We start from the raw sequence: 72,089 nt of genomic DNA on the forward strand, positions 1-72,089 counted from the left end.
ACCAAGCTTAATGTATGATATGTTACCCCATTGGAGCATTTGATGAGGGCTCCAGTGTGGGGTTTATGATTATGAGTTTGTGCATGCATAGGTTAAGCTTGGTAAATGAAAGAGAAAGTTTAAAGTTTTATGTATATGTTTGATCATGTATGGGATTTAACAGGTATACAGGATGTATGTTAGGCTTGCTACGGGTCCCGGCGGCCTTATGTCGATCTGGATCCTAGCACCGGTAGCGGTCCGGTTTCTGGGTCGTTACAGATTGGTATCAGAGCCCTAGGTTCATATGGTCGGACCTATAGTGTGTCGGGCTCATAGAGGTTATAGAAGGGCAAGCACAATAGAAAAATCATGTCCACTAGGATAGGATGTAGAGTCCTGTCTTGAATAATGATGTGAAATGCCATGATTTTATGCATGTGCATTGATGATATGCTATGTATGTTATGTATATGATGAGGGTTCATTTGTTCTCACATGGATCATATGATGTTATGTTTAAGTGTATATGTTGTGCTTTTTAGAAAGCAGGATGAGAGGAACTCATCGATTTGCTAGATTGACTGGAGCTCCGCCAGAGAATGAGGGCATGGATGCCCATCCCCCTGCTTTGCAAAGGGCAAGGTCTTGTAGGACAAGTAGAGAAGGAACATCAAGGGACCCTAGAAGGTCTTTTGATGCAAGCAGGAGGAGATCAGTTCTGGGCGGAATGTCAGATGAGGTGAGGGAAACAGAGGAGGATGATCAGAGAAGAGATAGTAGTCTGGGCATGAGTATGTCAGCAGAGGGTATGGAAGAGTCCCAAGGAGGCGCTCAGGCCTCAGGTTTTGTTCACTCACCCCAGTACCAACCCTATCCACAGGGCCCAGGGTATCCGATGGGGAGTACATCGGATTATTCTAATTACCACCCATACCCCACCTTCATGCCCTATCCTCCCTTTTACCCACTGTACCCACAGTACCCCATGTTTCCACCCTCATCCTTCTACCCAGGTCCAGCAAACCCTAACCCAGGGAATGCTGCACCTCCTCTACCGCCAACAGAATCAATAGTTCCTGATGTCAAGATACCCAAACCTAGCTCATCAGTTGGGGGTAAGGTAAAGATGACGGATTACCTAAAGTTGGATGCCGCCAAATTTGAAACAGGTGATGACCCTTTTGAGTATCTCAGAACGGTAAAGATGATAACTGATGAGTTGGGAGCAAGTGACAGTAGAGCCATTCAGATGGCAGGGTTTACATTGAAATGTAAGAAGGCAAGGGAATGGTTCAAAAACTATGTGGACCCACGGTTGGAGAGCTTATCCTGGGAGCAGTTTGCCAATGAGTTTGCAGGATGGGCTTTTCCAGACAGTTCAAGGGAGCTTAAGATGATTGAGTTTGAGCAACTGAGGCAGACGGAAGAGATGAGTGTTGATGAGTTCACCGACAAGTTTTTGGAGTTGTTGCCGTATGTGGGGCAAGCCTATGATACGGATCAGAAGAGAGCAAGGAGGTATACCATGAGACTCCACTCCAGGTATTCCTCTTTAATCCAATCAGTAGAAAGGGAGAGCTTCCATGCCATAGTGGATATGGCTCGGAAAATGGAGGCTAGTGCCATCATTCAAGGAACCGTTAAGCAGTTTATGGCACAGTTTTCGAGTTCCAAAATCCCGGGGACGAGTGATGTTAATCTCTCCCCTCTGAGCGAGGCTGTCACGAAGAGTAAGAGGGAGGCAGAGGCCTCAGAAGATCGAAGAAGAATAAGTTCTGGAGTAGGTTAAAGTCTGGTCTGGGAATAGGTGATGGTTCGAGCTCTGGTTCAGATGGCTCTGGGTATACGAGGTGCAGTAGACCGCACAAGGAAGTCTGTCGGATTGGGACAACAGCATGTTACAGGTGCGGACAAGAGGGACACATGGCATGTGAGTGTCCCACTGCGACCTTGTTGGCACAGTCCCAACGGACAACTTCAGACGGTATGGCTCAACCAGTAGCTCCAGCCATGTTTTAGGGCAGTGGTCGAGGCAGAGAAGGGGAGGCAGCCCCTTCTTCAGTAGGTTCCCGAGGAGAAGGTCCATCAGCTCCAGCTCGAATTTTCTCCATGACCCAGCAGGAAGCTAAGACATCGGACATGGTGGTGACAGGTAATCTCACTCTCTTATGTTTTGATGTGTATGCTTTATTGAACCCCGATGTGTTTCTCTTTCCTTGTTGCTTAGGGAGCCATGGAGAGGTTGGGTTTGATAGCTTCTGGGTTAGAGTATCCCCTTTGGGTCGGTGGACCCAAGTGTGATCCATCAGTGGCAGAGTTAGTCTGCCGGTATAGTTCAGGGTATGTTGAGGGTAGATGCCTTCCAGTCGACCTAGTGGTTCTAGATTTGACTGATTTTGACGTCATTCTAGGGATGGATTGGCTTTCTACTCATGGTGCTACCTTGGATAGCTAAGACAAAGTAGTCAAGTTTAGAGATTAGGATGGATCAGAGGTAGTCCTTAGAGGGGACAGTGTAGGGATACCTAGAGGTTTGATATCGGCCCTACAGGCTCGTATGTTGCTCAGGAGAGATTATCATATCTGGCCCCTAGGAAAAAAAAAGAAAAGAAAAGAAAAGAAAAGGCCCATAACGAGAATGGGTGTGACAGAGGTTGTCAGGGGGGTTTTTAGCTCTTGTGAGAGAGTTCAGTAGTCAGGTCAGGGAACCCGCCTCAGTGCCAGTAGTAAGAGAGTTTTTAGATGTTTTCCCAGACGAGCTGCCAGGTTTACCATCTGCTAGGGAGATTGAGTTTTAAATTAAAGTGATAATGGGGACCAGACTCGTCCTTACCCCTCCCTACAGGGTGGCACTTGCAAAGTTAAAGGAGTAAGAAGAGCAGTTGCAAGAGTTGGTAGTCGAGGGTTTCATCCGACCGAGTACTTCACCTTGGAGTGCTCTAGTGTTGGTTATGAAAATGAAGGATGGATCCCTAGGATTTTGTATTGACTACAGGTAGTTGAACAAAGTCACTACCCAGAACAAGTATTTGTTACCTTGGATCGACGATCTATTTTAAACCAGCTAGCAGGAGACTAGTTGTCTTTCCAAGATAGATATGAAATCTAGGTACCATCAGTTAAGAATGAGAGTAGAAGATGTACCGAAGGCGGAGGTTAGAATCAGATATGGGCATTATGAGTCTCTAGTAATGTCGTTCGGGCTAATAAATACCCCTACAGTATTCATGGAACTCATAAACAGAGTTTTTAGATGGATTCTGGATTCCTTCGTTATCGTCTTCATTGACGATATCTTGGTGTATTCCAGAACGCAGAGGAGCATGCCCATTATCTGAGGGCAGTGTTGCAGACCCTGAGAGAACACGGCTTGTATGCCAAGTTCTCCAAGTGTGAGTTCCGGTTAAGGAATATATCTTTCTTGGGTCATGATATGTCAGAAAAAGGGTTTTGAGGTAGATCCCAAGAAAGTTGAAGCTGTAGCTAACTAGCCCAGACCCACTACCGTAATGTGGATTAAGAGCTTTTTGGGTTGGGCAGGTTAACTACTGGAGGTTCATCTAGAACTTTCCCAGAGTTGCGGCTCCTATGATCAGATTGACCAAGAAGGACCAGAGATTGTGTGGTCTGATCAGTGTAAAAAAAAAAGTTTCGAAGAGCTGAAGAAAAGGTTGACGTCAGCACCGGTGGTAGCTCTGCCTACCAGTAATGAAGATTCCGTAGTGTCCTGTGATGCGTCCCGTATGGGACTAGATTGTGTGTTAATGCAAGTGACAGGGTAATTGCTTATGTTTCTAGGCAGCTGAAGAAGCATGAGTTGAATTATCCTATACATGATCTAGGGATGGCAGTTGTAATCTTTGCACTCAAGATGTGGAGGCAGTACCTGTATGGGGTAAGATGTAAGATCTTTATAGATCAAAGGAGTTTGCAGTACATCTTGAGTAAGAGATGAACCTGAGACAGGGAAATGGGTAGAACTGCTGGTGACTATGATTTCAAGTTTTAGTATCATCCGGGTGAGGCAAATGTTATGTTAGATGTCCTCAGCCGGAGATCACTTGGCAGTTTATCCCATATTACAGTAGAGAGAAAGCCGGTGGTTAGAGAAAGAAGTAGAACTGCTGTGAGTCAGCAGAAGAGTTATGTAGAGTTCCAGAAGGGGAAGAGTTTTATTAGTGCGCAGCGGAAGCATGTTGAGGTTTAGGAGAAGGTTGGAGTATTGCTGGAGGTGTCTCCTAAGAGAGGGTGATTCGTTATGGGAAAAAAGGGTAAACTAACTCTAAGATACATCGGACCCTTTGAAATCCTGCAAAGGATTGGGAATGTATCCCACGAGTTAGATTTGCCTACTTCCGTGGAGGAGATCCATCAGTTTTTCCATGTTTCCATGAGATGAGAGTTCGTATCGGATCAGAGTGAGGTTCTCAAGGAACCAGAGGTGGAGATCGCAGGGGATCTCACCTATATTGAGTAGCTGGTATGGATCGTAGGCACACAAGTCAGAAGGTACAGGAACAAGGAAATCCCGATGGTGAAAGTTCTTTGGAATCACCTTAGTATGAAAAGTGCGCCTAGGAGACCGGGAGTTCATACTCCAGTGGTACCGTGTTCCTTTTTAGACTAGAGTTTATGTGTTTTTTTTTTTATGATTGTGTTTATGTTATGTGTATGTATGTGCTAGTTGAGGAACATTCGGGGACGAATGTTCTTAAGGGGGGGAGAATGTAATACCCGGCTAGACCCCAGCATCGGAATTCATCCAACAATCTCGGATGTCGGAGCTTTCTAGAAGGGTAAAATAAAGGTTTTCTAAAATGTTTTTAAGTGTTTTGAAGGTTTTCAATGAGAAAGAAATTGAGTTTTGAAAGAGAAGACCAAGGAGGGAAGAACCCAGGTTCGGCCGCCGAACCTCAAGTTCGGAAGCCGAACATGGGGCTGTTTAGGAGGCACGTTAGGCTTCCGAAAGTGGCTTTCTTTCGGCCGCCGAACCCCATGTTCGGCCGTCGAACGTGGTGAGGTTTTGGAAGCAGCTTTGGCTGCCGAAGGAGGTTTGGTCGGCCACCTATAAAAGGCCCTTTGTCCGGAAAATGGGCGAGTTTCCTCTCTCTTTTCGGGCATAGGTGAGTTCATGCTCTCCTTTGGTTTTTTTTATGCTTTTTCTTCAAATCCCTCAAGTTTTCATGAGTTTTATCTTTGCTTTGAAGAGTTTTAAGCTTGATCAAGGTTTTGAGAGCTTGGAGACTTTGGAGCTTGGACTCTCCATATCTTTAAGCTTGGGTCGCACCAAACCTCGATCTTCAAGAGGTAAGTGTAGATCTTTATCCTTTATGATGTTTTAAGTGAGTTTTATGAAGGGTTAAGGGCTAGGAATGTATGAGTAGTATGGATGTGCATGTTAGGGTTTTGATACCCTTTATGATAAAAGTATGTTAATGCATGTTTAATGAGATGTTTGATGGGGTTTAGGCTAGTTTGAGACCCCTATATGTTTATATACATGTTTATGCATGCTTGTGAGTGTTGTAGTTGAGTTTGGAAAGTTTGGAAGGCTTTTGTGCATGTAAGGGTTGAGTTCTGCCACTTCTGGAAGAACTCAGGTTCGGCAGCTGAAGGCACTTTCGGCCGCCGAACCTGCTTGTGGTGGCTTGTTTTAGGCTGCCGAACCCTGCCCCCTTTGGACTTTCGGCTCTGGAGGGGAGTTTTGGCCGCCGAAGGTGCCACTGAACATGCATGAGTTTCGGCTCTAGAACCACTTTCGGCCGCCGAAGGTGCCGCCGAAAGTGGCTGAGTTTCGGCTCTGGAGGGACTTTCGGCTGCCGAACCTGCCGCCGAAAGTGCCCTGTTTAGCCTTCTTTTTCATGATTTCTATGATGTTTTAGGGGGTTTTTGGGGAGATGTTTAGAGTCCTATTAGAGTATATTTGGTCCCTCATTTGAGTCCACCTGTGTAGGATCGGACCTGAGGAACCGAGGTGATCAGCAGTGAGTTAGCTGCTCCAGAGTTAGTAAGCGTCAGCCAGAGGTGAGTAGAACATAACTCTTCTTATATTAAAGAAACCAAATGTTTTAAGCATGTTCATGCATCATGAATACCATGTTATGTAATAGGTTGTTTGCATTAGAATTCACGAATATGTTGCACTCCATAATTTGATGATGATGTGGATGGATATTGGATGATCTTCTAGCCCTCAATATGATACCATATGACATGAGATGATATGATATGAGATGGAAAGACCAGGTGTGGCCCAATCGCCCCTGGCATAGAATGTGAAAAGACCAGGTGTGGCCTAATCGCCCCTGGCACAGAGTAAGAGAAGACCAGGTGTGGCCTAATCGCCCCTGGCACGGTTGGACATGTTATGTTATATTAAGAGAAAGTCCTGAGAAGCTCCGTCGAGGGCCGGGCATTTACTGGATATGTAGAGGGCTATTGGTGACAATACCATGTTAAGGTGATTTACTTGTGATGTGATGCATTTCATGATGGCATGTTTTTATGAATTGTTTTTACTGTTCTGCTCACTGGGTTTTATAGCTCACCCCTTTCCCCTAACCCCAGGTTTGCAGGGACAGAGATAGTTCAGGAGGTCGACGGGTTATGGTTATGGTCATGTTATATAATAGAATAGTAGTGGACATGATGTAATGTAAAGTTATGTAATGATGTAAAAGTATGTATTGTAATGTAAGGATATGTAATGATATGTCATGGTTAGAGTTGTGCTATGCCCTAGTCATGTATGGATAATCCCTTTTGACACATGATCTTTATGTATGTTTTATGATGAGATTTATTGAACCAAGCTTAATGTATGATATGTTACCCCATTGGAGCATTTGATGAGGGCTTCAGTCTGGGGTTTATGATTATGAGTTTGTGCATGCACAGGTTAAGCTTGGTAAATGAAAGAGAAAGTTTAAAGTTTTATGTATATGTTTGATCATGTATGGGATTTAACAGGTATACAGGATGTATGTTAGGCTTGCTACGGGTCCCGGCGGCCTTATGCCGATATGGATCCTAGCGCCGGTAGCGGTCTGATTTTCGGGTCGTTATATTTTTGGGGAGTTGTTTAGAGCCATGTTAGAGTATGTTTGGTCCCTCATTTGAGTCCACTTGTGTAGGATCGGACCTGAGGAACCGAGGTGATCAGCAGTGAGTTAGCTGCTTCAGAGTTAGTTCAAAGTCAGCCAGAGGTGAGTAGAACTGAATTATGTTTTAAAGTAAATGAAATTTTTAGCACATTCATGCATCACGAATGCCATGATATGTACTAGGTTGTTTTGCATTAGAATTCACGAATATGATGCATTGCATAATATGATGTTGATGTGGATGGATATTGGATGACTCACTAGCCCTCGATATGATATGGTATGAAAGTCCAGTGAGGCCTATTCTATGCCCCTGGCACGATGTGAGAGAAAGTCCAGTGAGGCCTATGCTACGCCCCCGGCAGAATTGGATAAGTAGAGGGTTATTGGCGACAAATCTATCCTTGATGTCAATTGTTTGTGATGTGATGCATTTCATGAAAGCATATGTTATTAAATTGTTTTATTGTTCTGCTCACTGGGCTTTAGTAGCTCACCCCTTTCCCCTAACCCCCAGGTTTGCAGGGTCAGAGATAGCAGGAAGTCAGCAAGGGTAATGGCTATGTTATGTAATAGATTAGTAGTGGACATGTAATGTAAAATAATGTAACATAATGTAAAGTAGAGTGATGTTTTATGGATTAGTATTGTACTTGGCCCTAACAGTAGTGGTAATCCCTTTTGTACATGATCTGTATGTAATGTTTTTAATGATGTTATCTGATGAACCAGGCTTGATATATGAAATGTGGACCCAACTAGAGCATTTGATGAGGGCTCTAGTATGGGGTTTTATGTTTACAGTTATGGTGCATGCATAGGTCAAGCTTGGTGTATGAAAATTTTAAAGTTTTTATGAAAATGTATGATCATGTATGGGATTTTATCAGATGTACATGATGTATGTTAAGCTTACTATGGGTTCCAGCGACCTTAAGTTGATCTGAATCCTAGCGCCGGTAGCGGTCCGGTTTTCGGGTCGTTACAGAGTGGTATCAGAGCCCTAGGTTCATATGGTCGGACCTAGAGAGTGTCGGGCTCATAAATGTTATAGGAGGGCAAGCACAATAGGAAAAATCATGTCCACTAGGATAGGATGTAGAGTCCTGTCTTGATGATGTTGTGTAATGCCATGACTATATGCATGTGCATTAATGATATGCTATGTATGATGTGGGTTCATGTGTTTCCACATGAACCATATGATGTTAATGTTTATGTGTTTTGTGTCGTTTTTCAGAAGCAGGATGAGAGGCTCACGTCGATCCGCTAGATTGATAGGAGTTCCACCGGAAAATGAGGGCATGGATGCCCGTCCCCCTGCTTTGCCAAGGGCAATGTCTTGCAGGTCAAGTAGAGAGGGAATGTCAAGGGACCCTAGAAGGTCTTTTGATGTAAGCAAGAGGGGAACAGTTCAGGGTGAAATGTCAGCTGATGTGAGGGGATCAGAGGAGGATGAATAGAGAAGAGATGGTAGCTTGGGCATGAGTATGTCAGAAGAGGGTATGGGAGAGTCACAAAGAGGCGCTCAGGCCTCGGGTTATGCTCACCCACCCCAATATCAACCCTTTCCACAGGGCCCAGGGTATCCGATGGGGGGTACATCGGATTACTCCAGCTTTAACCCATATCTCTCCTTCATGCCTTATCCTCCTTTTTACCCGCCATACCCACAGTACCCTATGTATCCACCCTCACCCTTCTACCCAAATACAGCAAACCCTAACCCAGGGAATGCTGCACCTCCTCCTCCACCAACAGAACCTGTAGCCCCTGAAATCTAAACACCTAAACCTAGCTCATCTGTGGGGAGCAAAGTAAAGATGACAGATTACCTGAAGCTGGATGCTCCCAAGTTCAAGACAGGTGATGATCCGTTTGAGTACCTCAAAACGGTAAAGATGATAACAGATGAGCTGGGGGCAAATGATAGTAGAGCCATTCAAATGGCGGGGTTCACATTGAAATGCAAGAAAGCACGAGAGTGGTTTAAAAATTATGTGGACCCAAGGTTGGACAGCTTGTCCTGGGAGGAGTTTGCTGGATGGGCTTTTTCCAGACAGTTCTAGGGAGCTGAAGGTTGTTGAGTTTGAGCAGCTAAGACAGACAGAGGATATGAGTGTCGATGAGTACACAGAAAAGTTCCTGGAGTTGCTGCAGTATGTAGGTCAGGCATATGACACAGATCAAAAGAAAGCTAGGAGGTATACCATGAGGCTCCATCCTAGGTATTCCTCCATGATCCTAGCAGCAGAGAGAGAGAGCTTCCACGCCATAGTGGATGCAACACGAAAGATGGAGGCTAGTGCCATTATATAGGGGACAGTTAAACAACAGGTGGCATAACCCTTGGGTTCCAAGACCCCAGGCAGGGGAAAGTTAGATCCCTCTTATCTGAGTGCAGCAGCTTCAGGCAGTAAAAAGTGGGGTAGCACCACTAAAAAGCTAAAGAAGAATAAGTTCTAGAACTGTTTGAAGTCAGGTCTGGGATTAGGTGGTAGCTCGAGCTCAAGTTCAGATGGTTCAGAATGCTTGAGGTGCGGTAAGCCACACAAGGGAGTATGTCGGTTTGGGACAACAGCCTGCTTTCGGTGTGGGCAGGAGGGACACATGGCACGGGAGTGTCCTAGGGCAGCTTTTATGGCATCGTCCCAGCAGACGGCTTCAGGTAGTGTGGCTCAGCCAATAGCTCCAGTCATGACTCAGGGCAGTGGTAGAGGCAGAGGGAGAGGGGCAGCCTCTTCTTCAGCAGGTTCCCGGGGTGAAGGTCCATCAGCTCCAGCTCGGATCTTCACGTCAAACACCGTGGTGTCAGGTAATCTCATCATTGGATGTTCTGATGTGTATGCTTTAATGGACCCTGGTGCTTCTCATTCTTTTGTTGCTCCGAGAGCCGTAGAGAGGTTGGGTTTGATAGCCTCTGGGTTAGAGTGTCCCCTTTGGGTTAGTGGACCCAAGTGTGATCCATCAGTGGCAGAGTCAGTCTGCCGGTATAGTCCAGTGTTTGTTGAGGGTAGATGCCTGCCAGCCGACCTTATGATTCTAGACTTGACTGATTTTGATGTCATTCTAGAGATGGATTGGCTATCTGCTCATGGTGCTAGCTTGGATTGTAGAGACAAGGTAGTCAGGTTCAGAGTACAGGATGGGTCAGAGGTTGTCTTCAGGGGAGACAGGAGGGGTACACCTAGAGATTTGATATCAACCCTACAGGCTCGTAGGTTGCTCAAGAGAGGTTGTTAGGGGTTTCTAGCTCATGTGAGAGAGCTTGATAGTCAGGTCAGGGAGCCCGCCTCAGTACCTATAGTCAGAGAGTTTCTAGATGTCTTCCCAGACGAGCTTCCAGGATTACCACCTGCTAGGGAGATAGAGTTCGAAATAGAAGTGTTGCCTGGAACCAGACCGATCTCTATTCCTCCCTACAGGATGGCACCTGCAGAGTTGAAAGAGTTGAAAGATCAGTTGCAAGAGTTGGTAGATAAGGGTTTCATCCGACCGAGTACCTCACCTTGGGGTGCTCCAGTGCTGTTTGTAAAAAAGAAGGATGGATCCCTAAGACTTTGTATCGACTACAGACAGTTGAACAAAGTCACTACCAAGAACAAGTATCCTCTATCTAGAATCGACGATCTATTTGACCAGCTAGCCGGAGCAGGTTGTTTTTCCAAGATAGATCTGAGATCTGGGTACCACCAGCTAAGAATCAGAGAGGAAGCTGTGCCGAAGACGGCGTTCAGGACCAGATATAGGCATTATGAGTTCCTAGTGATGCCGTTTGGGCTGACCAATGCCCCTGCAGCATTCATGGACCTCATGAACAGAGTTTTTAGCCAGTATCTGGATCACCTTGTTATCATTTTCATTGACGATATCTTAGTGTATTCCAGAAACGCAGAGGAGCATGCCCATCATCTGAGGATAGTTTTGCAGACCCTGAGGGAGCACGGCTTGTATACCAAGTTCTCCAAGTGTGAATTATGGTTGAGGAGCATCTCATTCTTGGGGCATGTTGTGTCAGAAGTGGACCCCAAGAAGGTAGAAGCTGTAGCTAACTGGCCCAGACCCACTACAGTTACAGAGATCAAGAGTTTTCTGGGTTTGGCAGGTTACTACAGGAGGTTCGTCCAGGACTTCTCAAAAATTGCCGCTCCTATGACCAGATTGACCAAGAAAAATCTGGGGTTTGTGTGGTCTGAACAGTGTGAGGAAAGCTTTGAAAAGCTAAAAAAAAGGTTGACGTCAGCACCGGTGTTAGCTCTGCCTACCAGTAATGAAGACTTCACAGTGTTTTGTGATGCGTCCCGTGTGGGACTAGGTTGTGTGTTGATGCAAAATGAGAGGGTAATTGCTTATGCTTCTAGGCAGCTGAAGAAGCATGAGTTGAATTATCCTACACATGATCTAGAGATAGCAGTTGTGATCTTTGCACTCAAGATGTGGAGGCATTACCTATATGGAGTAAGATGTGAGATCTTTACAGATCATAAGAGTTTGCAGTACATCTTGAGTCAAAGAGAGTTGAACCTAAGGCAAAGAAGATGGGTAGAACTGCTTAGTGACTATGATTGCAAGATTCAGTACCATCCGGGTGAGGCAAATGTTGTGGCAGATACCCTAAGCTGGAAATCACTTGGCAGTTTATCCCATGTTACAGCAGAGAGAAGACCGGTGGTGAGGGAATTTTATAAGCTCATCAATGAAGGTTTACAGCTAGAGTTGTCTGGTACAGGTGCACTAGTGGCTCAGATGAGAGTGACACCCGTGTTTCTGGAGCAAGTGGCGCAGAAACAGCATGAGGATCCTGAGTTAGTGAAAATTGCCAGGACTGTTCAATCAGGCAAGAATGAGGAGTTTCGTTTTGACAGCAAAGGGATCATCCGCTATGGGAACAGGTTATGTGTACCAGATGACGTGAGTCTAAAAGGAGACATTATGAGGGAAGCTCATAATGCTAGGTACAGTGTTCACCCTGGGGCCACCAAAATGTACCAAGATCTGAAAAGAGTTTATTGGTGGCCAGCTATGAAGAGAGAAGTGGCACAGTTCGTGTCCGGCTGCGAAGTATGTCAGAGGGTGAAGCTGGAACATCAGAAGTAGGCTGGAATGCTTAACCCACTGCCGATTCCAGAGTGGAAATGGGAGAATATAGCTATGAATTTCATGGTGGGGTTACCGGCAACGTCCAACAGACTAGACTCCATATGGGTGATTGTGGACAGACTGACCAAATCTGCTCACTTCATCCCTGTCAGGAGTGGCTATTCTGTGGACAAATTGGCGCATGTGTATGTTGATGAAGTTGTCAAGTTGCATGGGGCTCCCATTTCAATAGTGTTAGATAGGGGACCCCAGTTCACCTCCAGGTTTTGGCGGAGTCTGCAGAATGCTATGGGCACAAGGCTAGATTTTAGCACTGCCTTCCATCCACAGACTGACGGACAGTCAGAGAGGACCATCCAGACAATTGAAGATATGCTCAAAATGTATGTGCTAGATTTTGGCCGTTCTTGGAGGCAGCATCTACCCTTGGTGGAGTTTGCCTACAATAACAGCTATCATGCTAGCATAGGGATGGCTCATTATGAAGCTCTATACGGGAGGAAGTGCAGGTCACTTGTCTGCTGGGAAGAAGTTGGAGAAAGGGCCTTGGCAGGGCCTGAGTTAGTAGAGATCACCAGCAGGGTAGTGCCCATTATCAGAGAAAGAATCAAAACTGCTATGAGTCGGCAGAAGAGTTATGCAGATGTCCGCAGGAAGCATGTAGAGTTTCAGGAGGGAGATATGGTGTTGCTCAAGGTGTCTCCTATGAAAGGGGTGATTCGTTTTGGGAAGAAAGGTAAGCTAGCTCCATGGTACATCAGACCCTTTGAAATCTTGCAGAAGATTGGGAATGTATCGTACAAGTTGGACTTACCTACTTCAATGGAGAGAATCCATCCGGTTTTCCATGTTTTCATGTTACGGAAGTTTGTGTCAGATCCGGGCAAGGTTCTTAGTGAGCCAGATGTGGAGATCCTAGGAGATCTCACCTATGTTGAGCAGCCAGTACGGATCCTAGACACGCAGATCAGAAAGCTGAGGAATAAGGAAATCCCGATGGTGAAAGTCCTTTGGAATCACCACAATATAGAAGAATGTACCTGGGAGACACGGGGTCTATGCTCCAGCAATACCCCTATCTCTTTTAAGGTTATAGTTTTTTTTGTTATGTGCTTCCTTGTTGATATGTGTGTTATGCCATGCTATGCTTGTGTGTTGAACATTCGGGGACGAATGTTCTTAAGGAGGGAAGAATGTAATACCCGGCTAGACTCCAGCATCAGAATTCCTACTTTTCGACGGAATCTCGGATGTCGGAACCCTCTAGAAGGGTAAAATATGTTTTTATAAAATGTTTTTACATGTCTTTATAGTTTTAATGAAGAAAGAAAATTGAGTTTTGAAAGAAAAAGCCATGGAGGAAAAACCCAGGTGCGGCCGCCGAACATGGGGAGCTTGCGAAAGCTCTTTTGGCCCCCGAAGGTGGTCTGGCCAGCCACCTATAAAAGGCCTCTTATCCGAAAATGGGCGAGTTTTCTCTCTCTATTTTCGGGCATAGGTGAGATTTCGCCCTCCTTTGGTTGATTTTGTGTTTTCCTTCTTTTCCTTCAAGTTTTGATGAGTTTTCACCTTTGTTTTGAAGACCTTTAAGCTAAGATCAAAGTTTTGAAGCTTGGAGACCCCCAGAGCTCGTTTTCTCTCCATCTCCATGTTTGGGTCACGCCTACCCTCAATCTTCAAGAGGTAAGTGTAGATCCACGCCTTTTATGATGTTTTAAGTAAATTTTAAGAAGGGGTTAAGGGTTTTGATGCATGTATAGAGTAGATGTAAAATGTTAGGGTTGTGTTAGTTTAATGAGAAATGTGATGTTTGCTGGGGTATAGGCTAGTTTTATGCCCCTATATGTTTGAAAATGTGTTTATGCATGTTTTAGAATAGATGGATGTGTGTTGAGAAGTTTGGATGGCTGAATGTGGGATGACAAAATCGGGTTATGCCACCCAGGAGGATCCAGGTTCGGCCGCCGAACCTGCCAGAGGAGGCAGTTTTGGCCGCCTAAGCTCACCCTCGAAAGTTTGGACTTTCGGCTCTGGAGGGGTGTTTCGGCCGCCGAACCTACCCCCGAAGGTTTGAACTTTCGGATCTGGAGGAAGTTTCGGCCGCCGAACCTGCCCCTGAAAGTCCCCTGTCCAGCCTTCCTTTGTTAGTTTTTTATGCATGTTTTGATGATGTTTTAGGGGGTTTTTGGGGAGTTGTTTAGAGGCATGTTAGAGTGTAACGACCCGAAAATCGGACCGCTACCGGCGCTAGGATCCGGGTCGACTTAAGGCCGCCGGGACCCGTAGCAAGCCTAACATGCATCCTGTGAACCTGCTTAATCCCATACATGATCAACAACATACATAAAAAATTAAAACTTTTCTTTCCATTCATATGCCAACTCAACCTGTGCATGCACTATAACATAATCATAACATTGATCACTCAGTGAGATCTCATCAGTGCCCCCAATGGGTGACATAACATATGCTGAGTTGGTTTACATAAACATAAAAAAAAACCTCTACGATCATGTATTAAAAGGGATAACAACATTCTAGGGTCAAGCACACCTCTAATAAACCAAAAACATCATTACATAACTATACTGTACTATTACATTACATCATACTGCGATTTATCATGTCCACATTCTATCTATTACACAAACAAGCTTTACTCTAACCGACCTCCTCTTCTATCCTGTACCTGCAAGCCTGGGGGTAAAAGGGAGAGGGGTGAGCTAAAAGCCCAGTGAGCAGAACTAAAGAGAAAAACAATTTATTATATCATATGCTTTCATGACATGCATCACATCACAAACAATACACATCAAGGATGAATTTGTCACCATTAGCCCTCTACATCTAGATCTCATCTCATAACAAAATCCAACAATGCTCTATGCTAGGGGCGATACGGCCACGCCTGGACTTCACATAACTCTATGCCAGGGGCGATACGGCCACCCTGGTCTTTCATTCTCTATGCCAGGGGCGATACGGCCACACCTGGTCTTTCCATCTCATATCATGCCATACATGTCATATCGTGTCATATTATGTCATATCATATCACATCATACTGAGGGCTAAGGGATCATCCAATATTCATCCACATCATCATACATCGTAATATGCAATGCAACATATTCGTGATCTCTAATGCAACAACCTATTTCATAACATAGTATTCATGATGCATGAACATGCTTTGAACATTCAATTTCTTTGATATTAAAAGAGTTATGTTCTACTCACCTTGACTAGCTCTTGGACCGACTCTGAAGCAGCTAACACTGCTAAGCACCTTGGTTCCTCGGGTCCGATCCTACATAGATGGACTCCAGTGAGGTGCCAAACATACTCTAAACAATACATAAACAACTCCCCAAAAACCCTCTAAGACATCACTTAAACATGCATGGAAAACAACCTTGAAAAGGCTGGACAGGGCACTTTCGGCGGCACCTTCGGCGGCCGAACCCTCTCTCCAGAGACGAAACTCGGGCACCTTCGGCGGCACCTTCGGCGGCCGAAAGTCCCACTCCAGAGACGAAAGTCAGGCACTTTCGGCAGCCGAATCCTTCCTTCGGCGGCCGAAAGTCTGCTTTCAAGCCAAAACTCAACTTTCGGGGGCAAGGTTAGGCGGCCAAACCATGCATCCAGAGGCAGGTTCGGCGGCCGAAACCACCTTCGGCGGCCGAACCTGAGTTCATCCAGAACTCAGTCTTTGTGCATTTCAAGCCTCCCAAACCTTCCATACATCCCAAAACGAGCACCCAACTTCTCAAACACATGCATACATTATGTGCTTCCTTGTTGATATGTGTGTTATGCCATGCTATGCTTGTGTGTTGAACATTCGGGGACGAATGTTCTTAAGGAGGGAAGAATGTAATACCCGGCTAGACTCCAGCATCAGAATTCATACTTTCCGGCGGAATCTCGGATGTCAGAACCCTCTAGAAGGGTAAAATATGTTTTTATAAAATGTTTTTACATGTTTTTATAGTTTTAATGAAGAAAGAAAATTGAGTTTTGAAAGAAAAAGCCATGGAGGAAAAACCCAGGTGCGGCCGCCGAACATGGGGAGCTTGCGAAAGCTCTTTTGGCCCCTGAAGGTGGTCTGGCCAGCCACCTATAAAAGGCCTGTTGTCTGAAAATGGGCGAGTTTTCTCTCTCTATTTTCGGGCATAGGTGAGATTTTGCCCTCCTTTGGTTGATTTTGTGTTTTCCTTCTTTTCCTTCAAGTTTTGATGAGTTTTCACCTTTGTTTTGAAGACCTTTAAGCTAAGATCAAAGTTTTGAAGCTTGGAGACCCCCAGAGCTCGTTTTCTCTCCATCTCCAAGTTTGGGTCACGCCTACCCTCAATCTTCAAGAGGTAAGTGTAGATCCACGCCTTTTATGATGTTTTAAGTAAATTTTAAGAAGGGGTTAAGGGTTTTGATGCATGTATAGAGTAGATGTAAAATGTTAGGGTTGTGTTAGTTTAATGAGAAATGTGATGTTTGCTGGGGTATAGGCTAGTTTTATGCCCCTATATGTTTGAAAATGTGTTTATGCATGTTTTAGAATAGATGGATGTGTGTTGAGAAGTTTGGATGGCTGAATGTGGGATGACAAAATCGGGTTATGCCACCCAGGAGGATCCAGGTTCGGCCGCCGAACCTGCCAGAGGAGGCAGTTTTGGCCGCCTAAGCTCACCCTCGAAAGTTTGGACTTTCGGCTCTAGAGGGGTGTTTCGGCCGCCGAACCTACCCCCGAAGGTTTGGACTTTCGGATCTGGAGGAAGTTTCGACCGCCGAACCTGCCCCCGAAAGTGCCTGACTTTCGGATCTGTAGGGACCTTCGGCCGCCGAACCTGCCGCCGAAAGTCCCCTGTCCAGCCTTCCTTTGTTAGTTTTTTATGCATGTTTTGATGATGTTTTAGGGGGTTTTTGGGGAGTTGTTTAGAGGCATGTTAGAGTATGTTTGGTCCCTCATTTGAGTCCACCTGTGTAGGATCGGACCTGAGGAACCGAGGTGATCAGCAGTGAGTTAGTTGATTCAGAGTTAGTTCAAAGTCAGCCAGAGGTGAGTAGAACTGAACTATGTTTTAAAGTAAATGAAATTTTTAGCACGTTCATGCATCACGAATGTCATGATATGTACTAGGTTGTTTTGCATTAGAATTCACGAATATGATGCATTGCATAATATGATGTTGATGTGGATGGATATTAGATGACCCACTAGTCCTCGATATGATATGTTATGATATGGTATGAAAGTCCAGTGAGGCCCATTCTACGCCCTTGGCACGATGTGAGAGAAAGTCCAGTGTAATACCCGGCTAGACTCCGGTATCGGAATTCCTACCGTCCGGTGGAATCTCGGATGTTGGAAACCTCTAGAAGGGTAAAATCATGTTTTTATAAAATGTTTTAATGTATTTTATGATTTTAAGTAAGAAAGAAGTCGAGTTTTGAATGAAAAGGACCATGGAGGCATTTCCAGGTTCGGCCGTCGAACCCCATGTTCGACCGCCGAACGTGGGATGGTTTGGGGGGCAAGTTAGGCTTTCGAAAGTGGCTCAGGTTCGGCCGCCGAACCCTATGTTCGGCCGCAGAACTTGTATGAGTTTTGGAGGCACTTTAGGCCTCCGAAGGTGGTCTGGCAGCCCCTATAAAAGAGCTCCATGGCCGAAACGGGCGAGCTTTCTCCCCATTTTCGGCCAGCGGTGAGTCCATGTAACAGCCCGGAAACTGAACTGCTACTGGCACTAGGATCCAGATTGACTTAAGGTCTCCGGGACCCGTAGTAAGCCTGCTATCTTGTCTGTGTACCTGTGAAATCCCATACATGATCATACATTTTCTGTCAAACCATTAAAACTTTTCTTTTCTCCAGGGCTTAACCTGTGCATGCACTCTTGCTGATCTATCAACTCATAAGGTTAAGCCTGGTTTTCTCATATACGTCATCAATAAAGGAAACATACATATATAAACTGACCATGTATATACAACAAGGGATTACAACTCTCTAAGTCAAGCACAAGTCTATACACTGTACACTATCTCTTTACAATTACATGTCCATACTAGCTATTACATAACTTTTCTTCTTCCATACCCTGCTGAACTCCCTCTGACCTCTGAACCTGCAAACCTGGGGGATGGGGGAGAGGAATGAGCTATACAAGCCCAATGAGCAGAACTATAAAACATGAGTTGAAAACATGATCTCATGGAATGCATAACAGCACATCATCTCAGGGATCAGACATGACCACCAACAATCCCACTCAAAGGATGCCTGACCTAGCCAGGTCTTACAACCTCAATCTGCCTGGCCCGGCCAGGTCTTACACTCTGCCTGCCTGGCCCAGCCAGGTCTTACTATCTCTGCTGCCTGATCTAATCAGGTCTTACCTACAGATGGCTGCCTGGCCCGGCCAGGTCTTATAACAGAGTTTGGGCTATTGGAGTCGCCTTGGTCTATCCACATGCAAAAGAAAGCTGGACAGGGCACTTTCGGCGGCAGGTTCGACGGCCGAAACCCCTCTCCAGAGACGAAACTCATGCATGTTCGGCGGCACCTTCGGCAGCCGAAAGTCTCGTCCAGAGACGAAACTCAACCTTCGGCGGTACTTTCGGCAGCCGAACCTTGCCTCCAGAGACGAAAGTCCCAAGTTTCGGGGGCAAGCTTTGGCAGCCGAAACTGTCTCCACAAGGGGTTCGGCGGCTGAACCTACCTTCGGCGGCCGAACCTGGTTTTGCCCGTTGGGCAGAACCCTGCTCTGTTTCATGCAAACCTTTCCCCCAAACTTACCCAACATGCATATCAACTAATCCCACCTAGCACATACCAGAAAACATGCATAAAGAGGTCCAAAACTAGCCTAAAACCTCAAACAAACACAGCAAACAACACTTAACATGCTTGAACATACACATCTCCCAAAAACCTCACCTAAACCTAATCATGCATACTACCCATCAACCTTTCATAAAACCTTGAAAAACCATCAAAGAAGTTCAGGATCCACCCTTACCTCCTTAAGAACTTGAGGATGAGTGCTCCTAACGTGGAGATATGAAGAAAACCTCTTCCAAAGCTCCAAACTTCCAAACTTGCTATTTTTGCTCAAAACCTTCAAAACACACCAAGCCTTGTAAAACCCTTGAAATATTTGGTGAAAAACATGAAAAACATGAAAGTCAACTTGGGAGAGGCTTGAACTAACCTCTGGCTACAAGTGGAGGAGAAATATCCTCCTTCCACAGACCCTTGGCCCTTTTATAGGTGGCTGGCCAGACCACCTTCGGCAGCCGAACGTGAATCCGAAACCATGAAATGTTCGGCGGCCGAAAGTGACCTTCGGCGGCCGAACCTTTGCATTTCTCCCTAATTGCTTTTCTTTCAAAACTCACTTCCTTTCACACTTGAAAACATTCAAAACTCTTAAAACACACATGAAAACTCTTAACACACACATGAACACATAGGTCTTACCCTTCTCGCGGGATCCGACACTCGAGATTCCACCAGACGATAGAAATTCCGAGGCCGGACTCGAGCCGGGTATTACAGTCCATGCTCGCCCATGGTTGATTTTTTATGTCTTTCCTCAAATCTTTCGAGTTTTAATAAGTATTATCTTGGTTTGAAGATATTTGAGCAAAAAGAGTGAAGTGGTAACTTGGAGACCCAAGGAGCTCGATCTCCCCCATCTCCGAGTTGGATCGCCTCCCCTCTCGATCTCCAAGAGGTAAGAGTAGATCCTTAGATCATTTCATGTATTAAACAAGTTTTATGAAAGTTTATGGGGTAGAAATGCATGTTTAGGTTATTTTTTAGTTTATGGGTTAATGTTGAGTTTTTGAGCAATGTGGGTTATTTATGTTTGTTTGATGTGTTGTAGTTGGGGTTTAGGATAGTTTGAAGCTCCTAGGAGCTTATGTATGTATGTATGCTTGTTGTGGAAGTGTTGGTTTTGAGTTGAATGGTTTGGAAGGCAAATGTGCATGTTGGAGGCTGAGTTCTGCCCTTTGGAAGAACTCAGGTTCGGCAGCCGAAGGGACTTTCGGTCGCCGAACTTGCCTGTGGAGGCAAGCCTTTGGCTGCCGAACCCTGCCCCCGAAAGTGGACTTTCGGCTCTGGAAGGGAGTTTCGGCCGCCGAAAGTGGCTGAGTTTTGGCTCTGGAGGGACTTTCGGCCCCGAACCTGCCACCGAAAGTGCCCTATTCAGCCTTCCTTTGCATGTTTTCTATGATTGTTTTAAGGTGTTTTAGGGAGTTTTTGGGGAGATGTTTAGAGTCATGTTCATGTATGTTTGGTCCCTCATTTGAGTCCACCTGTGTAGGTTCAGACCCGAGGAACCGAGGACCCCAGCAGTAAAATAGCTGCTTCCGAGTCTTGTCAGAGCTAGCCTGAGGTGAGTAGAATAACTTTTATATTTCAAAGGAAATAAATCAGTTTTGAGTATGTTCATGCATCACGAATGCCATGAGATATATTAGGTTGTTTGCATTAGAATTCACGAATATGTTGCATTGCATAATATGATGTTGATGCGGATGAACATTGAATGATCCATTAGCCCTCGTATGTTATGACATGATATAATGATGATATGATATGGAAGTCCAGGTGTGGCCTGCACTACGCTCCTGGCAAAATGTAAGAGAAAGTCCGGGTGTGGCCTGCACTACGCCCCTGGTACGATTGGATATGTATGATATGTTATGTGTAAGAGAAAGACCAGGTGTGGCCTACACTACGCCCCTGGCATGATTGGATTGTGTAGAGGGCTAAATGGTGACAAGTTCATCCTTGATGTGATTTGTTTGTGAGGTGATGCATTTCATGAAAGCATGAATTATAAATATAATGTTTTATTATTCTGCTCACTGGGCTCTAGTAGCTCACCCCCTTTCCCTTAATCCCCCAGGTTTGCAGGTACGGGATAGAGCAGGAAGTCAAGAGTAAAGTTATGTTCTATGTAATAGTTAGCTGTGGACATGAGAATGATATAATGTATAGTACAACTATGTAATGTAATGATGAATATTGAGGTTTAGAGTTGTGCTTGACCCTAGTATGTTGGTTAATCCCTTTGTACATGATCTATAGAATGTTTTATCATTATTTATGAAAACCAAACTTTTATTATGTTATGTAACCCCATTGGAGCATTTATGAGGACTCCAATGTGGGGTTGATGATTATACTTATGAGTTGTGCATGCACAGGTTGAGTTTGGTAAATGAATGAGAAAAGTTCAAATTTTTATATATATGTTGATCATGTATGGGATTAAACAGGTGTACAGGTTGCATGTTAGGCTTGCTACGGGTCCCGGCGGCCTTATGCCGATCTGGATCCTAGTGCCGGTAGCGGTCTGGTTTCCGGGTCGTTACATCCAATGAGGCCCATGCTATGCCCCTGGCACAATTGGATATATTATGTCACGTCATGTTTAAGAGAAAATCCAGTGAGGCCCATGCTACGCCCCAGGCACAATTGGATAAGTAGAGGCTTATTGGCGACAAATCTATCCTTGATGTGAATTGTTTTTTATGTGATGCATTTCATGAAAGCATATGTTATTAAATTGTTTTACTGCTCTGCTCTCTGGGCTTTAGTATCTCACCCCTTTCCCCTAACCCCCAGGTTTGCAGGGTCAGAGATAGCAGGAAGTCAGCAAGGGTCATGGCTATGTTATGTAATAGATTAGTAGTGGACATGTAATGTAAAATAATGTAACGTAATATAAAGTAGAGTGATGTTTTATGGATTAGTATTGTGCTTGACCCTAACAGTAGTGGTAATCCCTTTTGTACATGATCTGTATGTAATGTTTTTAATGATGTTATCTGATGAACCAAGCTTGATATATGAAATGTGGACCCAACTAGAGCATTTGATGAGGGCTCTAGTATGGGGTTTTATGTTTACAGTTATGGTGCATGCACAGGTCAAGTTTGGTGTATGAAAAGTTTAAAGTTTTTATGAAAATGTATGATCATGTATGGGATTTTATCAGATGTACAGGATGTATGTTAGGCTTGCTACGGGTTCTGGCGACCTTAAGTCGATCTGAATCCTAGCGCCGGTAGCGGTCCGGTTTCCGGATCGTTACAGATTGCATTTTAGATTTCATGGTATAAAGCCATTTCTCAAAATTTAGACCTGACACAACTTCTTGATAGGTAGTAGGCTCATCTTAATCAATGAGCAAAACTTCACGACTATCGGTCATGAGAAATCCATATCTCTCAGGCTGATGACGTGTCCTATCAGATTTGCGTGGGACTTGTGTTACCCTTTCAGCTTCCACAACTATTTGTGGTTCTGAAAGTGGTTCTACTGGCAGTTCAATGCTCTCTTGTGGTGCTTGAGTTTCCTCAAGTTGCACTGTACTCCCACTGATTCTCTGAGAGATAAATTTATTTTCTAAAAAGGTACCATTTTGAGCAACAAACACATTATTTTTTGAGGGAATATAGAAATAGTATAATTTGGTTTCTCTAGGATACCACACAAAATTGCACTTGATAGATTTTGGAGCTAGCTTATCTAAAAATTGAGCGTTTTACATAAGCCTCACAACCTCAAATCTTAAGAAAATACAAACTAGGCATTTTGCCAGTCCATAACTCATATTGTGTTTTTTCAACCGCTTTCGATGGTACTCAGTTTAAAATGAATGCAGCTGTCTCTAAGGCATAACCCTAAAATGGTAAAGGGAGATTTGTTTGACTCATCATAAATTGAACCATATCTAATAAAATTCGATTTCTCCTTTCAAAAACACCATTCCATTGTAAAGTTCCTGGAGGAGTTAATTGTGAAACAATTCCACAATTTCTAAGATGTTCATCAAACTCTTAGCTCAAAAATTCAACACCTCGATCAGATCAAAATATTTTAATAGTTTTAACAAGTTGATTTTGCACTTCATTTTGAAAAATTCTAAACATTTCAAAAGATTCATGTTTATGTTTCATTAGTTAGATATAGTCATACCTATTGAAATCATTAGTGAATGTAATGAAGTACTGATAACCTCCCCTAGCACTAATGCTTAGTGGGCCACATACATCTGTATGTACTAAGCCCAATAAGTCTGAAGTCCTTTGATCTTGTCCAGTAAAATGGTCTTTTGTCATCTTATCAAGCAAACAAGATTCATAATTTTCAAATGATTCAAAATCAAATGAATCTAATAAACCATCCTTATAAAGCTTAGATATGCAATTCTCATTTATATGGCTAAGACGAAAATGCCATAAATATGTTGAGTTTAACTCATTTGGCTTAATTTTCTTAGAAGTTATGTTATAGATATTATTGTCTTTAGAATCATCTAGATTAAGGATATAAAGGCCATCATATGAATTTTCAATACAATAAAGCAAATCATCTTTATTATAAATGGAGCATTTCTTATTCTTAATGAGAAATGAAAAACCATCATCGTCCAAAACAGACACTGAAATAATATTCCTACTCAAAGTAGGAACATAAAAGCAATTGTTCAAAATTAACAAAAGCCCATTGGGCAAAAGTTCATAAGTCACTACAGTTAAAGCAGCAACTCTTGCTTCATTGCCTACACGTAGGTCCACATCGCTCTTTTTGAAACCGTGCACATTAGTACAAATGTGAGAACTACATCTAGTATCTAATACCCATGAAGTAGAAATAGATAAATTAATATCTATAACATAAATACCTGAAGTTGTAGTCTCATTACCCTTCTTCTTCTTGCACCCATCCAAATAGAGCTTGCAATTTCTCTTCCAATGCCCTGGTTCCTTGCAATGAAAGCAGACTCATTCCTTAGGAGCTATTTCCTTAGGAGCTTTTGCCTTGACTTGCTGTAGGCCCATTACCACCTTTAGACTTGGGCTTCCATTTATTTTCATGGGCTTACCCTTATTGACATTCAAAATTTGGGTAGACTTTTTCTTGACATTCAACTCAGCAATCTTTAGCATCCCATGCAGCTCAGGAATGGATTTTTCATGTTTTTCATGTTGTAGTTCATGACAAACTGAAAAAAAACTGTCAGGTAAAGAATGTAGGATCAAATCCGTGGAGAGTTCTAAACTCAAAGGATAGCCAAGCTTAGCAAGGTGATCAATATAGCCTTTCATCTTCAAAACATGAGCACTAACTGATTCGCCTTCAGCCATTTTGCAATCATGCAATACAATGGTGGTTTCATACCTATCATGCCTAGCTTGCTATTGGAAAGCCTGTTTGAGATGGACACTCATCTCATAAGCCTCAAGGTGCTCCAGATTCTTCTGAAGTTCTAGGCACATAGTTGCTAACATAAGACATCCAATGTGATTGAAATCATCCTTATGCTTCTTATGCTTGTTCTTAATAGCATTAGTAGTATCAGCAGGAGGTGGTTCAGTGATAGTTTCATCAAGCACATAGGACTTTTTCTCTTGCTTGAGAACAATTCTCAAGTTTCTAAACCAATCAATAAAATTGATCCGATTTTCTTTTAGTTTATCATTCTCAAGGATAGATCGTAGTGATAAAGTGAAATTATTATTAGCAGTCATAATAATATACAAAATATGCAAATATAATTAATTTAGTAAACAAATTAATATTAAAGTGACAATAATCTCCCACTAAAATATAACTCTCAACAAAATTGAATTATTACAATAATAATATTTTAGTGGACTAAGATCTATATTTCACCTAATTCCAAGTCAGCTTTGGCATGACTCTTAGAATTAAGTTGTTTAGATAGGTAACCTCTTACCAATTATATCTAATGTAACTTTTAGATTACGAGGTATTAACATCATATGTTAAAAGTATGTTTCATCCCATCTAATGTCTTAGGCCTAAAACCATTTTGATAGCCTAATTAAGTCCAACCAAATTAAATAAATGAGTAACTATTACTCATCATACCTTATTAAGATAACCTAAGTACCTTATTTTGGCAAAACTTACATTTTGGTGATCTTAGTCTTGATAGACATTTAATAAATAGGTGGCATTAAAACTTAAAATTTACAATGAGGATTCAACTTTCAATTTTAATTATGTTGTCTTACATTTATATATCATGGCATTTTATATGCATATATATAAAAACTATCATGTATAGTATCACATACTAATATATGACAAAAATATATAAATATGACATAGCATGGCCAAAATCTAAAAATGATCTTCATAAGCCAATATAAAGATCATAGGGGCAACCTAAGTGTAATCCTATTACATTAGTTACAATAGAACATATCTTTATATCTTGAGCTTGCTTGTCCACACCATGGAATCTACTTGTCATTGGAAGGCCACTCCGCCATCACCATGAAAGCACGAGTCTTCTTTTCTCTATCTTGTAGATATCCATTTACAAAATAAAAGAAAACTTATACTATTATATTAAAATAAACGACACGCAGGTCGTATTTAAAAATTACATCCCATATAAAGATTCAATCTCATAAGTTAATAAGGCCATGCTATACACCATGCCAAGACTTCACATAATTACAACATATTTCATATAAACATGTTATAAACTTATTAACTTAATGTTTATTTGTTGCGAGAACAATATCTAAGGCACTATGCATACGGCAACCCCGCTAGCTGGCTAGCGAGCGGGGTCCTGCTGTCCGATTAGCGGGCAGGGTTTCGAAGGGGCAGCGCCCCTCAAAGCTAAATAGAATCATTAATCGCATTAACGGTAATCTATCTTAATTACCTTATTCTGCATATCAGTTAAAACGATTTTACTAATCTGATCAGTAATTGTTTGATAATGTCAAATAATCATTGACTATACAGAAAATGATACCATCGTTTATTAATCATATTAACAAACAACAGTAACGTATATGTGTTAATCACCATTAACATCTTTCTGAAATCCTTAATCGAATAACCTGTTAATCTTATTAACACTTATAATCGAAATAATATTTTGTTAATCCAATTAACAGAAAAACGTATGTGTATTGTATGAAAATGATTTTCACATAAAACTTACAGATATCATCGATTCATATCACATATAAATCTATCGTTTTTAACATCATATGTAAAATGAATTGAACAGTTTAATTATTATGCCATTCGAATAAACATATATCATATATAGTACATCAATCATGACATATTCGATTTAAACGAAAAGCACAATTAGATTCTGATACCACTGTTAGGAAACACAAAGATTCTGCAACCCAAATTTACGTAGCGAAAAAAAAAACACTGTTTCCCTTTCAGGATCTGAGTGTTTCGTTTAATTTGAAAGGAATTATAAGAGACTATCCTTTTAGACTTGACGAAAATAGACTGTTCCGGATTGATGGTACTACTTCTAAAATGAACACCCTCAATAGTATCTACACGAATGTTTCCGTCTGGAGTGCTAGCTCTCTCAACGAATGGATTAGTTATGTGCTCCCCAATCTGCAACCCAGAAAAACGATCACAAAAAAAAACCTTGCTCCCGTAATTCAAATAGTCTTTTATTTATTTTTTTTCAGTATTTTCGTTTTCCCACACTTTTTTTCGTAAAAAAGTTGTGTTCATAATCAAATATCATAATATCGCAGATACTAATATGTCTATGTGATAAGTCCTTTTAAAAGAAAACTAAAAATCCTTTATCTGTAACAGTTACAGATAAACTGCAGATCTTTTAATTATTATTATTATCTTATAATAATAAATAATTAATATTAATAATAATAACATATTTATTCTTATTAATTATACTAACGGGCTCTTAGCCCATTAATATGACATAACACATCAATGACGTTCTTTTGTGTGTGACCCAATAGGCTCACATTAATTTCCAATAGGCCCAGTCCTACAAGGCCTATAAATTATAAGCAGACTCTAGCAAGATATTATGACTACCCAATTAATATGAGGATCGATAGTCTGATAAAACCTAATAAAAAGAACATGTATTAATCACTTTGTCACACGATATCTAGTTTGAACATAAGTCATGGTCAATGTCAAACTTATAATGTTCAAACTTATAATTTCTCGATCTCTAAGTAGATTGATAAAACCAACTGATATTGATCACATTAGTAATTCATTTGAGCATGACCATGCATTTCTCAGTTTCACTTATCAAGGGGTCCAAAAGATATTTCTCTCAAAGAGAGGGACAAATTCTATCTTGATTGTTCAATATCCTCTACATAATTTCTATTATGTTCAATCACAACCTTTATGATTATCCGATTAAAAACAATGTTTGGTTATGTCAAAACATTACAGTCCTTGTGTTGGAAACTATGACAATCTCAAGTCAAAGAATTAGAATGTAACTATCTTGGGATTCACTTATGATAATAACCCATGTAGTGATCTCAATATGGGTCCATCCAATACTTTATTCTCTAACAAGTATCTACGATTATTGATTTATATCAACATACACATAATCATCTCATGATTATCAATCAATAATCATACTAGTCATATTTTATTATTATCATTATAATAATAAGTAACTAGGAATGTTAATCATTATTATGTAACATGTAAACAAATAATAATGATAATAAAACTTCTTTTATTAATAAACAAAATAACATACAAAAAGGTTCAAGATAATGGCTTAGAGCAAATACACTGACATGATTCACAACATTTCAAGTCTACAAGGGGCCTACGGTAAGGAAACCCTCTCTCCCCATAACTTTTCCTGATTTGTATAAAGGAGCTTTTGCATATGTTCAGAACATCTTCACTGCAAGGCCTATCCATTTCGAGACAAAGTCCAGCTATTACACACCTCTTGTTTGCCAATAACTCTATTCTTTTCTCTAAAGCCATATCAATGGAAGCAGGGAAAATATGTGGTTGTCTTTATTTCTACTCTAAGGCAAGTGTTCAGTTAATCAATTTCCATAAATCTTCCATTATGTTCGGTAGCAATACTTCTCAGATGGCAAGAGAAAGCATTACCAACATCATGAACATCAGAAATTTGGAAAGACATGAGAAATTTCTGGGTTTGCCAACTCTTTTCTCCTAGTCCAAGCAATAAACTTTTGATTATCTCAAAGATAGTATCTTAAGAAAGACCACAGGTTGGAAGGAAAAATTTCTTTCCAAAGGAGGTAAAGAGGTGTTGATTAAAGCTGTTGCAACAACAATTCCATCATATACCATGGCATGCTTTAAAATGCCCACTCTTTATACAAACAACTCAACTTCTTGGTCTCTAATTTATGGTGGGGACAACAAAAGGACAAATGAAAAATCCATTGGATCTCTTGGAATAAAATGTGTGAACCAAAATCATTGAGAGGCTTAGGCTTCAAAGATCTTATTAGCTATAACAGAGCCATATTAGCAAAACAAGGATGAAGGATCCTCTCTAATCCCAGATCATTGCTAGCTCGAGTTCTAAAGGAAAAATACTTTCGTTTCACTGATTTTCTTCAAGCAAAGTTGGGTTTGGATCTGTCTCGGGGGTGGAGAAGTCTACTATAGGGAAGAGATATCCTACAAAAGAGAGTTTGGTGGCAGGCAAATAATAGGAAATCCATCTTATGCAAATTAGAGAGATGGATTCCAAATTCTTTCCCTAGCACACCTCAAGTAAAAAAGGATCACAACCCGAATATTCTATGGGTTTCACAATTAATGAATGAGTTAATGAAGACTTGGGACATCCCTACTTTGAAAGAAAATTTCAATAATCACAAATGTAACGATCTGAAAACCAGACCGCTATCGGCGCTAGGATCCAGATCGGCTTAAGGCCGCCGGGACCCGTAGCAAGCCTAACATACATCCTGATAACTGGTAAAATCCCATACATGATCAAACATAAACATAAAAACTGAAAAACTTTGCTTCCATTTACCAAGCTTGACCTGCATGCACTATGTTTGAACACATAGAACCCCTAGGGTCAGCATAACATACATCAGGCTTGGTTCAACACACTTCTCATCAAGAAACATTCAATAAAGATCATGCATCACAAGGGATTAACCATACACTAGGACAAAGCACAACTTTATCCATTACATGACATTACATATCTATACATTACATTACATACTAATCCTTTAATTTACATCATGTCCACTACTTTATTGCCTAACAAATACCAAAGCCAACTCATACTCATAACTCTGCGGACTCTGACTTCCCATAGCTAACTCTGGCCCTGCAAAACTGAGAATTTGGGAGAGGGATGAGCTACGAAAGCCCAGTGAGTAGAAACAATGAAAACAAGTCATTAATTACATGCTTTCATGAAATGCGTCACAGCACAAACATTTCACATCTCGGATTGGACATGACCTCAAAACTCCCTCTGTCAGCGCCCGGCCCCCAAAGGAGCTCACACAGGTCTTTCCTTACTTAACAGATATTGGGCTATTGAGGTCGCCTTGGTCCATCCACATCATCAGTAAATAATGCAATGCATCATATTCGTGACTATTAATGCAATCAACCTATTGCATACTCATGGTGCATGAAACATGCTAAAAGCATTTAAGTTCTCATATTAAAAGATTAAGTTTAGTTTAGTTCCACTCACCTCTGGCAGACGCTGGACTGACTCTGCAACAGCTAACACTGTTGGCCTCCTCGGTCCCTCGGGTCCGATCCTACATAGGTGGACTCGAATGAGATGCCAAACACACTCTAAACAACTTATAAACAACTCCCCAAAAATCCCCTACAACATCCTCAAGCATGCATGGAAAACAAGCAAAGAAAAGCTGGACAGGGCATCTTCGGCGGCCGAACCCCCTCTCCAGAGACGAAACTCGGGCACTTTCAGTGGCACCTTCGGCGGCTGAAAGTCCTTTCCAGAGCCGAAAGTCTAAACTTTTAGGGGCAAGGTTCGGGGGCTGAAAGACCTTCCAGAGCAGAAAGTCATCCACCTTCGGCGGCATGTTCGGCGGCCGAACTTCACTTTCGGCGGCCGAACCTGGCAATTGTCCCCTTGGTCTTTTCCTTTTCACAACTCAATTCCTTTCTCATTCAACACCTTAAAACACTTAAACACATTTGAGAAAACCTTTCTTTTACCCTTCTAGGAACCTCCGACATCCTCGAATTCCATATTCCAACGGAGATTACACAGTGAAATTGAAATACATAATTGCTAGGCAAATCTGGAGAGAATCCTCATCTCAGACAAGACCGGGTCCTTTATCCTCTCAGCAAACTAGGATTTTTTGAAAAAACCTTTGGGATTTGTCTTTACCAAGAAAGTTGTTGATTTTTCTCTAGTTGTTACTAAGGGAAAAACTTCTAGCTAATTCCTTAATTCATTCTAAGATCCCTAAAATTCTGCCAGAATGTAAGTTATGCAATGACACATAAACTTTATACATCTCCTTTAATTGTCTAAGGGCTCAAGAGGTATGGATATATTCCAATTTTAGATTGTGGTCCTCCCTGATTAACAGTTGAACTATGATGGATGCTTATAAGACAGAAATTACTTCTAGCCTCTCCTCTTCAGATGAGGAACAATCATTGATTGTGTTTTCCTTTTGTGGTCCATTTGGAAGAGCAGAAATGCGCTTACTTTCAGAGATAAGCCCATGCAGTTTCAGGAGATCATAAATACAGGTGTTAGATACAAACAATATTACATTGCCATTCAGGGACAACTCTTTTCTCTTCCTGAATCAATCTCTCCTCATTTGAGTGTTTGGGAACCTTCTAGTGGAGGTACTTTTAAAGTAAATTTTGATGTAGCAGTCCTTAAATAGGAAACTAGAGGAGCTTCAAGAACTATCATCAAAGTTCACTCGAGTTTTGGCATTGCTTAGTCCTACAAAAGATTCCTAGGTATCTTAGATCCTCAAGTACTATAAGCCTTAGCATGTCGAGATGTAGTCCTACTAGCTAGCAGTTATGGGCTCTGAAAGCTTATTTTTGAAGGAGATTGTTTAACAGTCATCCAAGCCCTTCGAGGCTCGGTTGTACCTTCATTTATCACGGGCATCATTCAAGATGTTCTTTTTTTGAGCCAAAGTTTTGACTTGGTCCTTTTTACTTTTTTTAGGAGATCAAGGAATACAGATGCACACCTGTTGGCTAAGAAGTCTCCGTCAGACTTAACTTTCTTTTACCAATCCTGTATCTCAAGCTCTTTTTGTATTCTCTTTACACCCTGATTTGGGTTAGCTTTAAATATAAATTACCTTTTAACAACAAAAAAAAACAAAAGTTCTTATTTTGCCTTAATTGTAAGTGCACATAAAGCTTTTTAAAATGAATTGGTGGGTGTTGTTATACTTTTATTAAAAGATCAACGAATCAGATTGCTCGTATAATGGCAAAAGAATTTCTATATTTGGTTGCTCATACAATGGCAAAAGAAGTTTCTGTATCTAATCTAATGGAATAGGAGACCTCTCCTCCATCTTATCTCTTAAACGTATGCGTTATGATATTTATATTTAATAGTAATATTTTTTTATTTAAAAAAAAACAAAGTGGTATATGTTTTTTTTTTAATTTCATTGTTTTTTAATGTGAGTATGATTTAGAAATTAAAAGTTACAAAAATTTAATTTAATTAGTTTGTTTTATTATCAATTAGAAAGAATTTATTTTTTTAAAATTACAAAAGACATTTAAAAAATAAAGATAATATATAATTATATCAACATAAATTAATTTCTTCACAAATAAATTTTTTAAAAATAGATCTATGTGTTTTAGGGATACAAATCAAATTACATTAATAACCCAAAGTATAAGTTCATAAAACATTATAGAATTCAAGCTAAACAAACTCACTTAATTCAAATTCATAAGCTTAAAAAGCAACCATTGCAACATGAACGAGAGAGCATCAATTGTCCGCGTCGCTTGCCATCAAACAATTCGATAGAAATAGAAGCTCCATCCCCAGCCAATAATCCCCATTAACTCACTCGAAAACAAATATGTGAACCAAAAAATTTAGAGAAATAGTTAAGGTAACAATTGAAAATCATAAAATCAGAAAATGAAAAAAAAAAGAAATTCAAATACAATCAATGCATGAAATAAGGCTACAAAAGGCTTACCATCGATCATCACTAGAGAGAAAAAAGTCATCCATAAAATTTCTAGTTTATTATAGTCATGGAGCCATCGATTCTGAACTTACTTTGCTCCAGTATCGAAATTACCAACTGTTAACATATGTAGTAGAAATCAACTATAGTGAAGACCAAAAGTTCGAGTGCTCCACAACACCCTATACATACACATTAATAAAACCCAAAAGTCCAACACACCTCATAAAATGATATAATCGAAAACCAAATATAAACACCACAATAGAAATTTATCAAGAAAAATAAATATGTTTTAAGTTAGGGACAAACCTTATCTGTCTCTTGACAGAAGAGTCTCGACCCTACAAACTTAAATCCTAAGTCCTAACCACCACTCTTTTGCTTTAATTTCTCTTAATATTTTATGAAATACGATTTTTATCATGTAATTTATGCTTTCATGTCGAAAACGAAACAATATAATACATACTCATTTCTCCTTTTTGATGATAAATATTAAGGGAAGTCCAATCTTAATCACTATAAAATTGCTAGATTTATATTATCCATCATTGCAAACTATATGCCTGCTTCTAAGTAACATGTCTTTAACAAATTACGTGATCCTTGTGTTCCCATCAATCTCATGATTGCCTCTGCCTCCAATTTTTCTACTAATTTTTTTAAATCTTCTTCATTGATTTATTAGATTAATTCGAATACACACTACATCAATCAATCGGTTAATAAGAAAAAAAATAATTTTCTCTAAATTTTAAAAATATCCCATAATCATTACTTAAATTTAAGATTAATGGTTAAATAAAAAAGAAAATTTAATACGATCTTATCTCAACTCTTGCGAGCTTTTTAATATGTTTTTTCACCATATACACATAATTATATTTTTGTTTTGAAATTTTAATATAAAAATAATAAAATATGACCTGATTTAATTTATGATTATTGATATATGACACATATAATAGATTTAGATATAAATTTCATTATTAAAATTTCATATTAAAGGAAATATATTACAATTTTAATATTTACATTATCACACTAAATAAATATATTAAAATTATAACTAGTGTTTGACTCCTAAAAAAAATTCTAAAAATACTAGATATTCAATTTAACTGAAGCAGTAGGGATTCATTTTTTTTAAAATAAAATTTAAAATAAAAAAGAATAATAATAAAAAATTAGAACATTACCGACATTTTTAATTTAATTAATAAATATAAAGTTTGCTTTGAAATATTGAACACATTGAAAAAAATTTTGGATTATGTTATTGGAATCGTGTGAGAGATGAAAGTGTGTTTGCTTTTGTCATGTTTATGACATGGCGGAGATTAGTTATAATATATATAAGACCACCAAGTACCAAAACCACGTATTTAAATTAGGAATATTCACTATTTTTGTCTCTATAATATAATAAAATTATTTAATTTGTTCATATATTTTAAAAAATATATTTTAATATTTAATATTTTTAAAATGTATATAATTAAAAAATTATACTTTTTGATATATGTAAAAAAATAAAATAAACACAACTAATGATTGGCTCAGCTAAACTTACACCATAACACATAAACTAGGTCAAAGTGGTGGGTGGTCCCTTCTTAATATTAAAATTTTTATAGTTTCTTATTTTGGTAAATTACTTAAATTGTCTAAAATTCTTAGATGATGTAAATGTTTCATAATTTAAAAAATTTAGTATACAAATTGTTTAATTGGGAGTGGATTTGGTTGGGAATTTAATTTGAGATATAGTGGTGAAAGATCCTGTTTGGCTACTTGTGCTTGCTATCTCTATTGTGTGTATCTTAATTTAGAGACTTTTCCTCTTTAATTAAATTACTTCCAATAATATTTATAATAGTAATTATTAATTTATATTACATGTTTATTTAGCAGGCTAATGGGGTCCATCATATCTTCAAATTAGTACTTTTAATTGCATCAAAACTCTACCACCCTATAAAAATAATGCAGGTTAATGTATTTTTTTTTTTTTAAATGAAAATTATGGAAATAAAATTTGAGATTTTTTATATTTATTTAGATATATTTTATTATCGTATTAAATTTATGAATGTATTAATATATTATTTAAAGTTTTTTATATAAATAAAATATTAAAATTTTATTATGTATTTATGTGAGAAAAATTAAAAGAAATTATTAATTTATTTTATTTTTAAAAAAGCAAGAGTAGTTGTTAGAGGATGTTAAGAAAAAACCTGGAAATAGTAAAAGCAGTTATTCGAAGCGGTCCGAATTTCTGGTATCAAGTGTGAGTGGACCAGCACTCTCGCTTCACAAAACTAGCACACTCGCTTCCATGTTACACCACGTGTCATATTTACGATTATATCAAGCATTGACATTAAGCGTAAAAGCCAAAATCTCGATAAAGAAAGACACAAAATAAAGATACCAACACGTGGCTGACGGTAGAAGAGATTAGGAAAAAATGTGTAGGCGAGGAGAGTGAAGGAGGGAAATGGTGGTCCGTTTAAGTGTAAAAACGCGGGTGGAAAAGCAAAAACAAGAGATGACTGAGAGAAGAGGCTGTCTGGTTTGGATGGTTGGTTTTTATTCTCTCTTCTTCTTCTCTCTCAAATTCTGTGGAGAGAAATAGACAACGCCCTTTTCTTTCTCTCTCTGCTAACAAAAGGAGCCAAACAAGAAAAATAATCTCTCCCTCTGATTTCTCTCTCTAAAACACTGAAATTGAATTCAATCTCTCTCTCTCTTTCTCCATCTAAAATTGAGCTCCTTGGTTCACGGATTGGTTATTTTCGGTTTCTGGAGAGGGGGTTTCAGCTTTCTCTAGGAGAGAAGGGGGAATTGGGGAATGGGGATTCCGGCAGGGTGTGGTAGAGTCACAGCTTGGTGATGGAGGACGATCGTAATTGCTCTTCTTATCAATGGATTTTGATGCCGGAATTACGATGTCCCGCACTGGTCCTCCGCCTGTGACTGAGGGACCCCCTCTGTCACCGTCGTTGAACGAAGGTTCTCTCACTCTCTTTCTCTGTCTCTTCTCATTTTTTTAATAAGAAATGCGTTTCGGTTGTTTTTTTCGTGCTAGTCATTTTATATTCAAATGAACTCTTATGCAATGCTATTAACATGACGCGCTGTCGGTTGAATTTTTTGCGAATTGTCTGTTTTACCCTTATGCGCGGCTAATTTTTGGTATGATCGCTGATTGAATTGTGTTTGGTTGTAATATAGGATTTTCGCCTTTTCTGTTTGATTTTGATGAATGAGGATGATGTGCTTATGATTCATTAGATAGTGTTGAAACGGAACTAAATTGTGTTTTTTTGTGCTGGTTTCCTGCTGGGAATTGCCAGTGTTGCCTTCCCCTGTTCTGAATTTCTTATTATTCTTAAGGCTTATTACAATCATTACTTGATCTGTGTTCTGTATTCATGCATTCTGACATTGATTCCTTAAAAAGCGGTCTGATTTGATGTGGTTTTGGCAAAATGTCTATAATTAAGTAGCTTTGATCATTTTGAAATCATGACTTTGTCAATATTTAACAAGTCATCCTTTGGAACGTAGGCCGTTATGCTTACCTAAACTGATTTTTTCCCCCTTTTTTTATTTATTCATTAATTTCTAATCTATTATTTTTCTTTCTCTTGTTTTTGTTTAATTCAGATGCTTTCATCACCTGTCTCCTTTCTCCAATTCATTCTTTCTCTCTCTTTTTAATTTTTAAATATGGGTTGACTACTTATGAGCTTGCAAATTGATTTTTATGCGGCTGCTGAAAAAAGAAGAGAAAATAAAATTACGTTCAGGATGGATATGTTTAGCAGCTTTTGACTTCTATGTGATCAGAAAAATGAATCTAGTTCACTGGTAAAGCTGTCAAAGTATGCAGCTTATCTGGATGAAATGAAAGTTGAGACATTACTTTGCATTTTTTTGAGGCAAAGCTTTGCAATAAATTTTTAAACCTAGTTATTTACTGCTATCTCAGATGCAATGTGGCAAATGAACTTGAGAGCAAATGAATCAATGGAATCTGGGCCCTATCCTGAGCGTCCTGGAGAACCCGATTGTTCTTATTACATCAGAACAGGGCTTTGTAGATTTGGCGCCACATGCCGATTTAATCATCCTCCTAACAGAAAGCTGGTAAGAACTGCAACATGTTTAGACAAATTTTTGTAACGTAAAGTATATGGACTTCTGTTTGTTGCCAAGTGCCCTCTTTCACACAAGCCTTTCTGTCTTGCATGCTCACACCCTCATTCTCTAACTTGTATACACACATACTTCATATTTCATGTTTACATTAAACTAAAGAAGTATTTGAAATTCATATTTTCAAGTAAAAGTTTGTTGATTTATAGGCTATAGCCGCTGCAAGGATGAAGGGAGAATTTCCAGAAAGGATAGGACAGCCTGAATGCCAGGTGATATATTTTGCTTCAGTGTGAACTGTGAACTATCATTACTGCTTTAAGAATTGAGTGTCATTTTTTACCAATCCCTTTCCTTCCTTCCTCCCCGCCTGAAAGTATGGGAAGAAAATAAAACAAAAAGTTTGGAGGACTTGGAATAACAAGTTATCTACCATCATAAGCATTACGTGTTTGCATCTGTTATCCTCATTATTGACCTTAGATTTCCATAATCTGAAAAGGAAATAATTGTGATACACCGTTGGTTATCTCCTTAATGAACCATCTCTTCAGCATCGCTCATGAAGTGCAGGGATATGATGTACTAATGACTGCTTTAACTGTGATCCAGTACTATCTAAAGACAGGAACTTGCAAATTTGGAGCCACATGCAAGTTTCATCATCCTAAAGACAAGGCTGGGATTTCTGGAAGAGTATCCTTAAATATTTTGGGGTATCCACTTCGACCGGTATGGGTTCTTTCTTTCTTTTTTTGTTTTTTCTCTTATTTGATACCATTGGTCACTCAATATCTGACTTGTTTTCATATTTTTATTCTCTGAATTTTTCCTGAGTCGTTATTTTCTAGCTTGTGCACCATTTATGGGAAAGCTAGTACTGACATTTTTGTCATGTTATGTCATGAAAAAGTTAGCATAATGGCATCACAACATAGACATCATTTCCTTGTAGCTGGTCCTAAAAATTTGAAGGATCTGACTATCTACATAAAAACAAAAGTGGTTAAATCTAAACAATTTGCAAAAATTATGACAGACGGTTGAAGATACATAGGGATAATCATAGGATAAGAAAGAGAAACAAGTGGAATGGATGGAGTTGCTTGGATTCTTTCTTCTTGTCTAAATCACTGGTTGTGGAATCTTACTATTCTTGATTCAATTCGATTTCCTATCCCAATGATTAATTTATGGGGTGAATCTTTAATGTACCTAAATCATAACCAATCTTAAGATTCAAAACTGATTCTTACAGTTGATATGAATGTTTTTCCAGGGGGTTGTTTGACCTTATAGTTATAAAATTTAAAATTTCACTTCATTTTTACCATAAAAAGTGCACATAAAACATTCCCTTAGTTTCTTTTTCCCACTAGCCATTCTTTTTCCTCTCCCATATTTTTTTTTCTCATTTTTCTTAATTTACTTCTCTAATTATAGTTGTTAAATTATGGCCATTGTATTAATTTAGTATAACCTTTTAATTAAACTCACTGTACTTTTTTATTATTTAATTATTTGATTAAAGTTGGGCAGAAGTTTTAGCACATGTACAATGGTAATATTATCTACAATTCAAGAACTCATAATTTATAACATAAAAACCTCATAATAAGCTTATATTATCGTAATTAGAGCATTTTTCTCATTAGTCAAATGGTAATTCTATATTTCTCAAAATATATTGTTATGATATCTTTTTTTTCTTGTTTTTTGCACATTATCATTTTGAATTAATTTTGGAGAATTTTGATGATTCTTGATTCACAAAATGAAGAATTTGATTCTTGATTTGAATCTCAATTGGATAACTAGGGTTGTATTCTTATCTCATTTGTTGTATTCTTTGTTCACTCAACATCCATGTTTATGGACTTGTATACTCTGTTTGAAAGTGGAGAAAGTGTGAGGAAGGAGAATTAGAGAGTAAAATAGGAGAGAAGAGATGCAATAAAGAGAAAGTTATTTTCTCCTTTTTGTTTGGAAGGAAGAAAATATAAAGAAGACTGGGAAAGAAAATGATTAAAATTAGAAATTTGACCTTAGTGTTTTTGTACGGTAAGATTTAAATAAAGGATAATAAGTGAAGTTTAAATTTTTTCTTACACTTTCTAATTGTGGGCCCAAGCGGGACATTGAGTTAGTTTCCATTCACTTTCTTTTCCTCCAATTTTCCAAACAAGGAAAATCAAGTTTTTCTTATTTTCCACTCCTCCATTCTCCTCACTTCTCAAACATAGTGTTATGGAATGTGTGGACAACTATTATGATTGATAATTGCTCGGGGTTTCCTGTTATTAATAATGGAGATGCAACTTTCTTTTGCTTTTCACGTTCAATCCTGCGATGTTTATCTGAAAATGAATATCGTCAGTCGTTGTTCATGTATTCAGGCCTGACTTTTCTTTGCTAATGTGTTATGATTTCTATTTGTGCTTCTACAGGAAACTTAATTGCTGTTATCTCTTTTTCTTTCCTTTCCTGCAGAATGAGATTGAGTGTGCTTACTACTTAAGAACTGGACAGTGCAAGTTCGGAAGCACTTGCAAATTCCATCACCCTCAACCAACTAATGTGATGGTTCCGTTGCGTGGTTCCCCTGTTTATCCTACTGTCCAGTCTCCAACTACTCCAGGTCAGCAATCCTACCCAGGAGGACTTACAAACTGGTCAAGAGCATCTTTCATTACCAGCCCACGTTGGCAAGCTCCTTCAAGTTATACACCTCTAATTTTACCTCAAGGAGTAGTATCAGTTCCAGGCTGGAATGCATACAGTGTAAACTTCTCTATACCTTTGGTTTGAGTATGCAATGACAACAATTGAGCATTCTGTGTTGTATATGAGGACAGCAAGCTAGTTCATTAAACCAGCTTAAATATGCTCAAGTACTGCTATACTGTTTTCTATATTTAAAAGTAATGTGTGACCATTTAAATTTTGCCTTATCATCAACCTACCTAGCAATAACATTTACATGTATTCACACTGTTGTGCATATTCATCAAAAAGAAAAAGGAAAAAAAAGGTCTTATGATGCCAATATCCCACTACAACTAGGAGTCAAGGAGCTTTAGCTCTACAAGACAAAGCAAAGCTCGATCCTCTCAAGGGGCCTTTTCTTAAAGGATGCATATGTTTGGTTACACCCATGGTTTAAAGCTGCTAATAGCTTGAGGGCAGGCCAGGATCCAGTTCTATATGGAAAATGGAATTACTAATTAACAAATCTTTCCCACCATGGGCCCGACGAACTTCAAGTCCAGCCTTACACAGCCTCAAGGGCCTAAAGCAGATAATGCCTTGAGCGTGTTCCAAGACTCCACATCGTCAGTGTATTTTAGTCATGGTATTTAGTTGTTGAAGTTGCACCAATTGTACATTTATTTTCCTTCCCCAATATCTCTTTCTTTTTTCTTTTTTTTTTTCCATTTGATCGGTGAACTTTGTTCAACTTTCTGTGCAACTGGATAGTAGTATTGCTTTAATGTCTGATAGTTACCCATGCAAGCTAACTGGAATAGTCTTTCTCAGCTTTGGTGTAGTGATTTTCTCTGTTTCCCTGAAAATCTTACATTTTGGTCCAGTACTTAGAATTCATTTCAACCTTTTGATGTGCGAGGCTTTGGTGGCTCGTTGTTGCTCTAGCTGTGAGTCCAGACTCCGTGATTGAAGCTAGGTTAAAATTTGGAGTTGGGTGGTGTTGACAGCTGCAGTGCTAGTGGTGTGGTGGAGTAAGTGGATTAATTGGGTGAGATGCTGGGTAGTTATATGGTAACAGTGATTGTAGATGCGGTGGCAGTGGTCCTGGAGAACTTGGAAAGACAATTGAGAAATTACAGAAATTTATTCCCAGTTAAACTGTCTTTGTTTTGAGGATTTGCTTCAGTTTCTGATTGAATTTGTGCACCAAATTCTGGATTCCAATGGGAATCAGTTAATTTAGAATTTAAAGTATGAGAAATGGTTTCAGAATATTCGTAAATCTGGATTGGGTCACAGAAGTCATTACTTTATAAAAACATGCAATCTTTATAGTTGCTTAAAATTTCTGACTTCTCAGCAGCAAAGTGAAAACAGTAAATTAGCATTTTCCACTTAAATATGATAAGCCCTTTAGCTATTTTGAACTACCAATTGCTCTGCTTTTATTATTTTATAATGTTAATATACACTAGACTATGAGAACATTCAATCTCCCTGGTGAGTTTACTTTTTCAGTGCATTTTCAGATGTTTCTATTTATTCTTTGGTGTGTGATCTCAACTATGAGTTGGTGGTTTGTTATTTTTTTTTGTTCTTCTAGATTCAGCAAGAGGTTCAATATCTTTCCTTTTTTGGGTTATTTTGTACACTGTTTTGATGTCAATATTTAGTTGCTATAGCTTTTTCGTTCATTTGTTGTCTTGGTACTCTAGATGATTCAATTTGTGCTCTGTGGAACTTATTAAGATTGAGAAAGGTGACATGATTATGGGATGTCAATTTTCCAGGGTCAGCTGGGATCAGTTTCTTCTCCAGAGGGTCAGCAGCAAGCAGGAAACAGTCAGATATATGGAACCTCACGCCAGAGTGAATCAATGAATACGGGATCCCAAGGGCCACTGTCTCCATTCCGTTCTGGCTCTGTCCCAGTAGGATTTTATGCATTGCAAAGGGAGAACGTTTTTCCTGAGAGACCTGGCCAGCCTGAATGCCAGTTTTACATGAAGACTGGAGACTGTAAGTTTGGTGCAGTTTGTAGGTTCCATCACCCAAGAGAAAGGCTAATTCCTGCACCAGACTGTGTATTGAGTCCCATAGGCCTCCCTTTACGTCCAGTAAGTTCTGTTCTTATTGACAAGTTCTTTGTTTCCATCTGATTTAATTATTAATTATTCTGCATCTTAATGAAATTTCCTTTTTATTTGGTGATTTAGCTGAAATCAGAATATTGCTTTTACCTATTTCTCATACTGATTTTTCTTTTTAGTAGGCTAAAAAATTTTTTGCAAATTATTAAGACCTTTTATCTTGTTTTGTATTTATCTTTTTATTGAAAATAATATATATATATTCAAATAATTGGCTCTCGTTTAGTCACATTTATTGGATGATTGCAGTTCATTCCATGGATTTGAATAAGAAAGAGATCCAATTATTCATAGCTTTCCGTTTACCACTAAAGTATACCCTAATGATCAAAATCAATTGTCCTCTGTAGCCGCTTTTATGAATCTACTGCTGATTTTCCATTCAATATTCCTCCACACGTTGATCAACATCCTTCTGTGTAATTGATGAAGAAGTGAAAAAAAAAAAAAAGAGATTTGGTTAATATAGGTAATTCTAGTAAGTTCTGTAGAAATTATATATTCTGTAAAAAGAAATTTTCCTATCTTGCTCATGTAAATCTGTCCACATTTCCTGCGTGCAGGCACGTGCTTAAAGCATATGAATTTTGTAATTTTATACTTGGATGAAGTTGCTTGATATATTTGTTATCTTCTTGAAAGGGATTTATGGAGCTGTTGTCTAATTTATTACAGGGAGAACCTTTATGCATATTCTATTCGCGTTATGGTGTCTGCAAATTTGGTCCAAGTTGCAAGTTTGACCACCCTATGGGAATTTTCACATACAACCTCTCAGCATCATCTTCAGCTGATGCCCCAGTGCGACGTTTTCTGGGGACGTCATCAGGATCTGCTGCATTAACTTTATCACCAGAAGGGCTTGTTGAAGCAGGTTCAACAAAGCCTAGGCGACTTTCACTGTCGGAGACTAGACAGATGCCTGCTGGTGATGATAACATTGATACAGAAGGATAATGCTGCATCCAGATTTAATATTTACAATCTTTTGGTCGATAAACAAGTGTTCTCTGAGATGTACAGAGTTCATGCCAAGTTGAAAATGCAATTCAGTTGACAGACTTTTCTCCTCTGAATTTCTTGCTGCATTGTATAATCTGCAAATATTGTCACATTTGGTAAAACCTGTGTGAACATTTCACCTGTCTCAAGGCCCTTTTCTCTGATTTTGTGTTCAAATTTTCGAGTTTGTTGTATAAAGCTATTCTTTGCAAGTTATGATGCCTCTGTCCAACTTTTGGAACCTTCATCGTAACTTCCTAGTTTGAAGCGTCCACTTTATGCCTTGCATCTTATGATAGTTGGAAACGTGCTGCTTGCTTTGCGAATGTGTGGAATTGAAGATCATCATAATGCACATCAGAGCAATCATCTTTGTCTGTTCCCACTATCTTCTTCATCTTCTTCTTCATTATTACAAATTTGCTACTGCTATGGACGACTGAATACTTACCTGAAATCTTCAGGAATTATTTCAATTTCAGTTACTGATGTTGCAGCTCTATCACCTTAGTGCTTAAAGACTGCAATGTCCTTAATTTACAACAGTGATTATTGTTGTTCAAAGTAATTTTCATCTAGTTACCCTTAATTATTTCGTGAGATAGGTTTCTTCTTGCAGAAATTTGTGGGTGAATTTGGTTTCAATAGAAAAGCATTTGGTGATAGCTGGATAAAGTGGAACGTTGTTACTTGTTTTCTCATCAGATGGATTATCTGTGGCTTACGTTTATTACAGGTGAACTTTCTTCTTGTAAGATAGGCTTGTCTTTGTTTAATTTACACATAGCTATAGCAACAGATCTGGAGGCAGTTTTTCCTGCCAGTATTTGGTGGGTCATTTGCTGTGAGGTCAATGATTTTAAATCTCATTTCCCATCAGGCTTTTTGAAATGGCAGGCAATCATTGACAGCACGCATGGATTTTCCCTGCATCCTCACCAGACTTTTGCAATAAATCCCTGAAGTTGTATCAGGTACCAGGAGAGCATTAATCATGATTTCATTGGTAAATTCACTGATAAGGATCTGAAACCATATGGACCACCTTGTGGACAAGTTTTGATATCTTTTGGAGTCTTTTAATGCGTGTCCCATTTATTTCAAATGGTTTGAAATATTTCTGCCAATGCAATGTAATGACTTCACATTTCTTGTAATACCAACCTTCACATGGTGTCAATATGTTCAATACCTTCAATGATCTCTGTGCTATTATGATTTATTTTGGATCCATTTGGTTTGATAAAATATTGGGTAGTTGATTAATCTCATGTTAAAACGCATCTCTATCCAAATGGACCCATAGAATCGCTTGGTGGGAATAGGCTTTCTGTACGACTTGAGATAAAGTTTTACCTGGGGATTTCATACTAAAAGAAATTGTCTGCTAAATGTTTCAAGTGCTGTATTGTCCTAAATCTTCTGTGTCCTTGCAGATAATTTATCATTGATCTAATCTAACATTTTGGTTGCCTAAAGCTGCTAATTTGTGCATGTAACCTGTGACAATGGACTCGCCTGCTCTGATTGCTCCTTATTCCTCCTCATTCTGTTTGCTCTACCATCTATTCCCATATCTTCACTCTGTTTGGATCTTGAAAGAAAAATTGAGAAAGGACATACTCGATAAAGAATCTGACTTGTTCTGGTTTTCGTTGTTGTTTCAGGGATTTAACGACAGTGTGGAATATGTGAAACACACTCTCGGTCTCATGATGTTTGTTCAATTTTTTTTTAATTATCTTAAAATTATTGTTAACTCTTCCTTTTTAATTACAGTATACCGTTATAATTTTATTTTATTTTATTTTAAAAAATTATTAAAATATCTCTTAATATTTAATATTTTTAATATTAAATAAATAAAAAGTTAATAAAAATTATCTTTATAAAAGATTATCTCACAGGTTAATAAAATTTCAATTATTAAGACTCATTTGTATTACACTTGCGTTTGGATAAAATAAAATAATTGAAACTATTTACCCCCTTTTGTGGTAAATGATACATATCCGGAGCTCATATTCTTAACAATCAGCAAAGGGAAGCAAAGAAAAAACATATGAACTGTATTTTATTGCTGCGGTGGGAATTCTTTTAATGAGAAACATACCCAAAATAAATAATCAACTTTTTTTTTCAAAATAAATAAATAAAATTCTGCAGTGATGAAACGTGGGAGGACCTTATAGTCAAACTCAAAAGTTAGTTTCACATGATACCGATCCTGTCTCATCATAAGAAGCCATAAGAAAAATAATTAATATAATAAATGTTTTTTAATTATTTCTATATTCTCAATAATTTTTATTAAAATTATTGTAATTTTAATTTAAATTCAATAATTAAAATTTATATATAAAAATTTTATTTTTCCATAAAAAAATAGCTGTTGCTAGCATTTTTGGCAAATATTGGACTAAACCCTCTCTCCTCACACTCACGTTCGTCTCTCCTGTGTCTGAAAAGCGGACCAAACCCTCCTCTCCTCCCACAACCCATACTCAATTCCCACAAGCGCCACCCAGAAATCCACTTGGCTCCACTGCCCAGAATGCGTAAACCACCCAATTATTGAGGACTTTCCCTCTCTCTTCCTCTTTAATACCATCTAAGCATTTCAAACCCATCACCCAAACTAAAGAATGCATTTATATTTATGATCCACCAAATCAAATACCTCTCCACAACACAGCAAAACCCAAAACCCATTTACCAGTTTCCACCAATTTAGCTCAAACAAATCCTTGACCCATCTGAAAAGAAAGAGAAAGGTAAGCATCCATCATGTCTGCCTATGGGGTCACCCTTCCTCTTATTCTGCTCTCCCTGCTTTTGGCTAATGTCATCTGTCACAGTGAAGCAAGTGTAGCCCAAGTGAGTGCTTCTTTATTTCTTTCAGTCATTACACACTTTTTAATTTCTTAGATCCCTTTTCATTTCTTTTCAAATTGGTCATTGTTTCTTGCGGTTGCTTAGTGGATTGAATGTTGTGTTTGTTTGTGTGTTTCTTGGTCTTGAGGCAAATGGGTCTGCAACTACCAACGATATGGTGCCGTTGATGGAGCCAAAGAAGGTGGTGGAGATGAGACTGATGGTAAATGAGAGCAGGAGGAGGTTGGGTAGCTTCCAGATATGTGCACTTTGCACTTGCTGTGGAGGTGCTAAGGGGATTTGCTTACCTTCTCCTTGTTGCTATGCCATCAATTGCAACATTCCAAACAGGCCCTATGGTTTCTGTTCTTTCACTCCCAAGACCTGTAATTGTTTTGGATGCCATATCTAAATCTTTCTATTTTGCATTAATTTATTTCTGGGTCATCTTCTTGGTTCCCTTGAGAGTGTGAATGGGTAGAAGAATATCTGTTCTTCATTTGTTTGTTTATAATTTTATTATTATTTATGAGAATATTATTAATGTTTAGAGTTGTTATTTCCAGAGGGAATTGTGTATAAAATTTTATGGAAGTAGCAGTGCCTTAAGATAGTGGCAGAGCTAGGATTAGCGTCACATGTTTTTTGTTATACCATTTTCGGTACTTTTTGTCAATGTGGCTGTCTTTTCCAGCTTTTCCTTTTGTTTTCCCACTACCATCTCCTTGATTCTTGCGCATAAATTAGTCAAGCTTATACATAATGCCCATCTATCCCACAGTGGCAAACCTTCATTGATGAATTAGCATAGCTAGGCATACAAATCTTCTTACTATCAACTCACCCTCCTTGGGGACTGAAATAAATCTAATTGGCATAAGCTACAGTATATTTTCTTTTTCCACAGCTTAAAGCATAATTGTTCTGGCAATGGTGCAGGTGCTTGCTTCTATTATAGTGGTGCTGAGAAATCCAAAGTCAACGTGTGTATTTTATATATTCATGCAATGTCCTGGCAGGTTCCAACAGATCATGTTTTGTTCTGGGTGGTCCTATTTTTGGTAAATGGCAGCACTCTTCGGCACACACGTACCAAAACTATCTAGTTTTATATTACCTTAAATTGGTGTGTGCTATTTGCTGGCGTAAAAGGCTTTTGATAGATGAGTTTTAATTGGTGGTAGATGGTATTAATGCATGCAGGTGTAGGCCAACCCAAATATTAAGGTGGGTGGTCCTTGGGTAGGGGCAATTAGGTGGGGTTTTATATGTATTGAAAGATCATTGCTATATGTCCACACTCATAAATATAGTTTGAGTGAATTTGAAAAATTTTTCACAATCTGAGGCTGTGTAATCAACTGAGTATGTGTTCTATGGGGGCAAGCTGTTAGGCTCACGAGGAAACCAGGACATGGCAGTAGAGCTTGCAGCCACATCTGCATTAGAGAGTTTTGGGAATCTCATTGACCTCATTTCTACAGAAAATGTGCAACAAAACAACCCATGTTCTGTTTTTAGGAGAATCCATTTAGTTATTAAAGTCACGGTTGAAGTTTTAGGCTCATCAGATTTCAACTCTACTGTCTTTACAAAGAAAAGTAATGCGGCTGCGCTTAGACATGCTCTTTGTTTCAGCAGCAATATCCGAATTCGATTAATACTATCAATTTATCATTATATAAGACTGTTTTAAGCTCTATAATTTGTTTTAAATTATTTGAATTCATTTTAAATAATACCTGAAATTATTTAATTTTATATATTTTAATTAATAATTTATACGATAAATATATTTTTATTAATAAATTTTCATTTTAAAAATTAATAGGATAAACTGTTGGTTTAGTCTTTTTTTTATTTAATAAAATACTACTTTAGTATCTGTGTTTTTAACTTCCTATAATTTAGTCCTGAATAATTTGCAAAAATTACAATTTAGTCTCCACAATTAGAATTAGAGTTAATTTGTTGATAATTTTTATGAGAATGACTAATATACCCTTTAAGTAAAAAATTTAACCAAATTATAGTTATTAAAATCAAATCGAACCAGTCAATCAGACCGATTTAATCAAGAAGGAATCATGATTCAGTTTAATTTAAGCTATTAATCCTCTATTTGATAGAATCAATAAACCACGGTTTGAATAAATTAAATTCAAACCGTTCTCGTTCAATTACCTCACACTCAATATATTTCCTTTAACTAGTTCAACTAATTGTGAATACTTGCACTTAAAATATATATGGAATAATTTAGTTTGATTTTCAATATTTTTAAATTATAAGAATGTATTTGTAAGTGTTTATAATATTTAAAAATTAATTTATAAAAATATAAGATTTTTTTTATAAATAATTATAATATTAAAACTTTGATTCACATAAAATATGGAACTTATTTCAAAATATTATAATTATTTAAAGATTAATTTATAAAAAGTAAAAGTAACTTGATGACCGCTGGATTTTTCCATCCCATTACGAGGTCGGACCGATAGTAGCAGCCTATAATCAGGAGGCTCCTAAGCCCCCGCCAGGCCCAACCCGTTCATCCTCCTTATCGGACTCCTATTTAAGTCACTCAATCAGACCGGCCCGGGCCATTTCAGCTTTAAAGCCAGCCCTTTCCTAGGTTCCGGTCCCTTTGTCTAGGTTCCGGTTCTTTTCCCTCAAACCCGGTCACAAGAAGAAACGATTGCGGGTCCAGTCATTTCGCAGCCCTTTCCACTCGCACGCCGAAGGGAATTAAATGCTTGTCTGACACAAGGAGGGTTCGGGGGTTATCCGTATGTACGAACCTGCACCAAGGGATAGGTGGTCCTATAGCGGAAAGACCATCTCGCGTGAGGAAAAAGGAAGAGGATAAAAGGGAGGAAACACTCTACTCTAGGGCTAAGTTTTTCTAAATTCACAAGACCCTTGTAAAACACTATTTTTCTGGATTTCAAATTATCAATTGGCGCCGTCTGTGGGAAAACGAAGGAGATCTTTTCATCGCCGGAGTTCCACTCTTACTATACCCACTGAGATCCACAATGGCTAACCACAATGAAAACAACACCATTAACACTCCTAATGACCTGAGCTCCACTCAGGAGGGATAACAGTTCTCTTTTTCCAGACCCACAACCCCAAACAACCAAACACCAATTCCCTTCAACCCCTCGCCAAGCTTGGCAGGGAACGTGCCTGAAGCTGCTCTATCCAACCAGGACCTTCAGACCATGGCCCTCCAACTACAAAATACCGCTCACTGGTTAGGGCAGATGATGCAACAAAGGGGCCTTAACACCCCGGTGAATGTGTTGCCAGTGGTAGAAGAACCCAAAACCAATGAACCTCGCCAACCTACCCTCAATCCTCCTCAAACATCCAGCCGAGAAACAGGAGAGAGAAGCAGGAGAGCCGGTGGAGAAGTAGAGCCAGAAGCAAGAGTTCACGAAAGGAGGGTGAGGGAGTTGATTGAGAATGACGAGGCCGACAGTTATTCTGTCGGAACAACCAAGTGGACGAGAAGCGAAGCGGAGGAAGAGGAGTACCGCCGGAAGAAGAAACCCAGGCAGAAGGAGGAGAGTGTAGACCAAAAGCTGCAAAAGATGAGAGAGCAGCTCTTGGTCGAGTTGGAAACGAAGGATCAGAATCAAACTCTCTTGCCCATCTCTTCTGCCTTCTCAAAGTGCGTGCAGCAGGAAATCGTCCCCAAAAAGTTTATGATGCCTCCTATGGCAGCATATGACGGGGCTGGCAACCCGAGGGAGTATGTTCTCAACTACAAGACTTTTATGGAGTTGCAGACTCTATCGGATGTCTTGATGTGCAATGTATTCCCTACAACTCTGACAGGACCAGCGCGGGCGTGGTTTAACAGTCTGGAGGCGGAGAGCATCAGGAGTTTCGGGGATCTGGCCAACGCATTCATCAGCCTGTTCATAGCCGGAGTGCCAGCAGAGAGAAAGACCAGTTACTTGGAGACGGTCAAGCAGAGGAAGGATGAATCGCTAAGGGAGTACGTGGCCCGTTTCAACACAGAGGCCCTACAGATCCCCGAGCTGGATGAGAGTCGGGCGGTAGAGGCCATGCAGAAAGGGACGACTTTGCCCGAGTTCTTTGGCTCGTTGAGCAGGAAACCCCCGACCTCACTGGTAGAGCTCATGAAGAGGGCAGAGAAATACATAAGGCATGATGATGCCTTAATGACGAGAAAGTTTGCTAAAGGGGCAGAAGACAGAGGAAAAGCCCCCGAAGAAAAGAGGTCGGAGAGGCAGGAAAGGAAGCAAGGCAGAAGGCCTGAAACCTACAGACAGCCCTGGGAGCGAAGAGACCAAAGACCAAAGACCTTACCCTCCAAGGGTTCCTGAACAAAAATCACTCCCTCTGTGGATGCCAGAGAATCTGACCCCGCTCAACGCCTCCAGAGCCGAGATGCTCATGGCAGTACAGGACAAGGAGTTCCTTCAATGGCGCAGACCTATGAAAGCTGAAGCAAACCAGCGAGATCCTGACAAATACTGTCAGTATCATCGTACACATAGCTGTAACGACCCGGAAATCGGACCGCTACCGGCGCTAGGATCCAGATCGGCTTAAGGCCGCCGGGACCCGTAGCAAGCCAAACATTCATCCTGTATACCTGTTTAATCCCATACATGATCAACAATTACATAAAAATTTAAAATTTTCTCATTTAATCATTCATTCATTCATTCTTTCATTCTTTCACCAAGCTTAACCTGTGCATGCACAAATCACAACATAAATGTAACGACCCAGAAATCGGACCGCTACCGGCGCTAGGATCCAGATCGGTATAAGGCTACCGGGACCCGTAGCAAGCCTGACATACCTCCTGTAAACCTATTTAATCCCATACATGATCGACAACATACATAAAATTTGAACTTTTCTTTTACCAAGCTCAACCTGTGCATTCCCATAAACATATACATAAACATAAACCCCACACTGGAGCTCTCAACAAATGCTCCAATGGGGCATCTCATCATACACAAGCTTGGTGGAACATAAACATCATAAAACATAGATCATGTATACAAAAGGGATCACCATACACATAGGGTCAAGCACTACCTCTAATCCTCAATATCATTTTTACATAACATAACTATTCATAACTTTACATCATTTTACAATTTATCATGTCCACATTCTAACTATTACATACACATGACTTCATTCATCTTGACTTCTCTGTCTAGCCCGTACCTGCAACCCTGGGGGATTAGGGAAAGGGGTGAGCTATTAGAGCCCAGTGAGCAGAATAATAAAACAATTAAAATCTCATGCTCTCATGTAATGCAACACATCACAACTAATCACATCAAGGATGGTATTGTCACTAATAGTCCTCTACATTCCAAAGTGCCGGGACGTAGAATGGGTCAACCGGTCTTTCTCTTAAACATAACATAACATAACATAACATTCCAAGATGCCGGGACGTAGAATGGGTCAACCGGTCTTTCTCTTACATAGTGCCGGGACGTAAAATGGGTCAACCGGACTTCCATACCATATCATGTCGTATCATCATCATATCATATCATATGAGGACTAAAGGATCATTCAATAACCAATCCGCATCAACATCATAAAATGCAATGCAACATATTCGTGAATTCTAATGCAAACAACCTAAATCATCACATGGCATTCATGATGCATGAACATGCTCAAAATTTTATAATTTATTTGCTTTAAAACATAAAGGTTTATTCTACTCACCTCAGCTAGCTCTGATAATGACTGAAGCAGCTGACTCACTGCTGGAGTCCTCGGTTCCTCGAGTCCGAACCTACACAGGTGGACTCAAATGAGGGACCAAGCATACTAGAACATGACTCTAAAACATCCCCCCAAAAACCCCCTAAAACACCTCAAAAAAATCATGCAAAACATGCAAAGGAAGGCTGAACATGGCACTTTCGGTGGCAGGTTCGGCGGCCGAAAGTCCCTCCAGAGCCGAAAGTCAGGCAGGTTCGGCAGCACCTTCGGCGGCCGAAACTCCCAGACAGAGACGAAACTCATGCATGTTCGGCGGCACTTTCGGCGGCCGAAACTGCCCTCCAGAGACGAAAGTCCTCTTTTGGGGGCAGGCTTCGGCAGCCAAAGGCTGCCTCCACAAGCGGGTTCGGCGGCCGAAAGTCCATTCAGCGGCCGAACCTGAGTTTCTCCAAAGTGGCAGAAACTCAACTCCAACATGCACAAATGCCTCCCAAACCTTTCAAACATGCATAAACCTGATCTACAACATGCATACTCAAGCATACAAGCTCCTAGGGGCCTCAAACTATCTTAAACCCCATCTACAACACATCAAACATGCATATCCAACATACATTGTTCATAAAACACATAAAACCTAAAAATGCTCAACTAACATAAACATACATTTCTACCCCATGAATCAACTTAAAACTTGTTTAAAACATATAGTGAGCTCAAGATCGGCCCTTACCTCTTGAAGATCGAGAGAAAAACGACCCTAGCTCGGAGATGGGAGAGATTGAGTTTCTTGAACCTCAAAGCTCCAAAACTTGCTTTATACTCGAAAATCTTCAAAACAAAGTGAAAACTTGTGAAAATCGTGAAAGATTTGAAGGAAGAAACTCAAGATCGGTGAGGGACGGCGGAGAGCTCACCTTGGCCGAAAATGGGGAGAAAAACTCACCCGTTTCGGCTAAGGGACCCTTTTATAGGTGGCTGGCCAGGCCACATTCGGGGGCCGAACGTGCCTCCGCATGCATGCCATGTTCGGCGGCCGAACCTGGACTTTCCTCACTTATGCTTTCGGGGGCCTAAAGCACTCCCGAAAGGCATGCATGTTCGGCGGCAGAACTTGAGGTTCGGCGGCCGAACCTGGGTCTTCCTCCAAGATTATTTTCATGCAAAAACTCATTTTCTTTTTACTTAAAACCATAAATTACATTAAAACATTTTATGAAAACATGATTTTACCCTTCTAGAGGTTTCCGACATCCGAAATTCTACCGGACGGTAGGAATTCCGATACCGGAGTCTAGCCGGGTATTACATTCTCCCCCCTTAAGAACATTCGTCCCCGAATGTTCACCAAACAACACATAGCATGGCATACACATAACATACATACAAAGCATATAAAACTTACTTTAGAAAAGATGGGGGTATTGCTGGAGCATGGACTCCCGTGTCTCCCAGGTACACTCCTTAATATTGTGGTGATTCCAAAGGACTTTCACCATCGGGATTTCCTTGTTCCTTAGCTTTCTGATCTAGGTGTCTAGGATCCGTACTGGCTGCTCAACATAGGTGAGATCTTCTTGGATCTCCACATCAGGTTCACTAAGAACCTTGCCCGGATCTGACACAAATTTCCTCAACATAGAAACATGGAAAACCGGATGGATTCTCTCCATTGAAGCAGGCAAGTCCAGCTTGTACGATACATTCCCAATCTTTTGCAAGACTTCGAAGGGTCCGATATACCGTGGAGCCAGTTTACCTTTCTTCCCGAACCGAATCACCCCTTTCATAGGAGACACCTTGAGCAATACCAGATCCCCCTCCTGAAACTCTACCTGCCTTCTGCGGATGTCTGCATAACTCTTCTGTCTGCTTGCAGCAGTCTTGATCCTTTCTCTGATTATGGGTACCACCCTGCTGGTGATCTCTACTAGCTCAGGCCCTGCCAAGGCCTTTTCTCCAACTTCCTCCCAGCAAACAGGTGACCTGCACTTCCTTCCATATAAAGCTTCATATGGAGCCATCCCGATACTAGCATGATGGCTGTTGTTGTAGGCAAACTCCACCAAGGGTAGATGTTGCCTCCAAGAACCGCCAAAATCTAGCACACACATTCTGAGCATATCTTCGATAGTCTGGATGGTCCTTTCTGATTGTCCGTCAGTCTGGGAGTGGAAGGAAGTACTGAAATCCAACCTGGTACCCATGGCACTCTGCAGACTCCGCCAAAACTTGGAGGTGAACTGGGGCCCTCTATCAGACACTATTGAAACAGGAACCCCATGCAGCTTGACGATCTCATCAACATACACCTGCGCCAACTTGTCCACAGAATAGCCACTCCTGACAGGGATGAAGTGAGCAGATTTGGTGAGTCTGTCCACAATCACCCATATGGAGTCTACTCTGTTGGACGCCGCCGGTAACCCCACTACGAAGTCCATAGCTATATTCTCCCATTTCCACTCTGGAATAGGTAGCGGGTTAAGCATTCCAGCCGGCTTCTGATGTTCCAGCTTCACCCTCTGACACACTTCGCAGGCTGACACAAACTGTGCCACTTCTCTCTTCATAGCTGGCCACCAATAAACTTTCTTCAGATCTTGATACATCTTGGTGGCTCCGGGGTGAACGTTGTATCTTGCATTATGAGCCTCTCTCATAATGTCTCCTTTTAGCCCTATGTCGTCTGGTACACACAATCGGCTCCCATAGCGGAGGATCCCCTTATCGTCGAATCTGAACTCACTATCCTTGCCTGACTGAACAATCTTCACTAATTCTGGGTCCTCATACTGTTTCTGAGCCACCTGCTCCAGAAACACGGGTGCCACTCTCATCTGAGCAATCAATGCACCTGTACCAGACAACTCCAACTGTAGACCTTCCTCAATGAGCTTGTAAAACTCCTTCACCGCTGGTCTCCTCTCAGCCGTGATGTGGGATAAGCTGCCTAGTGATTTCCGGCTTAAGGCGTCTGCCACAACATTCGCCTTACCCGGATGGTACTGAATCTTGCAATCATAATCACTCAGCAGGTCTACCCATCTTCTCTGTCTCAAGTTCAGATCTCTTTGACTCAGGATGTACTGCAGGCTCTTATAATCTGTGAAGATCTCACATTTAACCCCATATAGGTAGTGCCTCCACATCTTGAGTGCAAAGATTACTGCTGCCATCTCCAGGTCATGTGTGGGGTAATTCAACTCATGCTTCTTCAGCTGCCTAAAAGCATAAGCAATCACCCTTTCATTCTGCATTAACACACAACCCAATCCCACACGGGATGCATCACAGAAAACTGTGAAATCCTCATTGCTAGCTGGCAAAGCTAACACTGGTGCCGACGTTAACCTCTTCTTAAGCTCTTCAAAACTCTCTTCGCACAGGTCGGTCCACACAAACTTCTGATTTTTCCTGGTTAGTCTGGTCAAAGGAGCTGCAATTTTTGAGAAGTCCTGAACAAACCTCCTGTAGTAACCTGCCAAACCCAAGAAACTTCTAATCTCTGTCACTGAAGTGGGTCTAGGCCAGTTAGCCACAGCTTCTATCTTCTTGGGGTCCACCTCTATTCCATTTTTCAACACCACATGCCCCAAGAATGAAATGCTCCTCAGCTAGAACTCACACTTGGAGAACTTGGCATACAAGCCATGTTCCCTCAAGGTCTGCAGAACCAACCTCAGATGATGGGCATGCTCCTCTGCATTCCTGGAATACACTAAGATATCATCTATGAAGATAATAACAAAGTGATCCAGGTACTGGCTAAACACTCTATTCATGAGATCCATGAATGCTACAGGGGCGTTGGTTAACCCGAACGGCATTACAAGGAACTCAAAATGCCCATATCTGGTCCTGAAAGCTGTCTTTGGCACATCTTCCTCTCTTATCCTCAGCTGATGGTATCCAGATCTCAGATCTATTTTGGAGAAACAACCCGCTCTTGCTAGCTGGTCGAATAGATCATCGATCCTTGGCAATGGGTACTTATTCTTGGTAGTGACTTTGTTCAACTGCCTGTAGTCGATACAAAGTCTAAGGGATCCATCCTTCTTTCTCACAAATAAGACTGGAGCACCCCAAGGTGAGGTACTCGGTCGGATGAAGCCCTTTTCTACCAGCTCTTGCAACTGTTCTTTCAATTCTTTCAACTCAGCTAGAGCCATCCTGTAGGGAGGGATAGAGATCGGTCGGGTTCCAGGCATCAATTCTATCTCGAACTCTATCTCCCTAGCAGGTGGTAAACCTGGCAGCTCGTCTGGGAAGACATCTAAGAACTCTCTGACCACTGGCATCGAGGCGGGCTCTCTAATCTGACTGCTAAGCTCTCTCACATGAGCCAAATACCCCTGACATCCCTTCCTAAGCAACCTACGAGCCTGAAGAGCTGATATCAGACCTCTAGGTGTACCCCTCCTGTCTCCCCTAAAGACAACCTCTGACCCATCCTGACCTCTGAACCTGACTACCTTGTCCCTGCAATCCAAGGTAGCACCATGGGTAGATAACCAGTCCATCCCTAGAATGATGTCAAAATCTGTCAAGTCTAGAACCACAAGGTCGGCGGAAAGGCATCTCCCCTCTACAAAGACTGAACTGCATTGGCAGACTGACTCTGCCACTGATGGATCACACTTGGGTCCACTGACCCAGAGAGGACACTCTAACCCAGAGATCATCAGACCCAACCTCTCTACGGCTCTCGGAGCAATAAAAGAATGAGATGCACCAGGGTCCATCAAGGCATACACATCTGAACAACCAATGACTAAGTTACCTGCCACCACGGTGTTAGATGCATCTGCCTCCTACTGAGTCATCGTGAAGATCCGTGCTGGAGCTGATGGACCTTCACCTCTGAAACCCGCTGAAGAAGAGGCTGACCCTCTCCCTCGGCCTCTGCCACTGGCCTGAGTCGTGGCTGGAGCTGCTGGCTGCGCTACACTACCTGAAGCTGTCTGCTGGGACTGCGCCCCAAAAGCTGCCCTAGGACACTCCCGTGCCATGTGTCCCTCTTGCCCGCATCTGAAGCAGGCTGTCAGGCTGTCGTCCCAACCAAACATACTCCCTTGTGCGGCTTTCCACACTTCTTGCATACTACATTATCCGCACCAGAGCTTGAGCCACTCCCTAGTCCCAGACCTGATTTGATCTTGTTCCAGAACTTGTTCTTCTTGGGCTTCCTAGTGGTGTTACTCCACCTTTTGCTACCTGAAGCTGCTGTACTCAGAGAAGAAGAGCCTAGGGTCTTAGAACCAGAGGGCTGTGCCACTGACTGTTTAACTGTCCCCTGAATGATGGCACTGGCCTCCATCTTCCGAGCCATATCCACTATGGCATGGAAACTCTCCCTATCTGTTGACTGAATCAAGGAGGAATATCTGGAGTGGAGTTTCATGATATACCTCCTTGACTTCTTCTGGTCTGAGTCAAAATTTTGCCCTACAAATGGCAACAGCTCTAAGAATCTGTCTGTGAACTCATCCACACTCATATCATCAGTCTGCCTCAACTGTTCAAACTCTATCATCTTCAATTCCCTTGAGCTATTAGGGAAAGCCCATCCTGCAAACTCGTTTGCAAACTCTTCCCAAGACATGTTGTCCACCCTCGGGTTCACATAATTCTTAAACCACTCTCGGGCCTTCTTGCATTTGAGTGTGAACCCAGCCATCTGAATGGCTTTGCTGTCATCAGCTCCAATCTCATCTGTGATCACTTTGACCCTTTCAAGATACACAAACGGGCCATCCCCTTTTTCATACTGAGGAGCACCCAGCTTCATGTAGTCGGTCATCTTGACCCTGCTCCCACCAGATAAGCTAGGCTTAGGTACTGGGGTTTCTGGAACTGTGGGTTCTGTTGGTGGAGGAGGAGGAGCAGCATCCCCTGGGGTAGGGTTTGCTGTACCTGGATAGAAAGATGGGGGTGGGTACATAGGGTATTGTGGGTACTGTGGGTAAAAAGGTGGGTATGGCATCTGAGAGTGATAAGGGTTAAAACTGGGGTAATCCGATGTACCTCCCATCGAATACCCGGGATTATGTGAAAAGGGTGGGTAGTAAGGTGGCTGAACAATCCCGAGGCCTGAGTGCCTCCTTGGGACTCTCCCATTCCCTCTTCCGACATGCTCACTCCTAAACTGCCATCCCTCCTCTAGTCCACATCCATCTCATCCCCCATATCAACTAACATTCCTCCCTGAACTGTTCCCCTTACTGATCTGCTTCTACCCAGATCCAAAGACCTTCTAGGGTCTCTTACTACTCTTTCTCTGCTGGACCTACTTGACATTGCCCGAGGTAATGCAGGAGGACGGGCGCTCGTGCCCTCATCCTCAGGTGGTACTCCAGTCAATCGTGCAGATCAACGAGTTCCTCTCATCCTGTTTTCTGAAAAACAGCACACATTGCACATAAACATCAGCATCATATGGTTCATGTGGAAACACATGAACCCGCATCACATACATATCATTCATATCATAGCATTAATGCACATGTATATAATCATGGCATTTCACATCATCATACAAGACAGGACTCCACATCCTATCCTAGTGGACATGACCTTTCCTATTGTGCTTGACCTTCTATAACGTCTATGAGCCAGACACTCTAGGTCCGACCATATGAACCTAGGGCTCTTATACCATTCTGTAACGACCCGGAAATCGGACCGCTACCGGCGCTAGGATCCAGATCGGCATAAGGCCGCCGGGACCCGTAGCAAGCCTGACATACCTCCTGTAAACCTGTTTAATCCCATACATGATCGACAACATACATAAAATTTGAAATTTTCTTTTACCAAGCTCAACCTGTGTATTCCCATAAACATATACATAAACATAAACCCCACACTGGAGCTCTCAACAAATGCTCCAATGGGGCATCTCATCATACACAAGCTTGGTGGAACATAAACATCATAAAACATAGATCATGTATACAAAAGGGATCACCATACACATAGGGTCAAGCACTACCTCTAATCCTCAATATCATTTTTACATAACATAACTATTCATAACTTTACATCATTTTACAATTTATCATGTCCACATTCTAACTATTACATACACATGACTTCATTCATCTTGACTTCTCTGTCTAGCCCGTACCTGCAACCCTGGGGGATTAGGGAAAGGGGTGAGCTACTAGAGCCCAGTGAGCAGAATAATAAAACAATTAAAATCTCATGCTCTCATGTAATGCAACACATCACAACTAATCACATCAAGGATGGTATTGTCACCAATAGTCCTCTACATTCCAAAGTGACGGGACGTAGAATGGGTCAACCGGTCTTTCTCTTAAACATAACATAACATAACATTCCAAGATGCCGGGATGTAGAATGGGTCAACCGGTCTTTCTCTTACATAGTGCCGGGACGTAGAATGGGTCAACCGGACTTCCATACCATATCATGCCGTATCATCATCATATCATATCATATGAGGACTAAAGGATCATTCAATAACCAATCCGCATCAACATCATAAAATGCAATGCAACATATTCGTGAATTCTAATGCAAACAACCTAAATCATCACATGGCATTCATGATGCATGAACATGCTCAAAACTTTATAATTTATTTGCTTTAAAACATAAAGGTTTATTCTACTCACCTCAGCTAGCTCTGACAATGACTGAAGCAGCTGACTCACTGCTGGGGTCCTCGGTTCCTCGGGTCCGAACCTACACAGGTGGACTCAAATGAGGGACCAAGCATACTAGAACATGACTCTAAAACATCCCCCCAAAAACCCCCTAAAACACCTCAAAACAATCATGCAAAACATGCAAAGGAAGGCTGAACAGGGCACTTTCGGCGGCAGGTTCGGCGGCCGAAAGTCCCTCCAGAGCCGAAAGTCCCTCCAGAGCCGAAAGTCAGGTAGGTTCGGCGGCACCTTCGGCGGCCGAAACTCCCAGACAGAGACGAAACTCATGCATGTTCGGCAGCACTTTCGGCGGCCGAAACTGCCCTCCAGAGACGAAAGTCCTCTTTCGGGGGCAGGCTTCGGCAGCCGAAGGCTGCCTCCACAAGCGGGTTCGGCGGCCGAACCTGAGTTTCTCCAAAGTGGCAGAAACTCAACTCCAACATGCACAAACGCCTCCCAAACCTTTCAAACATGCATAAACCTGATCTACAACATGCATACTCAAGCATACAAGCTCCTAGGGGCCTCAAACTATCTTAAACCCCATCTACAACACATCAAACATGCATATCCAACATACATTGTTCATAAAACACATAAAACCTAAAAATGCTCAACTAACATAAACATACATTTCTACCCCATGAATCAACTTAAAACTTGTTTCAAACATATAGTGAGCTCAAGATCGGCCCTTACCTCTTGAAGATCGAGAGGAAAACGACCCTAGCTCGGAGATGGGAGAGATTGAGTTTCTTGAACCTCAAAGCTCCAAAACTTGCTTTATACTCGAAAATCTTCAAAACAAAGTGAAAACTTGTGAAAATCGTGAAAGATTTGAAGGAAGAAACTCAAGATCGGTGAGGGACGGGGGAGAGCTCACCTTGGCCGAAAATGGGGAGAAAAACTCACCCGTTTCGGCTAAGGGACCCTTTTATTGGTGGCTGGCCAGGCCACATTCGGGGGCCGAACGTGCCTCCGCTTGCATGCCATGTTCGGCGGCCGAACATGAGGTTCGGCGGCCGAACCTGGACTTTCCTCACTTATGCTTTCGGGGGCCTAAAGCACTCTCGAAGCTCTTGCAACTGTTCTTTCAATTCTTTCAACTCAGCTAGAGTCATCCTGTAGGGAGGGATAGAGATCGGTCGGGTTCCAGGCATCAATTCTATCTCAAACTCTATCTCCCTAGCAGGTGGTAAACCTGGCAGCTCGTCTGGGAAGACATCTAAGAACTCTCTGACCACTGGCATCGAGGCGGGCTCTCTAATCTGACTGCTAAGCTCTCTCACATGAGCCAAATACCCCTGACATCCCTTCCTAAGCAACCTACGAGCCTGAAGAGCTGATATCAGACCTCTAGGTGTACCCCTCCTGTCTCCCCTAAAGACAACCTCTGACCCATCCTGACCTCTGAACCTGACTACCTTGTCCCTGCAATCCAAGGTAGCACCATGGGTAGATAACCAGTCCATCCCTAGAATGATGTCAAAATCTGTCAAGTCTAGAACCACAAGGTCGGCGGAAAGGCATCTCCCCTCTACAAAGACTGAACTGCACTGGCAGACTGACTCTGCCACTGATGGATCACACTTGGGTCCACTGACCCAGAGAGGACACTCTAACCCAGAGATCATCAGACCCAACCTCTCTACGGCTCTCGGAGCAATAAAAGAATGAGACGCACCAGGGTCCATCAAGGCATACACATCTGAACAACTAATGACTAAGTTACCTGCCACCACGGTGTTAGATGCATCTGCCTCCTGCTGAGTCATCGTGAAGATCCGTGCTGGAGCTGATGGACCTTCACCTCTGAACCCCGCTGAAGAAGAGGCTGACCCTCTCCCTCGGCCTCTGCCACTGGCCTGAGTCGTGGCTGGAGCTGCTGGCTGCGCTACACTACCTGAAGCTGTCTGCTGGGACTGCGCCACAAAAGCTGCCCTAGGACACTCCCGTGCCATGTGTCCCTCTTGCCCGCATCTGAAGCAGGCTGTCGTCCCAACCAGACATACTCCCTTGTGCGGCTTTCCACACTTCTTGCATACTGCATTATCCGCACCAGAGCTTGAGCCACTCCCTAGTCCCAGACCTGATTTGATCTTGTTCCAGAACTTGTTCTTCTTGGGCTTCCTAGTGGTGTTACTCCACCTTTTGCTACCTGAAGCTGCTGCACTCAGAGAAGAAGAGCCTAGGGTATTAGAACCAGAGGGCTGTGCCACTGACTGTTTAACTGTCCCCTGAATAATGGCACTGGCCTCCATCTTCTGAGCCATATCCACTATGGCATGGAAACTCTCCCTATCTGTTGACTGAATCAAGGAGGAATATCTGGAGTGGAGTTTCATGATATACCTCCTTGACTTCTTCTGGTCTGAGTCAAAATTTTGCCCTGCAAATGGCAACAGCTCCAAGAATCTGTCTGTGAACTCATCCACACTCATATCATCAGTCTGCCTCAACTGTTCAAACTCTATCATCTTCAATTCCCTTGAGCTATTAGGGAAAGCCCATCCTGCAAACTCGTTTGCAAACTCTTCCCAAGACATGTTGTCCACCCTCGGGTTCACATAATTCTTAAACCACTCTCGGGCCTTCTTGCATTTGAGTGTGAACCCAGCCATCTGAATGGCTCTGCTGTCATCAGCTCCAATCTCATCTATGATCACTTTGACCCTTTCAAGATACACAAACGGGCCATCCCCTTTTTCATACTGAGGAGCACCTAGCTTTATGTAGTCGGTCATCTTGACCCTGCTCCCACCAGATAAGCTAGGCTTAGGTACTGGGGTTTCTGGAACTGTGGGTTCTGCTGGTGGAGGAGGAGGAGCAGCATCCCCTGGGGTAGGGTTTGTTGTACCTGGATAGAAAGATGGGGGTGGGTACATAGGGTATTGTGGGTACTGTGGGTAAAAAGGTGGGTATGGCATCTGAGAGTGATAAGGGTTAAAACTGGGGTAATCCGATGTACCTCCCATCGAATACCCGGGATTATGTGAAAAGGGTGGGTAGTAAGGTGGCTGAACAATCCCGAGGCCTGAGTGCCTCCTTAGGACTCTCCCATTCCCTCTTCCGACATGCTCACTCCTAAACTGCCATCCCTCCTCTGGTCCACATCCATCTCATCCCCCATATCAACTAACATTCCTCCCTGAACTGTTCCCCTTACTGATCTGCTTCTATCCAGATCCAAAGACCTTCTAGGGTCTCTTACTACTCTTTCTCTGCTGGACCTACTTGACATTGCCCGAGGTAATGCAGGAGGACGGGCGCTCGTGCCCTCATCCTCAGGTGGTACTCCAGTCAATCGTGCAGATCGACGAGTTCCTCTCATCCTGTTTTCTGAAAAACAGCACACATTGCACATAAACATCAGCATCATATGGTTCATGTGGAAACACATGAACCCGCATCACATACATATCATTCATATCATAGCATTAATGCACATGTATATAATCATGGCATTTCACATCATCATACAAGACAGGACTCCACATCCTATCCTAGTGGACATGACCTTTCCTATTGTGCTTGACCTTCTATAACGTCTATGAGCCAGACACTCTAGGTCCGACCATATGAACCTAGGGCTCTTATACCATTCTGTAACGACCCGGAAATCGGACCGCTACCGGCGCTAGGATCCATATCGGCATAAGGCCGCCGGGACCCGTAGCAAGCCTGACATACCTCCTGTAAACCTGTTTAATCCCATACATGATCGACAACATACATAAAATTTGAACTTTTCTTTTACCAAGCTCAACCTGTGCATTCCCATAAACATATACATAAACATAAACCCCACACTGGAGCTCTCAACAAATGCTCCAATGGGGCATCTCATCATACACAAGCTTGGTGGAACATAAACATCATAAAACATAGATCATGTATACAAAAGGGATCACCATACACATAGGGTCAAGCACTACCTCTAATCCTCAATATCATTTTTACATAACATAACTATTCATAACTTTACATCATTTTACAATTTATCATGTCCACATTCTAACTATTACATACACATGACTTCATTCATCTTGACTTCTCTGTCTAGCCCGTACCTGCAACCCTGGGGGATTAGGGAAAGGGGTGAGCTACTAGAGCCCAGTGAGCAGAATAATAAAACAATTAAAATCTCATGCTCTCATGTAATGCAACACATCACAACTAATCACATCAAGGATGGTATTGTCACCAATAGTCCTCTACATTCCAAAGTGACGGGACGTAGAATGGGTCAACCGGTCTTTCTCTTAAACATAACATAACATAACATTCCAAGATGCCGGGATGTAGAATGGGTCAACCGGTCTTTCTCTTACATAGTGCCGGGACGTAGAATGGGTCAACCGGACTTCCATACCATATCATGCCGTATCATCATCATATCATATCATATGAGGACTAAAGGATCATTCAATAACCAATCCGCATCAACATCATAAAATGCAATGCAACATATTCGTGAATTCTAATGCAAACAACCTAAATCATCACATGGCATTCATGATGCATGAACATGCTCAAAACTTTATAATTTATTTGCTTTAAAACATAAAGGTTTATTCTACTCACCTCAGCTAGCTCTGACAATGACTGAAGCAGCTGACTCACTGCTGGGGTCCTCGGTTCCTCGGGTCTGAACCTACACAGGTGGACTCAAATGAGGGACCAAGCATACTAGAACATGACTCTAAAACATCCCCCCAAAAACCCCCTAAAATACCTCAAAACAATCATGCAAAACATGCAAAGGAAGGCTGAACAGGGCACTTTCGGCGGCAGGTTCGGCGGCCGAAAGTCCCTCCAGAGCCGAAAGTCGGGTAGGTTCGGCGGCACCTTCGGCGGCCGAAACTCCCAGACAGAGACGAAACTCATGCATGTTCGGCAGCACTTTCGGCGGCCGAAACTGCCCTCCAGAGACGAAAGTCCTCTTTCGGGGGCAGGCTTCGGCAGCCGAAGGCTGCCTCCACAAGCGGGTTCGGCGGCCGAAAGTCCATTCGGCGGCCGAACCTGAGTTTCTCCAAAGTGGCAGAAACTCAACTCCAACATGCACAAACGCCTCCCAAACCTTTCAAACATGCATAAACTTGATCTACAACATGCATACTCAAGCATACAAGCTCCTAGGGGCCTCAAACTATCTTAAACCCCATCTACAACACATCAAACATGCATATCCAACATACATTGTTCATAAAACACATAAAACCTAAAAATGCTCAACTAACATAAACATACATTTCTACCCCATGAATCAACTTAAAACTTGTTTAAAACATATAGTGAGCTCAAGATCTGCCCTTACCTCTTGAAGATCGAGAGGAAAACGACCCTAGCTCGGAGATGGGAGAGATTGAGTTTCTTGAACCTCAAAGCTCCAAAACTTGCTTTATACTCGAAAATCTTCAAAACAAAGTGAAAACTTGTGAAAATCGTGAAAGATTTGAAGGAAGAAACTCAAGATCGGTGAGGGACGGGGGAGAGCTCACCTTGGCCGAAAATGGGGAGAAAAACTCACCCGTTTCGGCTAAGGGACCCTTTTATAGGTGGTTGGCCAGGCCACATTCGGGGGCCGAACGTGCCTCCGCATGCATGCCATGTTCGGCGGCCGAACCTGAACTTTCCTCACTTATGCTTTCGGGGGCCTAAAGCACTCTCGAAGGGCATGCATGTTCGACGGCCGAACTTGAGGTTCGGCGGCCGAACCTGGGTCTTTCTCCAAGATTAGTTTCATGCAAAAACTCATTTTCTTTTTACTTAAAACCATAAATTACATTAAAACATTTTATGAAAACATGATTTTACCCTTCTAGAGGTTTTCGACATCCGAGATTCCACCGGACGGTAGGAATTCCGATACTGGAGTCTAGCCGGGTATTACAATAAAACCTCTCACTGGAGTCCTCATCAAATCCTCTAATGGGGTAACATAACATTTATTAAGTTTGGTTTACATAATCATCATTAAACATTTAAGATCATGCACTAGAAAGGGATTAACAACCTACTATGGTCAAGCACAACTATAAACTTCCATAAGCATCAATACATTACATTTCTATACTATACTTTTACATTACATCATATTCATGTCCATATCTAGCTATTACATAAAATATGACTCTACTCCTGCTGACCTCCTGGTCTACCCTGTACCTGCAAATATGGGGGTTAAGGGAGAGGGGTGAGCTATAAAGCCCAGTGAGCAGAATAAATAAACATTCAATTTAAAATTCATGCTTTCATGAAATGCAGCACATCACAAACAAATCACATCAAGGATGGTATTGTCACCAATAGTCCTCTACATTCCAAGGTGTCGGGACGTAGAATGGGTCAACCGGTCTTTCTCTTACATAGTGCCGGGACGTAGAATGGGTCAACCGGACTTCCATACCATACCATACTGTATCATATTACATCGTATCATATTGAGGACTAAGGATCATCCAACATCCATCCACATCATCATCAAATTATGCAATGCAACATATTCGTGAATTCTAATGCAAACAACCTAGAATATCACATGGCATTCGTGATGCATGAACATGCTCAAATCTATATTTATTTGCTTTAAAACATAAGTGTTTATTCTACTCACCTCAGGTTAGCTCTGACAAAACACTGAAACAGCTATCTCACTGCTGGGGTCCTCGGTTCCTCGGGTCCGAACCTACACAGGTGGACTCAAATGAGGGACCAAACATCCATGAACATGACTCTAAAATACTCCCCAAAAACCCCCTAAAATAACTTAAAACAATCACATAAATCATGCAAAGGAAGGCTGAACAAGGCACTTTCGGCGGCAGGTTCGGCGGCCGAAAGTCCCTCGAGAGCCGAAAGTCATGCACCTTCGGCGGTACTTTCGGCGGCCGAAGGTTCCCTTCAGAGATGAAACTCATGCATGTTCGGCGGCACCTTCGGCGGCCGAAACTCCCTTCCAGAGCCGAAAGTCCACTTTCGGGGGTAGGTTTCGGCAGCCAAAAGTTGGCCTCCACAGGCAGGTTCGGCAGCCGAAAGTCCCTTCGGCTGCTGAACCTGAGTTCTTCCAAAGGGCAGAACTCAGCCTCTTTCATGCACAAATGCCTCCCAATCCATTCCATCATGCATTTACCTAGTCTACAACATGCAAACTCAAGCCAACAAGCACATAGGGGTCTCAAACTAACTTAAACCCCAACCAAAACACATCAAACAACCCATATTGCTCATAAACATAACATAAACCCATAAACTCAACAATAACCTAAACATGCATTTCTACCCCATAGATCTTTATAAAACTTGTTTAAAACATACAAGGAAGGTTGGATCTAAGCTTACCTCTTGAAGATCGAGAGGAAAGACGATCCTAGCTTGGAGATGGGGAGAAATCAACTCTTTAGTCTCCAAGCTTCAAAACTTGCTCTTTTGCTCAAATATCTTCAAACCAAGTGAAAACTCATAAGAAAATCATGAAGATTCGAAGGAGGAAGCTCAATATCGATGAGGGACGGCGAAGGACTCACCTTGGCCGAAAACGGGGAAAAAGCTCACCCGTTCGGACATGGGGACCCTTTTATAGGTGGCTGGCCAGGCCACTTTCGGGGGCCTAATGTGCCTCCGCATGCATGCCATGTTCGGCGGCCGAACATAAGGTTCGGCTGCCGAACCTGGACTTCCCTCACTCATGCCTTCGGGGGCCTAAAGCACTCCCGAAATGCATGCATGTTCGGTAGCCGGACTTGAGGTTCGGCGGCCGAACCTGGGTCTTCCTCCAAGGCTATTTTCATACAAAACTCATTTCCTTTCTTGCTTAAAATCATAAAATACATTAAAACATTTTATGAAAACATGGTTTTACCCTTCTAGAGGTTTTCGACATCCGAGATTCCACCGGACGGTAGGAATTCCGATACCGGAGTCTAGCCGGGTATTACAATGGCCATGACACCAACAACTGCTACCAGTTGATTACTGAAATCGAGAGGTTGATAAAGAGGGGACACCTCAGAAACTTTGTGAAGAAACCAGAGGGGCAAAGACCTCAGTCCAACCCAGCGGTGCCGGCACCCAGGAGAGCGGGAGCGAGACCAGTAAATGACGGGTCCAGTGGGACCATCAACATGATTGTTAGAGGGTCAGGAGGTTGGATGAGCCGAAGGGGAAAAAAGAGGAGTCGAGAGGGAGAAAGCAGTAATGCCGAAGTCATGTAGGTCGTCGAACACTCTCCAGTGGCCATCACTTTCTCTTCGGAGGACGCTCAAGGTGTTCAGATGCCTCACGACAATGCTTTGGTTATTGAAGCCGTCATCCACAACTACCGGGTGAAGAAGATCTTGGTGGATGACGGGAGCAAGGTGAATCTGCTGCTGTACCGGGTCTTCCAGCAGATGGGAATTCCCGAGGAGCAATTAGTCCGGGACCAGGCCCCAGTGAAAGGGATCGGAGGAATCCCGGTGCCGGTGGAGGGGAAGGTAAAGCTGGCTCTCACTTTAGGAGAGGCACCAAGGAATCGCACTCACTATGCGGTGTTCTTAGTGGTCAAACTCCCATTGAGCTACAATGCAATCCTGGGGAGACCTGCGCTGTTTGACTTTGAGGCCGTAACCATCATCAGATATCTGGCTATGAAGTTCCCAATAGAGGCAGGAGTGGGTGTAGTCAGAGGAAGTCAGGAGGAGGCGAGAGCAGTGTACCTAGCCACGGTATCAGAGCCGAGCTCGGCAGCAGAAAGGCTTGACTCAGAAGTCCTGGAGGTTAGAGACAAGAAAAAAAGAGGCCAAAACAGAGCCGGTCGGAGAGCTGGAAACTTTTCCTCTATCAGAAATCGAGACGGATAAGGTCTTCAGTCTTAACGCCGGCCTGACTAAGGAGCAGAAAACTGAAGTCATGGCCCTGATCTGAGGTCACGCGTCAAGCTTCGCCTGGAAGCCTTCTGACATGCCCGGGATTGATCCCGAGGTGATGACCCATAAGCTGAATGTCCTCCCTGAAGCTAGACCGGTGAAGCAGAAGAAGAGGGTGATAGGAAGGGAGAAGCAACAGGCCACCAGGGAGGAGGTACGGAAGTTAGAAAAGGCAGGCTTTATCAGGGAAGTCATGTACCCGCAGTGGTTAGCAAATCCTGTATTAGTCAAAAAAGCCAATGGCAAATATAGGATGTGCATAGATTTTACTGACCCGAATCAGGCCTGTCCTAAAGATTGTTATCCCCTCCCTGATATTAATAAAATGGTCGATTCCACGGCCGGTTTTGATTACATGTCGTCTTTGGATGCAATGTCTGGTTATCATCAAATCCCAATGGACCGGTCGGACGAAGAAAAGACCTCGTTCATAACAGAAGATGAGACTTACTGCTATAAAGCCATGCCTTTCGGGCTAAAGAATGCCGAGGCAACATACCAAAGACTAATGAACAAAATTTTCAAAGATCAAATCGGCAGGAATATGGAAGTATATGTGGATGATATGGTGGTGAAGAGCCCGACCTTCCATCAACACTTGGTAGATCTCAGGGAGGTATTCGAGGTACTGGAGCAATACAGAATGAAGTTAAACCCGGCTAAGTGCGCTTTCTTCATTAAAAGAGGGAAGTTCCTAGGGTATATGGTGAGTGGAAAAGGCATTGAGCCCAACCCGGAGAAAGTAGAAGCTATCCTGAATATGCCAGAGCCTACCTGTGTGAGGGATGTCCAGAGACTTACTGGAAGAGTGGTGACACTCAATCGGTTCATGTCAAGGTCGGCGGAGAAATGCTTGCCATTCTTTAAGAAGTTGAGGAAAGTGCCGAACTTCGAATGGACCGAGGATTGCCGGGAAGCTTTCAAAGAGCTCAAAAGCTATCTCAGTTCGCCTCATGTGCTTAGCAGCCCACTAGAAGGGGAAGAGCTCCTAATCTACTTGTCGGCCTCGGAGCGAGCAGTCAGTGCCATGTTGGTTAGGGTGGAAGGAGGAGAGCAGAAGCCTGTTTTCTATGTCAGCAAGGTGCTTAAAGATGCCGAGATCAGATATTTGAACATCGAAAAGATTGCATACGCTCTGTTGCTAGCAGTTCGGAAGTTCAGGGTCTATCTGGAAAGCCACCAGGGAGTAGTAATGACAGACCAAACTCTGAAGAAGATTCTGCACAGACCGAAAACCTCAGGTCGGATGCTGGCTTGGTCCATTGATATTAGCCCTTACTGTCTAGAGTACCGACCTCGGACCGCTATAAAATCTCAGGCCCTGGCTAATTTCATAGCAGAGTGCACATTCAATGAAGAACAAAAGGGGCCGGCTAAGCTAGCTTCTGAAGCATCGGGAGAGGAGACAGAGGGGCAGTCCTCTGAGGAATTCGACTGGAAACTATACGTGGATGGGGCATCAGGCGCCGGGGGCAGTGGCGCTGGAATACTGCTGAAGGGACCCGGAGAAGTTAAGGTTTGCTACGCCCTACGCCTAGAATTCAAGGCCTCCAATAATGTGGCGGAGTATGAAGCCTTAATAAATGGAATGCTAGTAGCGATGGAGGTAGGGGCAACCGACCTCGAAGTAAATAGTGACTCCCAACTGGTGATCAATCAGGTAACAGGGGCATATCAGGCCAGAGATCCTACCATGCAAAACTACCTAGCGAAGACAAAGGCTATAGAAGCCGAGCTCAGGAATAAAGGGATCACAGTCAAGTATAGAAGAATACCCCGGGAGGAGAATGAAAAGGTGGACTTGCTCAGTAGATTGACCAGGTAAGAGCTGGAGCAACTCCCGGATGAAGAATACATACAACACGTCAACACACCTGCTTTTAATAAAACGACCACCGTACTGCAAATAAAGCAAATCCAAAACTGGATGACCCCGTACCTAGAATACTTGGAGAAGGGAAAGCTTCCCGAAGACAAGAACGAAGCAAAAAAGATAGCGGCCCGAGCTGCCAACTATCAAGCAATAAGGGGAACTTTGTACAGAAGAGGGAAATCCAGTCTGTGGCTCTGCTGTGTGAGCCCAGAGGAGGCAATAAAGGTGATGGAGGAAATACATAGAGGAATGTGCGGAGCTCACGAAGGAGCAGGAACGCTAGCTAATAAGATATTCAGGCAAGGGTACTACTGGCCCACCGTTAAGAAGGAAGCAGAAGAGTTTGTCCGAAGATGTGATGTCTGCCAGAGATTTGCCAACGCCATCAATGTCCCAGCCACTCCTCAATCCAGCATCTCCAGCCCGTGGCTGTTCTCGCAGTGGGGAATAGACATCCTGAGACCCTTTCCCAAGACCACGGGGCAGAAAAAATTTGTAGTAGTGGCTGTGGAGTACTTCTCGAAATGGCCAGAGGCGGAAGCAATCCCCACAATAACAGCCCACAAGATGATAGATTTTGTATGGGGGAATATCATCTGCAGGTTTGGAGTACCGAGGGTGCTCATCTCAGATAACGGCAGACAATTCGACTGCAGTACCTTCAGAGCGTTCACAGCAAACATGGGCATATGGCACAAATTCTCCTCAGTAGCTCATCCTCAGACCAACGGCCAGACGGAGGTCACCAATAGAGCTATCCTCCAGGGGTTAAAGAAGAGGCTGGATGGGGCAAAGGCAAACTGGGCAGAAGAACTCAATAGCATCTTGTGGGCACTCTGAACTATCCCTAGGTCGTCTACTAAAGAAATGCCCTTTGCACTTGCATTTGGCACTGAAGCCGTAGTTCCAATCGAGTTACAAGTCCCTACACATCGGGTCCAGTTTAATGATGAGAATGCGAATAGTGATAAGTTGAGATGTAATACCCGGCTAGAGTCCGGCGTCGGCATTCCTGGTTACCGGTGGAATCCAGGATGTCGAAGTGTGTTCTATGTTCTTAAGTGCTATTATGTGTTTTATGAGATGTTTTAAGGGTAAGGGAAGTGAGTTTTGAGTTGAAATGACCTAAGGCAGGTGAGCCAAGTTCGGCCGCCGAAAGTAAGTTCGGCCGCCGAAAGTGTTTGGCTTCCGAAGGGAAGTTCGGCCTCCGAAGGTTGCATGGTCTTGCCTGTGATTGGGCAGCCGACGATGAGTTGGCTAGTGAGCTGAGTCATGTTTGTTTTGACAAGTGTTGGCCTCAGATTCTTGCCATGGAATGACCACGTCTCTTATGACTCATCTGTACATGTTTTTGGTTGTTCTTACAGCAGTTTGAGGTGCTTGCAAAGGTGTTGAGAGTTGAGAGAAATAAACGTTACACTTGTGAGATTTTGAGAGTTGAAGAGAGGTTGACCTGTTTTTCCCTTGTTCAGTACGTGCATCTTCCTGTTTATAGAGGTAAGGGAAGATCTAACAAACCTGTTTTTACGTTTTCTGAAGGTTTTATGGAAGTTAAGGGAGAGAGATGTATGTTGAAGTGAGTTGTAGTGTTCTTGATGAGTTATGCATGTATACATGATTATGTGTTGTGATTGTTTTGTTGTTTGGGGTTATTAGCTAGTTTTGGACCCCTGTGTCATCATATACATGAGTATATGTATGTTGAGGAGGTGACGTTTGCATGGTTTGAGCAGTTGAAGGAAAGAAGGAGATGGTTTGCCGTTGAAACTGAGTTCTGGATGAACTCAGGTTCGGCAGCCGAAGGTTTATTCGGCCGCCGAACCTCTTGCATGGTGGCTTTGGCTGCCACAGCTTGCCCCCGTGAGTTTTGCATGTTCGGCTCTGTTTGGGGACTTCGGCCGCCGAAGGTGCCGCCGAAGGTTAGAGACTTTCGTCTCTAGAGTATGTTTTGGCCCCCGAAACTTGCCCCCAAAAGGGTTCGGCCGCCGAAGTTTGAGATTCGGCCGCCGAAGGTGCTTGAGTTTCGTCTCTGGAGAGGACATTCGGCCGCCGAACCTGCCGCCGAAAGTGTTCTGTCCAGCTTTCCTTTGCTTGCTTTACATGAGTTTTAGAGTGAGATGAAGGGGTTTTCTTGGGTAGTTTAAAAGAGGTAGTTTTACGATAGTTTGGTCCCTCATTTGAATCTTTATGTATTACAGACCAGAGGAACCAGAGAGAGCAGCAGTGAGTACTGCTCCAGAGGTAAACCTGCAGAGTTAGTCAGTCCAGATAGCCAGAGGTGAGTGGAACTAAACTTATGACTTTTAATTGAACCACAACCTGTTTTTAGCATATCTCATGCATCATGTTTATGCCATAGGTTGATTGCATTAGTATTCACGACTATGTTGCATTGCATTGTTATTTGGTGATGTGAGTGAATGCTGAATGATCCAATAGTCTCAGACAGGAAGTCCAGGAGCCTTTGACTACGCCCTGGCACGTATAGCAAAGACCAGGAGCCTTTGACTACGCCCTGGCAGGTATATAGTAAAGTCCAGGAGCCTTTGACTACGCCCTGGCAATGGTAAGTTTACAGGTGTTATATACACATATACATATATGACAGGAAGACCAGGTGCTCGATTCTACGCCCTGGCACAGAGTTACTGGGACTATGTGGTGACAGGTTTACTCTTGATGTGGCTTGTCTGTGTTATGGCGCATTCCATGAGATCATATTTTACTAAGATGTTTTACTGTTCTACTCACTAGGC

The 72,089-nt window shown here is 41.7% G+C and overlaps 2 protein-coding genes and 1 long non-coding RNA gene across 3 annotated transcripts; all 3 read left to right on the forward strand.

Moving 5' to 3' along the window:
• Positions 1-34,778: 34,778 nt before the first annotated feature.
• Positions 34,779-42,921, forward strand: LOC110620878 (zinc finger CCCH domain-containing protein ZFN-like). The gene is made up of 7 exons (XM_021764820.2): positions 34,779-35,249; positions 36,232-36,389; positions 36,608-36,670; positions 37,011-37,130; positions 38,889-39,179; positions 40,895-41,221; positions 41,930-42,921. Exons 1-7 carry the CDS (start codon positions 35,162-35,164, stop codon positions 42,209-42,211), a joined length of 1,329 nt encoding a protein of 442 aa, XP_021620512.1. The 5' UTR covers positions 34,779-35,161; the 3' UTR covers positions 42,212-42,921.
• Positions 42,922-44,658: 1,737 nt separating this feature from the next.
• Positions 44,659-45,844, forward strand: LOC110620595. Its single transcript, XR_002488846.2, has 2 exons — positions 44,659-45,133; positions 45,279-45,844. It is a non-coding gene; the product is annotated as an uncharacterized LOC110620595 (long non-coding RNA).
• A 23,543-nt stretch (positions 45,845-69,387) lies between these two features.
• Positions 69,388-70,045, forward strand: LOC122724445. The gene is made up of 2 exons (XM_043959406.1): positions 69,388-69,688; positions 69,936-70,045. Exons 1-2 carry the CDS (start codon positions 69,388-69,390, stop codon positions 70,043-70,045), a joined length of 411 nt encoding a protein of 136 aa, XP_043815341.1.
• Positions 70,046-72,089: the final 2,044 nt, after the last annotated feature.

Source organism: Manihot esculenta, chromosome 8, assembly GCF_001659605.2.
Source record: "Manihot esculenta cultivar AM560-2 chromosome 8, M.esculenta_v8, whole genome shotgun sequence".
In the NCBI taxonomy this organism is placed as follows: Eukaryota; Viridiplantae; Streptophyta; class Magnoliopsida; order Malpighiales; family Euphorbiaceae; genus Manihot; species Manihot esculenta.

Coding starts and splice junctions, on each gene's coding strand:
- LOC110620878 (XM_021764820.2), top strand. CDS start 35,162: ATGGATTTTGATGCCGGAATTACGATGTCCCGCACTGGTCCTCCGCCT. Junction 36,671..37,010: donor TAGGACAGCCTGAATGCCAG/GTGATATATTTT, acceptor ACTGTGATCCAG/TACTATCTAAAGACAGGAAC. Junction 39,180..40,894: donor CAGGCTGGAATGCATACAGT/GTAAACTTCTCT, acceptor TCAATTTTCCAG/GGTCAGCTGGGATCAGTTTC.
- LOC122724445 (XM_043959406.1), top strand. CDS start 69,388: ATGACCCCGTACCTAGAATACTTGGAGAAGGGAAAGCTTCCCGAAGAC. Junction 69,689..69,935: donor AGAAGAGTTTGTCCGAAGAT/GTGATGTCTGCC, acceptor TATCATCTGCAG/GTTTGGAGTACCGAGGGTGC.